General features: G+C 43.7%; 1 pseudogene; it reads right to left on the bottom strand.

Annotated features, from left to right (window-relative positions):
* Positions 1–28,761: 28,761 nt before the first annotated feature.
* LOC134954496 (5S ribosomal RNA) lies at positions 28,762–28,880 on the bottom strand (annotated as a pseudogene).
* Between the last annotated feature and the right edge of the window lie 43,209 nt (positions 28,881–72,089).

Genomic DNA, 72,089 nt, shown 5'->3' with positions numbered 1-72,089 from the left:
GGCCCCCAAACAATGTCAGCGATGGACTCCGGAAAGGTAAGTATAGGAGAAATTGCTGCAGTGTGTGCGGTGTGGGCCCCCCGGGACTCAGGGGCCCATGTGCACCACCCACACTGCACTCATTATAGAAATGCCAATGTATCAAGGTTAACTCAACTCTTCAGCAAAACCACCCCTCTGCTACTCTCTCCTTCCCCCCTCTGCTCTCTCCTGCCCTCCTCTGCTCTCTCCTGCCCACCTTTGCTCTCTCCTTCCCCCCTTGCCTAACTACAGCACAGAAGGAACACGTCCTTACTGTGCACTCTCTAAGTCCGGAGTGAAAATGGCTGCGACACGAGGCTGGGATATTGAATCCAAAACCCACGAGATCCAACAGCGGGATGATGACATTTTGCCTTGTTTTTGGATCCGAGCCAGGTGCGCAAAACTGAGCCTGACTCGGATCTGGGCTCGGATCTCCAAGTTCGGGCGGATTCAGTTCTCAGAGAACTGAGCCTGCTCATCCCTATTACTAACAGATGATTTTTGACATTGCAAATGGTATTGAAGGGAAAGTATGCTTTTTTGCAGATGATACAAAGATATGCAACAGGGTAGACACACCAGGAGGGGTAAAACAAATGATTGATGACCTAGGTAGGCTTGAATAATGGTCAAGAACATGGCAACTACAGTTTAATGCTAAAAAATGCAAAATCATGCACTTGGGTCTCAAAAACCCAAAGGCTAAATATAGTATCAAGGGTACTATAATGGAAACTACTGAGGTGGAAAGGGATTTAGGAGTCACTATTTCAAGTGACTTAAAGGCAGGAAAGCAATGCAACAAAGCAATGAGGAAGGCTAGTCAGATGCTTGGTTGCATAGGGAGAGGAATCAGTAGCAGGAAAAGAGAAGTGATAATGCCACTGTATAGGTCATTGGTACGGCCCCATCTGGAATACTGTGTCCAGTTCTGGAGACCATATCTCCAGAAGGATATAAATACATTAGAGAGTGTACAAAGAAGGGCAACTAAAATGGTGCATGGCCTACATCACAAAACTTACCTGGAAAGGCTAAAAGATCTTAACATGTATTGTATGGAGGAGAGAAGGGAAAGGGGAGACATGATAGAAACTTTCAAATATACTAAAGGTTTTAACAGAGTTCAGGAGGGAAACATTCTTCAAAGGAAGAGAAGTATTAGAACTCGAGGACATACACTGAAACTGGAGGGAGGCAGGTTCAGGGGAAATTTAAGGAAATATTACTTCACAGAAAGGGTAGTGGATAAGTGGAATAGACTCCCATCAGAGGTGGTAGAGGCTAAGACTGTAGAGCAATTTAAACATGCTTGGGATAGGCATATGAATGTCCTTACAAAGAATTAAGGTTCAAAAAGGGTTGAGATTACCTAAAGGATAAAAAAAAAGGGGCAGACTAGATGGGCCAAGTGGTTCTTATCTGCCGTCAAATTCTATGTTTCTATGTTTCTATGACATTGTTTAAAAAAAATAAGTAAAAAATCATCTGTCAATAAATGTGGAATTTAGACCCTGAAATACAAAATTGTCCAAAAATTGACCCAGATGGACTTTTAGTAAATATACCCTTAAATCAGTGGTTCCCAAACTTTTTTGAATCACGCACCTTAGAGTATCAGAATATTTTTCATGGCACCCTTAGGCCACAAGTTTCTTATTGAGAAATTTAGAAAATAAATATTAAAGTAAATTGTGTTTATATGTCAACTGTAGATTTAACTGTGTGGTGAGGGACAAGATTTACTTCTGTTTGTCCATATATTTTATGATTGAAAGCCACCGGCACTGGTTTGATGTATTACATTGACCATAAATAATTATTAATTGTTCCTGGACCACCAATCCTGGTCCTGGACCACCAATCCAATTCAAGTGCCCTGAGGTACCCCAGGGTGCATATGTAAACAATAGCTTCCATTAAGACCTTAGACCATTTGAAGTTTGATGCTATTAGAGTACATTCACTGGTTAAAGTAGAGTAGTGGTGCGGCATCATCATAGGCTGCATTATATTTATCCTTACTTGTACTGGTAGCATGGTGTGCACCTCTCTGATGAAGTATGAGACTCTTTTTGGAGATGCTACTCAGTGGGAAAGGATGCTGACATAGCTAATTTTCTGGGTTTAGTTATGGGTTCCTTTACTAAAAGGTTGTCCCTTGTTTTGTTGGTTAAGTTAGTTTAGTGGTTGAGGTCTACGATTTGTGGCAAAGCTGGATTGGTGGTAAAGTACAGATAATGGAGTTGTTAACATGGACCATCCATGGGATTTGCATGGAGGGTCCTCAACTTCATTAAATGAAAACAGTAATTCTGGATGTCAGATTATACAACAAATTTTATTTTTTTAAAAACAAGGGAATAATATAGTTTAGGTAGATTTATTGTATCTAGTCGAGAACCAATAATTACAGTATTGGTTTGGCTTCGGCACTCTCTTCATTTTTAATTTTATTAAATAAAATGATATACAGTATATGGTATAGTGTGACACTGGAACCTCAAAGATTACTTTTACAAAGTAGATATAGAACAACTTTCAGCTTAATTTTCAGTTTAATATCTAATATCCACTTGTGATCTCTGGCATGAATATAGCGTAGATTATGATTACTAAACTTCCAGTAGTCCCCACAAATATACACGTGACTAGATGTTGTCTTAATACAAACTACAAAGGGATGACATGTTAAAAAAACTTATTTTATCTATACTTACGTGTTAAAATAATCTGTTGCTGAATATGATAATACTTTATAATGACCTGTGTAGGCACTATAATCCTTTTCCTCCTCTTAATGGAAGGTTTGTTGGCAGTTCTTGAAAGACCTGCAATTTAGAAAAGATCGAGTTAAATTACTTATAGAAGTAAGCCTAAGCAAAATAGGTATTTTACTTTTTTATTGGACCAACAATAGTATATAGTTAAGAGATTTCCTTTGGATCACAGGAAAATTGTGCGCAACGTGCAATTACTGATTAAACGGAAGATGTGCATGCTGCCTACATTCTCTTTCTTCTCTATTCACATTGAAAACAGACATATTGAACTCTATAGAGTTCTTTTTTAAATAATAATCAGACATTAAAAGGGTTCGATGTATTAAAATATACATTGATCAGTCCTGCAGGTGTTCGAGGGGTGAAACTTGAAAACATGAGATTTAGAAGGTGTTCAGTAGACAAGGAAAAGATTAGCGGCATGAAATTATATAAAATGGCGTAAAACAGATGCAGTTTCATTTAAAGTAGACGACTGTAGAAACGTCTACAATTGAACACTGAAATTATGTGCACAGATTTCTTAAAGTGAAATTTAACTGAAAAGACTTACCAGTAAAGAATGAATCAAGCTTATAAGTGAGTGGAATGTTATTATCAGGAATTATCAGGAATGTTATTCATCTTGTTAACGAATAGCTTTATTGTATACTTCTGCATGTTGTCATATGTGGTCATGGACTATGGTCAGTACAAGGTAACCTAAACCCTGAGGACCTCATTCAGGGTCCTATTTATCAAATTATATTTTGCTGTATATTTTTTAAAATCAGCTGTTTTCTGGAAATTCCCTGAAATATTAATTATCCCCCGAACGTACTATGGATGGATCATAGCAGATATGGAGACATCTGCTGCAATCCCTCCATTTCAGACAGCAACTGTAGCCCCCATAGGTTTCTATGGGGTTTTGAAGTTGTCAAATTCACCAAGCTCTGGATTGTAAATCATTCTGGAGCTTCATCACCACAACTAACACCTCCCGGGCAATGGTTGCCGCCCATGTGTGTTCAGTAGACTGTGCATGTGCAGGAGTCCTGATAGAAGAGTGAAGATGTTACAACAGGCTGATGGTGATGTTCCGATGACTGGGCGTTCGCTGGGTGAGTGGATGCCACAGCGGGAAGGAACTGGGAAGGTCGGATGTAGTTCCTTCTCATATATCTTGCAGCTCAGGGAGAGGCCACTAGTAGGGCGAAGACTAGCAGACTGAAGAAGATATGTGTAGTGAATGAGTCTTAGGATCACTGAGGAATAAAGACTTGAGGACTGAAGAATGAATCCATAGCTTACGTGGCTGAAGCACGCTGAAGAATACTGAAGAATGAATACATGACAAATGTGCTAAAGTAGACTGAAGAATACCCAGGAATGAATGCTTGGCAAATGTGGCTGAAGAAGACTGAAGAATACCCAGGAATGAATGCTTGTCAGGTGTGGCTGAAGAACACTGAAGAATATTTAAGAATGAATGCTTGGCAGAAGTGGCTGAAGAACACTGAAGAATACTTAAGAATGAATGCTTGGCAGAAGTGGCTGAAGAACACTGAAGAACAAAGACTTGAAGACTGAAGAATGAATGCTTAGCAAATGTAGCTGAAGAACACATAAGAATTATGAAGAATTAATGCTTGGCAGACATGGCTGAAGTACACTGAAGAATGAAGCATGAATGCTTCGCAAATGTGGCTGAACAACACGGAACAATACTGAAGAATGAATGCTTGGCTGATGTGGCTTAAGAGCACTGCTGCAGACCTGGAATCCTCTCTACAGTCACAGGGTACCCGAGGTGGCCGCTCGGAGGGCGGTCAGCCATTGTCAGCAGAACTGGAAGGACGACTGACAAGGGTACAGCAACAGGTTACAGGGAAGGCTCAGAGAGCAGAGCTGGAGACCCCTGTAACACGAGAAACAACCACCAGAATATCCTGAGGGAGCACAGAGCTGGAGCTTCTGCTCTTGGCAGTAAATTGAAGCACTGGCAATGTTATAGTCTGGGCTGACCCCTTTTAAAAGAGAAAGCTGCCTGGGACTGACTGAAAGAAACCACAGAGCCCAATTATTGGCTACAGAGAAGTCTGATTCTGGAAAGTGTTTGAGATGAAAATGACAGGTTTGTGAGAGGTGCTGAATGTGTGGTTTGAAGGAGAGGGATGAGTCAAGGATTACGCCACGACAGCGTACCTGGGGGCTAGAGGAGATAGTTGTGCCATCAATGGATAATGAGATTGTGGGAGGTGAGGTTGTGCGGGAGGGTGGGAAGATGATCAGCTCAGTCTTAGACATGTTGAGTTTAAGAAAGCGCTAGGACATCCAGGAAGAGATAGCAGAAAGACAGTTGGAGGTACAAGTGAGGAGAGCGGGGGAGAGGTCAGGGGAGGGGAGGTAGATTTGAGTGTCATCAGCATAGAGGTGGTATTGAAAGTTAAAAGAACTATTGAGTTCACCTAAAGAGGACGTATAGAGAGAGAAAAAGAGAGGACCAAGAACAGAGCCTTGGGGGACACCAACAGTTAGTGGAAGTGGGGGGGGTAGCATCATGAGGGGAGACAGAGAAGGAACGATCAGAGAGGTAGGAGGACAGTCAGGAGGGGGCAGTATCATGCAGACCAAGAGAGTGAAGGATTTGCAGAAGGAGAGGGTGGTCCATAGTGTCAAAAGCAACAGAGAGGTAAAAAAGAATAAGCAGAGAGTAGTGGCCCTTAGCTTTGGCTGTATGGAGGTCATTGCATACTTTTGTGAGGGCAGTTTCAGTGGAGTGGAGAGAACTGAAACCAGACTGGAGTGGGTCAAGCAGTGAGTGAGAGGAAAGAAAGACAGTGAGGCGATTATAGACAATACGCTCAAGAAGTTTGGAGGCAACAGGGAGGATAGAGATGGGTCGATAGTTGGAGAGAGTGTTTGGATCAAGGGTAGGTTTTTTAAGAATAGGGGAGACAAGAGCATGCTTAAAAGCAGAGGGCACAGTGCCTGATGAGAGGGAGAGATTGAGAAGGTGGGCAAGATTGGAGCAGGCAGAAGGAGAGAGGTAGCGGTTAAGGTGGGAGGGAATAGGGTCAAGTGGGGAGGTTGTGGGGGGGGGGGAGGAATGGATGAGGGCCATGACTTCCTCACCAGATACATGGGAGAAGGATGTCAGAGTTGGTAAGAGGGAAGGGAGGGGTGGTAAGGGAAAGGTGGTGGCTGGTTGATGGTCTGGTGAGATGTGATGACCTGATGTATGGAGTCAATCTTGGATGTGAAATAAGTGGCAAAGCGCAATGAGGAATGGAGAGGAGGTGGTGGTGGGCAGAGGAGGGAGTTAACAGTGGCAAATAGGCACCGAGGGTTGGAAGACTGAGTAGAGATGAGGATTTTGAAGTATGATTGTTTAGCGAGGGAAAAGGAAGTACTGACGGATGAGAGCATAAATTTGAAATGGAGGAAGTCTGCTTTGGAGCGTGATTTCCTCCACTGTCGCTCGGCAGTACGTGATAATTTTTGAAGATATCTGGTGCATTTGGTGTGCCAGGGTTGAGGTGTTGATCTGCGAGGGTGAATAGTGGTTGGCAGAGCTACAGAGTCAAGGGCAGAAGTAAGAGATGCATTGTATAGGGTTGTGGCTTGTTTAGGGCATGTGAGAGAGAAGAGAAGAGAGAGAAGAGGAGAGAGAAGTGAGTCAAACAGGGAGGATAGGGATGAGGCATCAATAGCCTCAATGTTACGCTTAGTGATGGTAGCCCTATGAGGGAGAGATGGGGAAGCAGAGATAGATAAGTTGAAAGAGAGCAGGTGGTGGTCAGAGAGGTGAAAAGGGGAATTGGAGAAATCAGAAATATCACAGCGGTGAGTGAAAACCAGATCCAGTGAGCTCCCGTTCACATGGGAGGGTGAGGTGGTCCACTGGGAGAGACCAAGTGAAGAGGTGAGGTTAAGGAGTTTAGAGGCAGGTGATTTTGTGGGGATATCGATAGGGATGTTGAAATCACCTAGAATAATGGAGGGAATGTCAGGAGAGAGGAAGTGAGGTAGCCAGGAAGCAAAGTTGTTGAGGAATTTGGAGGAGATGCCAGGTGGACGGTAAATTACAGCAACTCGAAGATTAGTAGGTTGGTAGAGGCATATTGCATGGACCTCAAATGTAGAGAATGTAAGGGATGGTTCTGGAGGTATAAGTTGGTATGTGTACCTTGAGGGTAAAAGGATCCCAACACCACCCCCATGGCAACCCCCGGGTCGGGGTGTGTGTGAGAATGTGAGGCCCGCAGCAGAGAAGGCAGCAGGAGAAGTGGTGTCATAGGGAGTAATCCAGGTTTCTGTAATGGCCAGGAGGTGCAGGGAGTTGGAAATGAAAAGGTCATGAGTGGGGGCCAGTTTGTTGCAAACAGATCTGGCATTCCAAAGCGCACAGGATAGGGGGTAGGAGTTTGTGGGAGAGATGTGAATGAGATTATCAGGATTGCTGTAGCGTTGAGGTAAGATTAATGTGAAAGGAAGGGATAAAGAGGGTGTAATGATGGAGCTGGAGTGAGGCAGGGAGGGAGTGCAGTATGATATTGGTGGAGGAGAGGTGAGGTGACAGGCAGAGGAGGGAGAGAGCAGGGTTGAGTGGTGGGGTAGAAATGGTGTGAAGGGGCAGAAGTAAATTGCAATGGGGAAACAGAAGAAGAGGGGAAGGGAGGCAGAGGGGAGGATGGTAGACAGAGAAGAGGAGAGAGGATGAGATGTAGGAGACTGGGAGAGAGGGATAGAGGTGGTACCAGGGGACAGAATAAAGGATAAGGAAGACAAGGATTAATGGGGGTTGCCAGGCTGACCATAGTGTGGATGGGGTAAATAGTGGTAGTAAAATGAGAATAGGAGGAAGAGTGGTGGCTGAATGAGAGAGCAGTGAAATTTGCAGAAATAAGTACGATTTGCAAGTATGTAAAATATGGTTATTGCATACAGGTTAACAGTAAATCAAATATTTTGCTGCTGTTAGATGGAAAATTACACAGTGTTAGCTAACCGTAAGTCAGTGTTACTTCATTAACAATGCTTCTCAATGAAACATGTGTTTTCCAGGTATTTGCAGGGTCCGAGTCAAAGTTGCATTGCAGGTGTTTTTGCAGAAAGTAAATGTATAGTTTCCTGAGTAAGTGAGGATTGGAGAATATTAGGAGTGGACAAACATTTGTAGCTGCAGTCCAAATATTGTTGGTTTGTGAAAGGTTTTTTTTTTTGCCTTTATTTGGTGTTTCCTTTCAGTTTCCGTCCAGTTAAAGTCCAGTATAAGTCATAAATGGCACCCTTAGAAATGTTCACCCTTTGAAATGTTGAGGTAAGATTAATGTGGAAGGAAGGGATAAAGAGGGTGTAATGATGGAGCTGGGACCTTGGCTAGGAAAGGAGACACCAATTTAGCCACGCTGATTCAACTAGACTACACACATTTGGGGGGATACATAAGGTGAGTAGGAGCTGGCAAACTTTCTCTTTGTTCCAGTAACCCAATGCATACTCACCTTCCACCCAGCCAAATTTTAAGGTGTTGATTCATGTGATACATATATTTTAATTTTGTTGGAATGTTATTTTCTAACTCTCTGCAAAATTCCAACAGGTGAGGCAAGGAAGCAGTGCTGCTCGGCATCCTCTTGTGGTAAAATAATGGTTTGCTGGCACTTCCTCTTGTAAATGGCAAGCTTGTCACTACCTAAACAGGAGATCTGGTCACCATCTAAAGGAAGGACCAGTGCTAAGCCAATTATATGTATGCAGTACCACTCAAACAATTTCCGTGGGGACAAAATGTTTTCACTGGCCCATTTAATAAATAAAATATCAACATGGGGTTTTGCTGAGGGTACACACTGCTGTTTTCACCGCCCTTACCTACCAATTCTAATTCAATCAATAAAATTTGACTGTGAACAATAAAAACAGCTAAAATCATGAGTTTGGTTTTTAAATCCAAATTCCAAACTGACAACAGACCTGGCTCGGGATTCAATTCCACTCAGAACCCCGAAGCGATTCTGAACTGGGACTTGATTTGACTCGGAACCCCTAAGTTCAGGTTTGTTTCTATTTCAGGAAAAACGAACTTCGCAACTCTAGAAATAATAAAACCACTGGTCGACTTAAGAAGAGTGGATGCACCAGGAATGCAACAGAAGGTGTCGCTTTTACCGTGAGTACAAAAAACGCTCAAAACACGACACAGTAAATGGCAGGAAAGTGTAGATAGGATGCACCTAAGTCGTTTGGAGCCTGTACAATGCAAACATACCAGTAACCTTCCTTCCCTTTCCCAAACAGAGTAAGAATCATGTTTATTTTTTGTGTAACCCTGTTCCCAGCTGCAGCAGTTTTAGCATATTTGCATAATAGGGTGTGTCCTATATGCACCTGGCGAATCAGCTGCAGCCTGCAACCATTATTATCATCAACTCACAACTGGCACCAGTGTTTGAGTAGGTGTGGATTATTAGACCTACACTAAAAAGGTCAGGACAGTCAACCACTAATGGTAGACATGCATTAGGTCGACAGGGTCAAAAGGTTGACACGGAAAAGGTAGACACCCAAAAAGGTAGACATCATTTTTTTATTTGGGTGTTGTGTCACTTTTCTGGCACAAACAAGCCCCATCAGTGTACTGCATCCCCTCGCATGGCTCACTTCGCTAGCCATGCTTCGGGAAAGGTGCTTCACTTTGCTACCGCTGCGTTCGGCACAGGTTACTATTCCCATTCGTAGTCCACGTGGATGGTAAAGTATTAAAAAGCTGAAAAAAAATAAAAAAAACATAAAAAATTGTGTCTACCATATGTGTGTGACCTTTTGACCCTGTCCACCTTTTGACCCAGTTGATCTATTACATGTCTACCATTACTGGTAGACCTATTGACTGTAGATCTTTTTAGATTAGATCTATAGTCCAGATACCACTTGAGTACTTACTGTACTTTGGCTGTGGCTACAGGGCCCCTCCAACCCTCACTTTGGCCACCTTGTCATAGGTTCAACTTCACTGAAACTAATGCTAGTCATACATCAAAATGATATCATTCCAACCAGCCAACTAGTTGGTAGTGTCCGCCAGGATTCCCAGCAGCGATGGCACTATGGAGTGGGAGTCGGAGCCAGGATCAGGTTCAGGGGCAGCTGTGGCAGTACATCACTTCTGCCTGGCTGCTCCTGTCATCCCGGCAGCGGCGGCAGCAGGAGGAGAACCAGGGGCAGTGGCGGCAGTCTATCCCTGCTGCCCCAGTCACCGTAGGATCCGTACTGGCAGCAGCATTGGTGCGGGAGCCGAGAGGAGGTTCAGGGGCAGCTGCGGCAGTCTATGACTGCTGCTTGCCTGCCCCTATATTCATGGCAGTGGTACAGATACAAAAATTGCTTTATTTTCACTCAATATTGAAATTAGAGATGTATGCAGACCCTTGAATTTAGTTCTAATTCATTCGTATCTTGGTTTAATTTTGGCAACACCACCCTCAAGTGTTTCGGTTTGGATTAGGATTTCGGTTCATTTTAAAATGTATTAAAATGTGATAATTAATAAAAACAATTGATAAAAACAGTTAAAATCATGTAATTTTTACAATCCAAAACCCAAAATTCCGATTTCAAATCTGAACTGGGAAGATTTGATACCGGCACTTGTTTAGATTGGACCTCTTTGGGGGATCTGGTCCGGGTTTTAGTTCAACCTAAACAAAGTGGGGTGGTCCTGTGTATACTGGGAACTACAAATGGATTTGGTGTAGATGTAAATCCCCCAAATTCACATAGAATAAAAAAGAGTTCCAGTACGGAGGTTCCTGGTTGCAGGATGTGACTGCATAAAAGTTTTCAATAGCCATGTATATTTACCAAAACTGATAATATTATAACTAGTTGTCATAATAGTGGTGACTACTTAGGATTTAGAAGCTAATAAGACATTGTATGTTGGAGTAGCAATGTGTCAATGAATATTTATATACTAGATAGGAGTGGTGCTGCATCCCATAGACATCTGTAAATGGACCACACCACATCAATTACACTCCACCTTTCCATTTTTATATGGAGAAGTTTCTGCATATAGGCCCTCATTCCGAGTTGTTCGCTCGGAGATTTTCATCGCATCGCAGTGAGAATTCTCTTAGTGCGCATGCGCAATGTTCGCACTGCGACTGCGCCAAGTAACTTTACTATGAAGAAAGTAAGTTTACTCACGGCTTTTTCATCGCTCCGACGTTCGCATTGTGATTGACAGGAAATGGGTGTTACTGGGCGGATGCACGGCGTTTTAGGGGCGTGTGGCTGGAAACGCTACCGTTTCCGGAGAAAACGCAGGAGTGGCCGGGGAAACGGTGGGTGTGCCTGGGCGAACGCTGGGTGTGTTTATGACGTCAGCCAGGACCGAAAAGCACTGAACTGATCGCACAGGCAGAGTAAGTCTGAAGCTACTCAAAAACTGCTAACTCGTTTGTAATCGCAATATTGCGCATACATCGGTCGCACATTTAAGAAGCTAAGATTCACTCCCAGTAGGCGGCGGCTTAGCGTGTGTAACTCTGCTACATTCGCCTTGCGAGCGATCAACTCGGAATGAGGGCCATAGAGTAGACCTAAACATCAGTCTCTGGCATAAATTTACAAACAACAATATATTAATATGATAAATTAAGTTTTTCTGTCTCATATTAGTCTTTTAGCATTCAGTGCTGAATGAAAGAGCCATTAACACCATAATTACTGCCTGCTAACGTCCTTACTGGATGTTTTGCCTGTGAATCAGTGACAAGCAGTCTACAATCTGGATGCAAGGTTCACATTGCTTTTAATTAGTTATTTACCAATAACTTCCACAAACTTTTTAAATGATTGTTTCCTTATCATGTTCTAGAACCCTTAGGTCAGTTTTTAGCCCTCCAACCTGTCCGTCAGTGGGTTTTCACACTTCTCTTCCAGGATCATGAAAAATATCTGTAACTTATTAGAAGACACTGTCAAAGTCGGAAAAATATCATACTACACGTTGCCATATATTCACCCCATGCGCTTGCCCGCTGCACGTGCACATTCTCTCCCGTGCGTACGCATATTCGCAGTTGCGTGACGGCGCCTCCACGGTCGTGCGCTCAGGCGCGTGGTATGTGCATTTACGGTAGAGTTTGTGTGCGTCTAGTGGGCGACTCAATCGTTACATAGTAAATCCAAATAGTATGTTTTATAAGTAATGTTCCCCTTAATAATAACTGTAAGTCTGTTTAATGTAACTGGTCACTGGACAGAGGAATTCCTCTTTGCATGATACGAAGGGTCAGACAGGGTTTGAGCAGTGGTGTTTGGTACCTAACTAAAGAACATTTTATTAGAAACAATCCGGTGCTGGTTAGGTAGAGATTAATTGCTCCTGCATATAGTTATGTCTATAAGTAGTTTCTGGACATTTACTATATTTGCGATTCATTGTCCATGTGTTGGGAATCCTGAGATTCCCTCCCACCTGAGCAGTCTGAAATAGTCACAGCCCACCTCTTCAAACAAACCTATGACCTTTTGTTATAATGTAAAGACAGATTCCTGTGTCCAATGAACAATGAGAGTGTAGGGCCCTTTGTAGTGTACTGTATGCAGTGTATATAGGGAACAGCCAGACTGGACCAGCTCAGTCTTCTCTCCACAACGGTTTTCATCACTGATTAACTGGGAGCTGGATATCCAGATAGCGCAGGCGATTCATTCCCATGTGTGTAAGTTCTCTCTGTAACCAACTTATTCCCTGTTTGTATTTGCCATATTCTCTCTCTCTCTCTCTCTCTGTTATTGTATAGGATTAAGACGCTATTGTATATTTATGTGTAGTTATTCTGCTTAGATATTGATGTTAGTCTGTAGTGTATGAACTGTTAACTGTTTTCCCCTTTTTACATAGCTAGATATTGTTAGTAAAGGTGTTGGAACCTCAGCAGGGTGTCTATGTTTCTCTAGCTAGTACAAAGGGTTTCTGAGTATCTCAATTGCTCAAACAGCTTGCATACTCACAAAGGTTCAGTGTTACACCATTATAGGACCACGGTATTAAGGTTTACAGTGTAAGCATATTCTGTGTTTAAAGTTTATAAAGGTTATTATCTGTGTGTACGCTCGCTGTGTGTATTCCGTACACCCAGCACAGCGTGTGTACTTAATTTGCGTACCACGTGCGAGGTCTTCATACGCAAATAGCGTACAGAGTGCGTAGCACGTGCACGTGGTTTTGCAGCCATTACGGCTACACGGTATTAGTATATAGCTAATGTTAAAAGGTAGATAATAGACTCTATCAACACATTGCCACAATGTCGCCAGTCATTGGGTTACCAGAACCCTGCCTGTGTGCTGTATACAGAACAGGCAGATCCTACCAGTGACATGCTGTATGTATGTAAAAATGGTGGGGAAAAAGAAAGCATCACCCCTACAAAGTATGGGCAGTAAAAAGGAGTTATAAACTGTTATGTAATAATAGGTACAGAATGTGTTATTTACAAACATCTATCCATTTTACTTCTCCTACGTAATAGTCTATACAGTATCATCTCATTAACAACTTGCTTTAATACATTAGATAAAGCTGTTTTACATTAAAACAGTAATATTGACAGCATCATGCCACATCTGGGCAGAACCAATACATTTAATCTTTAATTATTAATATTATGAAACATTGTTAAATGACTAACCAAATATTTGGTGGTATGTTAAGATAATTTGCTTTTCACCAAGAGATTAAAAAAAAAATTATAATTGCAATATAAAATAAATTTTATTGAGGCTTAAACCAAGTCTAGTACAGTAAGCTGCATTTACTACAAGTAGATACACAATTATATTATCTATTTGAAAGTCAGTGATCACAAGCCCATTTCACGTACACATGAGCACACCTCTTCTTGTAAGACATGTTGCTAATAGTCATGCAACAGTACTGTGACCTTTCGAATGCTTGCTCCACATAAGACAGTTCTTACTGCCTCATTAAAAATAATGGAGCTGCACTAAAAAAGGCTGCCTTGGGCACGCCACCAGAGAGGTACACAAGGGTTAACCTATTTTTATAAATTATTCTCAAATTTTGCCAGATGGCTTTCATGGGTAAATGTTTGCTATAGAACAAACAATATTTCAATAATGGACTGTAAACCATGGAAAAGATAAATGAAAAAATGTATACAGCTCCACAGTGGTTCATTTCACAGATTTTGTTCCTTTGTAGCAAACAGTAATGATAAGTTAAACACAAAACTAGTCAATGGTAAATAAATATATGTATCTGCATGAGTGCCCCATAGGAGCAGGAATTGCATAGGTGCATAATGCAGTGTAACACTGCTCCTGTATACTGTTGCCATATAGACCATTACATAACAATATAATTTAGTAGGTACCAAAGTTAGAACAAATTATGTAAATTAAATAATATGATTTATTACCCAATGTGATTTTAACCAGTTAAGAGTGTGTATATATATTATTGTAAGGTATAACTTAAATAGGTTTGAATGTATTAGTCTTATGTTTTGAGAATTTAGTAGCATGTATTTCTGTGTTTTACTGCAAGATTATGGGTCATTATGTAAGAGACAGGTTTTCTCTGTGTAAGCCATATAGCCAGAATACACAATACATTGAGCATTACACAAATTCATCCCTTCCATGCCATTATTCATATCTGTATTAATCAAAGGATTAACGTCTGATCTGCGCTATACCAAGTACAATTAAATCAAAGTTTACATGATATGTAGATATATGTATACTGTATACTTGATTCACACACAGCAAATAAATAATTATAACTTGGTGGATAAAGTCAATAGGCCAGCTGGTTGATATACTTTCTAAAGGTATGAAGATCTTAGATTGTGAATTCCAATGTACCCTGTTCATACCAGTAACTGTTTGCATATTATGAGACCTGAGCTAGGTGACCTATTGACTTTATCCACCAAGTTATAATTATTTACAAATCATGAGGACAGAGAGGACTGCTGGGGAGAGGGGAATTCTACTGAATCTAACCTCAGGGTACCCATAGCAATGGGAGAGTTTGCAGAATCAGCAGCGAATGGGGAGTGCTCTATATTAATAGGCACAGATAGTAGTGATGAAGAAATACATGCACAGCAAAGGCCCATAGCTTATGCATCAAAGTTACTGACACCAGTGGAATTAAAATACTCCGTGTGTGAAAAACACCTTCTTGCCACATTTTGGGCAGTAAAACAGTTCACATACATGACAGGCCTGAACCCTATCATCTTACATTCCACGCACACACCAACAAGGTTCCTCCTCACAGACAGAATCAAAGATGGGAATGTCTCCAATGCCAGGTTAGCACATTGGGCCCTTTTGTTGCAGGATCGAGATATAACAGTGAAGGCAACTAACAGTCCATCCACCTGTGCATATGGACTAATATACCAGGGACTGCCACACACATGTGACTTACTCCCAGCTGACCATTCAAAACATTTGTTTAGAGCAATGCCACAGGAGGCTACAGCCCCTGAACAAACCACCCAGATCTTTATAGATGGTTCATGTTTTATGTACAAGGTTCACCCCATGCAGGTTTTGGTCTGTACATAATGCATCCACAAACCACACCACAATCTGTTTTTAGATCTTGCGATGTAAAGTCTGCACAGTACGCTGAGCTCGCAGCAGTAGCACATGCCCTTGAATTATTCCAAGACCACAAACATGAAATCGCGTTGTACTCGGACTCAGCATGGGTGTGTAATGCCCTTACTGAATTTTTGCCCTTTTGGCAAACTCATCAGTATACCTCATCTGATGGAAGCCCTCTTAAATATGCAGACCTTCTCCAGTACATAGTTTCCCTGGCACAGAGTCTAACACATGTCCCCTGGGTCTGTAAAGTCAAAGGGCATTCACCTGCATCACCACACCATGAACAGAATGAAATGTCTGACCTTTTAGCCAAACAAGGGGCACAAGAGGGGGAGCTGTGGCAGATACCGAAAGCAAGCCCAGAGCCAAAAGTGTGCCCTCTTGTATGTGCAGTGGCAAAAAGGCCAGAGATGATAAATGCACCAGACATTTCAGAGATCCAAATGCAGGACTCTGAAATTAAAGAAATCATACCAAAGTTGAGGAATGAGGAGTTGGACTTAACAGAGGGAAATACAGTGGCAAAACACACACCAAATCTAACACTAACAGAGGACAAGGAAATGCTTATCCACAATGGGGAAGATACAACATGGGTAGTCCCAAAAGAGTACAGGCATGAAATGATATATCTTGTACATGACCTCCCCACAGGTGGACACCAGGGTGTAGAAAAGACACAGCAGAGACTAAAAACAATAGGTTGGTGGCCAGATATGGTAAAAGATGTACAGCAATACTGTGACAACTGTGTGGTATGTGCCCAAGTTCACACGGTGGGGCCTTCCAACATCGGTTGAATCAGACCAAGGTTCACATTTCACAGGTAATGTGATGAATAAAACACAGGAACCTGGACATATGGTTTTATCATCCCCATTCCCATGTATGGGAATCCACCCACAATAAAGAGGACTTATGTTCCTGGGAGTATCACACTGAATGTGTCCCAGAAAAGAGACCCTACTTCCCCGAGTACCACAACAACAACAAAGGCTAAATCACTGCCATCTACTACAACAGCTGAGTGCCCACCAACAAGTGAAGGACCCACAAGTGGCCTTACTGCCACCTCCATTCCTGGTTCCTTGATAAACAATGTACAATATATACATGTACCAGTAGTCCTAAATCTATCAAAATGGAATATGGCAGAATTTGGTTATTGTGTAAATAGTAATGTTTCTTTATTCTATGCTTCCTTATTAGTAGATATTGTTGCTTCTCACCAGAGCAGAACTCAAGACCCATACACAGGACAGGCAACCCCTCACCAAAAAGGTATTTTTAGATCCAGGAAATTACAAAGCTTAGATGGGATCATTGGATCCATCCCTGGACTGTTTGGTTCCGGGATGTCAATTTGGAATAGGGCGGGTTTGGAAGTCATCCGCAGACACATAGGCAATTTTGAGCAGAAAGAGGGGCAATATGTTTTGAAGCCTGTCCTGCAGGGCATTGAGGGTCTGGCCAGTGAAGAAAAATTTACTGTTTATAACATGCATGATATAGCAAGATTGTTTTCAGAGACCCAAGCCAAGATAAACAAAATCATTGAACTGAACAATAGAGAAGCCAGACAAAATCAGGTGGGGAAAGAAATAATATGCACTGCATATGGTAATTATGTCCTCAACGCAATCACACATGTAATTAGAGACCTACAATCTGGTAGAATACCTGACATTTTAAGAGATAATGACCTGACCAATTGGTATTGCTCACAATCTGACATTGGGCATGGGGAAAATACCCCAAGAGATGGTTGCAGACCTCTGCCCATCTCCACAATTAGGAATTTAGGCACTGTGACCCCACACCCAAATAGAGGTTCACCCCATTGTTACAACAAGCAGCAACCTTGTGCAGTCAGCGATATCCTATATGTCTCCTTTACCATTTCTCTACCTGTGTTCGACCCAAGCAAGTCTTTATTTGACAAACTGTCTACAGTTCACTCCATTGGATATTTGGAAAAGGACATTTACAAAGAGTGGCTGGACCTACCAGAACTACTGGTCCGAGTCGATGACACCTGGAAAGTTCCACATACTGCTTGCTGTGCAGTCAAGGGAAACCAATACTTGTGTCGCTGCAACGTTTTCGAAATTGAGACGCCAATCTGCGGCCTAGAATCAAGTAAACCAAGTACCTTAATCACAGATATAAATGAACTTGCCACCATTCCCAGCAAAGATATGGATATGGGAGGACCTGAACACAGGGCAAAGCCAAATACATCAACCAGCTATACAGCCAGAGACATTGCTTGTCCAGTACAGCTAACAAAATGGAGAACTCCAGCGGTGAAGGTTACATACAACATGAATGGACAGTACTGCATAGTCACAAATCACGGAGAGTTCCTGTATGGGGAAAAGTCATGTCCAGTGCCAAACCCAAATTTCTGCTTTAGCCCACATGAGTATACCATCATTGGTCAGACGGTTATCACCCCAATCCCCGTTTATGAAGAGGACATAAATATAGATAGTAAACCAGAAATCTCTAACCTTGGAGAATATATACCTGTGTTCAACATACACATAGATAGTTTAACCTTAGATTTACAGAAACTCCTGGATAGGAAAGACACACACATAGTTCAAATTAAAAACATGGTTGAGAAGGCAGATGCCACACTAAATAAATTACTGCATGATGGAGATTTTGAAATAACCATGACAAACACCTGGCTGGAGATTGGTTTAAAGGGCTTGCTGATCGGTCAAACAATCTTGCTAATCATTTTAATTTCACTGATATTGTGGCTTAAGCGCCTTATAAGGCAGGAACGCAGTAAGCTAGAAAAACTGGTAGATGCAAGATATAAGCAATTATTATGTTAATGTATGTGTGGCCATCATCATCAATTCTCACGGCCACAAGGGGGCGACTGTTGCCATATAGACCATTACATAACAATATAATTTAGTAGGTACCAAAGTTAGAACAAATTATGTAAATTAAATAATATGATTTATTACCCAATGTGATTTTAACCAGTTAAGAGTGTGTATATATATTATTGTAAGGTATAACTTAAATAGGTTTGAATGTATTAGTCTTATGTTTTGAGAATTTAGTAGCATGTATTTCTGTGTGTTTTACTGCAAGATTATGGGTCATTATGTAAGAGACAGGTTTTCTCTGTGTAAGCCATATAGCCAGAATACACAATACATTGAGCATTACACAAATTCATCCCTTCCATGCCATTATTCATATCTGTATTAATCAAAGGATTAACGTCTGATCTGCGCTATACCAAGTACAATTAAATCAAAGTTTACATGATATGTAGATATATGTATACTGTATACTTGATTCACACACAGCAAATAAATAATTATAACTTGGTGGATAAAGTCAATAGGTCACCTAGCTCAGGTCTCATAATATGCAAACAGTTACTGGTATGAACAGGGTACATTGGAATTCACAATCAAAGATCTTCATACCTTTAGAAAGTATATCAACCAGCTGGCCTATTGTCCAGTTATACTGCTGGCCAGAGGCAATGATAATATAGGATCAAACCCACTATAAACAGGTCACAATCATTTATGCTAACACCCTAGGGCCTAGGCGAAATAGATCGTTTACACATCCATACAAAGGTAGATCTCTGATGGATAAAGAAATACCAAATTTTATGATCCCAAATTCCCTACATGCTCACCACCGTGGGACGGAGTTAGCAGAGAACGTTTTATTACACTTTGGAATCTGTCAAACCTATAATTATCTACTCCATTGGAAACTGTGGGGATATACTAGTTTTGAATTGGTAGAATATAGGATAAAAGGGGCAGTCTGATAGATAGAGAGTTAGAAGGAGAGGAGGAAGGAACGAAGTCCAGAGGGAGTCAGGATCCTAAGAAGGTAGCTATGAATTATGCCCTCACATATTCTTGCAAGTGTATAGTATGAGTATTAATTGTTTAAGTTTGTAAAACTGTTTGTGTTTTATGTATGTACCATGGGTAAGGAGGCATAGATAAATTATAAGATTTATTATCATTGTGTTATCTTATCTTGTATTTTGTATCGCCTATAATAAATGTACTAGACAAAATAGAGCTGGTATTCCAAGTCTTGAACTCATTTTCGGAATCACTAAAGTTATACATGAAATCTGCATATATTATATAAGGCTCTGCAAGTTGGGACAATTGACTTGTAGTCATAAAGTATAGTACTTATATGTTCAATGAGCCAGGATTATATATCTCTGTAAAGTATATTTAGGCTTTGCCTGGAAATATTTCCTGGACAGTAGAGATATAGCTCCTTAAATCTGAGCCAATCACAGGTATTAAATAGGAACGTCCACACATAACATATTGTGTGATTGGACCAGTACTAAACATCACCCCTTTTGTTATGAGCCCACCTATTTGTAAGCCTATTATAATATATTTGCAGATATAAAATACATAAACCATTATATCAATATATGATATAATAAATATATGTTATATAAGGTTCCATAAATCTACAATACAATGCTTGTCTTTATTCTGTTCTCTATTAGCTAAGCCTGTTATGTCAGTTCCAATGGGCAGTCTTGTTTTGCCATCTGAAAATTATATATTAGTTAATCTACATCTTTCATGAATCTAAAACCCGAAAAACTAAATATTGATTCCGCACAGGACAGAAATTATTTGTATTTGAACACCAGATCAAGACATTGACATGTGTCAAACTATACAGTATGTCACTGGCAAGTAATTTATTCACATTTAGTGGTGCACCATGGAGCAGAGTATCAGCATACTCACAATTGTGGTGATCAAGAAGCTAAAAACCTTCTTGGTGCACTATTTGGTAAAATGAATATTTAAAACATAAATTTTAATAATTAGCAGTAAAAAAAATAAAATAATGGTATAACTTTCAAAGAATAATTTAAATGTATATCTGCTCACTCATAGCTATTATAGGCAACAATATAAATACCTAATAGTCTCTAAATACTTGAGTTAATTAAAGAATGTGACAACTGCAATAATCTCAACTAATGCACAATAGAGGAAGATAAAAGGAATCCAATTGCCTGGTGGGTATTATAACCGCAATAATGTCCAAAATGATCAAATATTTAAACAAGTGAAAGAATAATACCCAAAATAAATCAATATTTCAATAATGCACATTATCATTCAATAATACTCAGATAATGCACAATTATATCAAAAAGACTCAGCATTACAAAATGGTATATATTTCCCTTTTCAAAGATTCCCATCAACTTTCACATACATTTAAGCTAGCAAGCATGTAGTTAATGCACAGTAAAGGAAGAAAATATAATCCAAATGCCTGGTGGTACACTACTTCTACTTTTGTCCATTTGCAAGTGCACTGAATGGACCAATGAGAGAGTAATTTCCCCAGCATGGATTTAACGATAGATGGAGTGCCCACTACTGCTGTCTGGATAAATGTAAGATGTTCCTGGAACCTCCAGATGATCAGCACACATGAGTTACCCAGTGCATCCCATTTTTCCACATGCATGGAATGCTATGGAGGACACAGGGAATGTCAGTGTAGATCATCCAGTACCTTAGAAAACAGAATATATGTGTTGAGGAATGAGGAAAATTGGTAACTCTGTACTTATTAGATGGGAGCAGTGTAGGACCCATTAATACTGACAATAAGGAAAAAATAGAATTTTAATAACCCACCGGTAAACCCTTTTCTCGTAGTCCGTAGAGAATGCTGGGGTCCATTTTAGTACCATGGGGTATAGACGGTTCCGCAGGAGCCTTCGTCACTTTAAGACTTTTTAACAGTGTAAACTGGCTCCTCCCTCTATGCCCCTCCTCCAGACCTCAGTATAGGAACTGTGCCCGAGGAGATGTACATTTTCGAGAGAGGAATTACTAATAAACTTGTGGCGAGATTCACACCAGCTCACACCATACACAAAAAACATGTCGGCTAACATGGCCTTTAACATAACTCATGCCAACCAGCATGTATAACGCAACAGCAACAGCTGTCAACATCTAAACACATGTGTGCAAAAAGATAAACGTAATCAGCAGGAAAAATTGAGCACTGGGCGGGCGCCCAGCATCCTCTACGGACTACGAGAAAAGGATTTACCAGTAGGTAATTAAAATCCTATTTTCTCTTACGTCCTAGAGGATGCTGGGGTCCATTTTAGTAGCATGGGGATGTACCAAAGCTCCCAGTACGGGCAGGAAAGTGCTAATGTTCCTGCAGAACTGACTGACCAAATTTTAGGTTATCAGCAGCCAAGTTGTCAAACTTATAAAACTTAACAAACGTGTTTGCACCTGACCAAGTAGCAGCTCGGCAGATTTGCAAAGCTGAGACACCCCAGGCAGCCACCCAGGACGAACCCACTTTCCTTGTAGAGTGGGCTTTTACCGAAGTCGGTAATGGCAATCCTGCTGTGGAATGAGCGTGCTGAATGGTACCCCTGATCCAGCGCACAATAGTCTGCTTAGAAGCAGGAACCCCAATCTTGTTGGGGTCATAGAGGACAAACAAAGATTCTGTTATCCTTATCCTAGCCATTCTTGCAACATAAGTCCTCAACGCTATGACGACATCCATGGACTTTGAGACGGCTGAGGTGTCAGAAGCCACTGGCACCACCACTGGTTGGTTGATATGAAAAGAAGACACAACCTTCGGAAGAAAGTGCTGACGTGTTCTCAGTTCAGCCCTATCTTCATGAAATATTAAATAAGGACTCTTGTGTGACAGAGCTCCTAACTCAGACACTCGTCTGCCTGAGGCCAAGACCAACAGCATGACCACTTTCCAAGTGAGAAACTTCAACTCTACCTCTTGTAGAGGCTCAAACCAGTCCGATTTAAGGAACTGCAACACCACATTAAGTTCCCGTGGCGCTGCAGGAGGCACAAAGGGAGGTTGGATGCGCAGAACCCCCTTCACAAACGTCTGGACCTCAGGAAGAGAAGCCAATTGTTCTGAAAGAAAACTGACAAGGCCGAAATCTGAACCTTGATAGATCCTAATCTCAATCCAGCATCCACACCTGCCTGTAGAAATAGGAGAAGTTGTCCTAATTGAAATTCCACCGCAGGAGACTTCTTGGATTCACACCAAGATACATATTTTCTCCAAATACGACGGTAATATTTGGACGTTACCCCTTTCCTGGCCAGAATAAGCATGGGAATGACTTCATTGGGGATACCCTTACAGGCTAGGATCTGGCGCTCAACAGCCATGCCGTCAAATGCAGCTGCGGTAAGTCCTGATAAACTAACGGCCCCTGCTGAAGCAGGTCCTCGCGAAGAGGAAGAGGCTGAGGATCTTCCAGTAATAACTCTTGAAGATCTGGATACCAAGCCCTCCTTGGCCAGTCTGGAGCAATGAGTATTGCTTGAACTCTTGTTCTTCTGATGATCTTGAGAACTTTTGGAATAAGTGGAAGTGGAGGGAACAGATACACCGACTGAAACACCCACTGGGTCACCAGTGCATCTATCGCTATTGCTTGTGGGTCTCTCGACCTGGAACAATATTGCTGAAGCTTCTTGTTGAGGCGTAATGCCATCATATCCACTTGAGGAATGCCCCAACGACTTGCCACCTCCGCAAAGACTTCTGGGTGGAGGCCCCATTCTCCTGGATGGAGATCATGTCTGCTGAGGAAGTCTGCTTCCCAGTTGTCCACTCCTGGAATGAAAATTGCAGACAGAGCTTTTGCATGTCTTTCAGCCCAGAGGAGTATCTTTGTCACCTCTGCCATTGCCGCCTTGACGGTTTATGTAAGCTACTGCCGTTACATTGTCTGACTGGATCTGTATGGGCCGACCTTGAAGAAGGTGTGCCGCATGATGAAGACTGTTGTACACAGCTTTTAACTCCAGAATGTTTATGTGAAGGCGAGTTTCTTGACTTGACCATCTTCCTTGGAAGCTTTCACCTTGTGTGACTGCTCCCCATCCTTGGAGACTTGCATCTGTGGTCACCAGGATCTAGGCCTGAATCCCAAACCTGCATCCCTCCAGGAGGTGAGACATTTGTAGCCACCACAGGAGCGAAATTCTGGCTTTTGCTGACAAGATTATCTTTTGATGCATGTGGAGATGCGACCCGGACCACTTGTCCAGTAGGTCCCACTGGAAGACCCTGGCATGGAATCAGACATATTGTAGCGCCTCGTAAGCCGCTACCATTTTCCCCAACAGGCGAATGCACTGATGAGTTGATACTGTTTTCGGTCTCAAAAGTTGTTTGACCATGCTCTGGATCTCCTGAGCCTTTTCCACCGGTAGAAATACTCTCTGTACCTCTGTGTCCAGTATCATTCCCAAAAATGATAACCTCATCGTCCGTTCCAACTGAGATTTTGGAAAGTTGATGATCCAACCATGCTGTTAAAGTACCGTCAGGGATAAGGCTATGTTTTGGATTAGCTTGTCCCTAGATCTCGCTTTTATGAGGAGATCGTCCAAGTATGGAATTATGTTGACTCCTTGTTTGCGAAGGAGAACCATCATCTCCGCCATCACCTTGGTGAATATTCTCGGAGCCATGGAGAGCCCGAACGGTAATGTCTGGAATTGGAAGTGGCAATTCTGAACTGCAAACCTCAGGTATGCTTGATGTGGTGGGTAAATGGGGACATGCAAGTAAGCATCCTTGATGTCCACTGACACCAGAAATTCCTTTTCTTCCAAGCTGGAAATCACCGCTCTCAAGGATTCCATCTAGAATTTGAATCTTTTCAAATAAAGATTCAGAGATTTTAGGTTTAAAATCGGTCTGACCGAGCCATCCGGCTTCGGTACCACAAACAGGCTTGAATAAAAGCCTTGGTTCCTTTGTTCGGCAGGAACCAAGGCAATTACTTTGTCTTGACATAATTTGTGTATTGCGTTCAGGACATTTGTGCTGTCTTAGGCAGAAACTGGCATGGCTGATTTGAAAAATCGGCATGGCGGAAGGTCTTGAAATTCCAACTTGTAACCTTGGGAAATTATCTGTAAAATCCAAGGATCCAGGTCTGAGTGAAGCCAGACCAGGCTGAAAAATAGTATACGTGCCCCCACCTGATCACACTCCCGCAGAGGAGCCCCAGCGTCAGCTGTGGCTTTTGCAGAAGTAGTTGCTGACTTCTGCTCCTGGGAGCCTGAGGGTGTTGTCGGTTTTCTACCTTTTACTCTCCCTTTTCCTGTGAAAAAAGGGGAACTCTTAGCCATTTGTACTTGTTTGGCTGAAAGGACTGCATAGTATGAGAATGATATAATTTTTTAGCCGGTGCAGCTGCCGACGGCAGAAATGCTGATTTGCCAGATGTAGTAGTTGATATCATGGCATCTTTTTTCTCTACAAAGAGGGCCTCACCATTGTAGGGGAGCACCTCAATATTTCTTTTGGATTCTGCGTCAGCATTCCATTGGCGGATCCAGAGTGCCCTGCAGGCTGAAATCGCCATAGCAGAGGCCCTTGAGCCCAGTAAGCCTACGTCCTTCATAGCCTCAACCAAGTAACCTGCAGAATCTTTGATATGACCTAGAATTTGCAGCATGTCATCTTTATCGACCGTGTCGATATTAACAATCAAGTTATCTGCCCACTTTTCAACTGCGTTACCTACCCACGCAGAAACAATTGTGGGCCTGAGTAACGTACCCGTAGCAACATAGATGGACTTTAAAGTCATCTCTAATTTGCGGTCAGCAGGTTCTTTTAATGAAGCTGACCCTGGCGCAGGTAAAATGATTTTCTTTGACAACCTAGAGACTGAGGTGTCTATAATTGGGGGTGACTCCCACTTACGCCTATCCTCTTCAGGGAAAGGGTACGCTACCAGCAACCTTTTAGGGATAGCAAATTTCTTTTCTGGGTTAGCCCAGGATTCCTCAAAAAATGTATTTAAGTCCTTAGACGGAGGAAAAGTCACCACCTGTTTTTTATTTCATTTAAAATAATCTTTTTCCTCAGGTGGAGGTGTTGTGTCAGGAAATTCCAACACCTCTTTTATAGTGACTATCATACATTGAATGCTCTTAGCCAGTTTGGGGTCAACCGCCCTCAAATCCCCAGTGTCGACGTCAGTGTCGGAATCTGTATCAGTGACCCTTTGCATAATTTGGGCCAGGGACCTTTTCTGGGAACTGGAGGGGTCCCGAGTGGATGATGTGGAGGAATCAGCAAATAGAGCATCTTCCACAGACTGTCTCCAATGCTTTGTCTGTTCTTCAGACTCAGAGAATTTCTTTGCTAGTTTAGATATATTACTCTGCAGCTTTCTCACCCACACAGGCTCAGAACACTCTTGTGCCTCCAAAATGGGTTCCTCTGGTGAAGAGCTTTCTCTAGACATGGCGCCAATTGAGTGTTACTAGCAATTCTGAGGAGAATCCTTGCCCCCTGTAATGGCGCGGTTCAGCCACAGTAATATAATATTTATACTGGCAGGGGCATGTACACCAGCGGCTCCCTTGTGTGTACTTTAATGCCAGTGAGAGTAAGGATTTTATCATGTCCCTCAGAGCGCGCCCCTCCCCACGCGCTCTGCACCCTGTGCTGAGAGACATGTTTTTGTGCAGCGTCCCGTGCTGCGCTGGTACCTTTATGCCGCCATGATGACCTCCGCCCCTCTCTGCAGGTCTCTGGTAAATACTCACCAGCCTTCTGACTTCTGGCTCTGTTAGGGGGTGGCGGCAGTGCTGTGGGAGTGAGCAGCAGCCAGGCAAGGGCTGTGTTCAGTATCCTTCAGGAGCTAATGGTGTCCTGTCAGCGGAAGCAGAGCCATTAAACTAACTGAGAAGTTGGTTCCTACTTCCCCCCCTAAGTCCCACGAAGCAGCGAAGCTGTTGCCAGCAGCTTCCCTGTAAAATAAAAAACCTAACAAAGTCTTTTCCAGCAGAACTCTGTAGATCTCAACTGGTATGCATCCAGTCTCCCGGGCACATTTTCTAAACTGAGGTCTATAGGAGAAGGCATAGAGGGAGGAGCCATTTCACACTGTTAAAAAGTCTTAAAGTGACGAAGGCTCCTGCGGAACCGTCTATACCCCATGGTACTAAAATGGATCCCAGCATCCTCTAGGACGTAAGAGAAATACTGTATACTTCCTGCAATGACAACTTCTCTTTAGCATGTTTAATGTGTGGGTGTGAAAGGATTTATTTAACAAAACCACCTGGTCTGCAGTACAGACGGTGTAATGGTTAGTATTGCTGCCTCACAGCACTGAGATCATGGGTTCGATTTCCACCATGGTTCTAACTGTGTGGGGTTTGTATAATCTCCCCGTACTTGCGTGGGCTTCCTCTGGGTACTCCGGTTTCCTCCCATAATCCAAAAATATACTGGTAGGTTAATTGACTCCCAACAAAAGTAACCCTAGCGGGAATGTGGCTATGTGTACATGTGGTAGGGAATATAGGGGCAGATGTATTAACCTGGAGAAGGCATAAGGAAGTGATAAACCAGTGATATGTGCAAGGTGATAAACACACCAGCCAATGAGATCCAATATGTAAATTAACAGTTAGGATCTGATTGGCTGGTGCCTTTATCACCTTGCACATATCACTGGTTTATCACTTCCTTATGCCTTCTCCAGGTTAATACATCTGCCCCATTGATTGTAAGCTCCACTGGGACAGGGACTGATGTGAATGGCCAGATATTCTCTGTAAAGTGCTGTGGAATATGTGTGTGCTATATAAATAACTGGTAATAAATAAATAATAAAAATGATGAAATTCATCCAACATTATATGTTATACTCCTAATTTATTCAACATTATTATAAATCGCAATATTATCTGCCTTATATGTAGTGTTATATCTGCCAAGCCTCATTGACACAAGAATGTTTTAAGAAAACAAATGCAAAATGTTAAAAATTGGAATATGATAAAGAAAGCAATTTTTTTGTGTAAAAAGGATAACAAAATTAATACAGAAACATATTTGCAATATAGCTATGTAAAATAAACAATATTAATGTAGAAACATATTCACATACTCTTTACATAATTATGCCACCTAAAGGAAAAAATTAAAATTGGCAGAGACTCAGTGATTCCCCAACTTTTACTCACAGTTTCTTCTCATCTCATTCTTTGTGAAATTAGTTATACAACCGCTGTTGATCACCTGGCTGTGCACACACAAGCTTTATAATGAATTCTATAGCTGATATTTCTTAACACAGCTAGGTTGAGCCATGTCCATTTCTGGCATGCAGGGAAAGATATAAATATAGGTATGTTGGATTCCACACCAGTCAATAATTAGAAAAAATCAATAGGTAAAGACCTAGATGATGGATATTAGGGAGTATGTACCCGGATTCCTTTAGTAGGTGGTGCACCCCGAGTCAGTGAGTATGAATAGATTGTCACACAAGAGAAAAAGAAGACTCTTTTTTTGGGAGCACTATTTAGAACATAATAGCAGAACAGTGATGATGATAAAATTTTACTTTTATTACAGCTAACGTGCTGATATATCCTAAAATACAAGTGTGTCAATGCGCAATAGTTGTAGAAAGCGGGATCGATGTGAACAGTTTAAGGGATATCAAAATGTTATCAATTTCAATTGTTACAATATTCAATGCACATAGGCCCTCATTCCGAGTTGTTCGCTCACTAGCTGCTTTTAGCAGCATTGCACACGCTAGGCCGCCGCCCCCTGGGAGTGTATCTTCGCTTAGCAGAATTACGAACGAAAGAGTAGCAGAATTGCGAATAAATAATTCTTAGCAGTTTCTGAGTAGCTCGAGACTTACTCCTACACTCGATCAGCTCAGCCCGTTTCGTTCCTGGTTTGATGTCACAAACATGCCCTGCTTTCGACCAGCCACTCCCCCGCTTCTCCAGACACTCCTGCGTTTTATCCTGGCATGCCTGCGTTTTTCCGCACACTCCCAGAAAACGGTCAGTTTCCGCCCAGAAACACCCACTTCCTGTCAATCACACTCCGATCACTTCAACTATGAAAATTCTTCGTTCGGACATGAGTAAATCTACTAAGTTTTGTGCTAAATTACTTGGCGCATGCGCACTGCGTACCAAGCGCATACACATTTTTGCCTTAATCGCTCCGTTGCCAAAATCGGCAACGAGCGAACAACTCGGAATGACCCCTTTAGTTGCAAAAATTGATAGTTCTGTCACAACAACCCCAGATCGGGTCAGTCCCCTAGTTGGCCCCACTAAAAACTTGCATGTTGGATTAAGAGGTTTCTATGTAAAAATAGGAATAATGAATAGTGTACATTCCAGCTCAGAAATATGCACAGTGTATATTGTTGTCCCAATTCCTACAACACTTGGTATTCCCAGGAGGTCTCCCATCCAGGTACTAACCAAGCCCAACACTGCTTAGCTTCCAAGATTGGACGGTATAGGGCATGGACAGTGTGGTATGATAGTAGAATAAATAAACCGAGGAATAACTCTGGGATCACTACTGAGAGTCCACCTGGCATTTATAGAAGTACAGGAAAAAATATGTATTGGCGAAATGAAAAAGCTAAATAGATGTGGCCTTAAATGGTGTCAACATCTATCAGAGAGAAGGAAGTCAGTTGCTAGGGTGAACCGTAATGTAAAATGCAAAGACCCCTGAATCGTTGATGAGAGTTCGTTTGGAGATGGAAATAGAAGATAAATGAGTGATAATATAATTTTAGACAGATTGCAAAGAATCTACAATGGGTTCCTTCTACACAGAAGGAGGGAGATCAAACGGGTTTATTATGAAATACCTACAATAAAAATCTAGATGGTCAAAATCCCGACAACTATTGACTGATGGTCAAAATCCCGACAAGGTCAAAATACCGATGAGGTCAAAATACTGACATTTAAAATACTGACAAGGTCAAAATTCCCGACATTTAAAATGTTGACAGGTCAAGTTTTTCTTTTTTTGTGTGTGTGTGTATGTCAACATAGATCATCATGGACACCGTATAAGTGTACCCTGTCCCATCTCATGGCTCGCAGCTTTGGGCATGGTGCCTTGCTGCACTCGATAGAGTGAGAGAATGAGTCCAACCATGTAGTAGGGACGGACGGGGCTGCACCACTATTATATTCCTCCTCTTGGGATGGTAAAGTATGAACAATTCGGTTTCAATGAAAAAATCATGAAAAACTCATGCTGACTTTTTGACCTATCAACATTTTAAATGTCAGTATTTTGACCTTGTTGGTATTTTAACTGTCAGTATTTTGACCATGTTGGGATTTTGACTGTCGGTCAATGGTTGTCGGGATTTTGGTCATCAGGATTTTGATTGTAGTTAAATTGACCACATCCTGATCAAACAGGATAAATATCATATGAAAAAACAAGATCAATATCATATAGGGAGATCAAACAGGAAAAACACCATATGAAAAAAATATCAATAGCATATGAAGAAAACCAGCTCCTTGTTCCTATATTGGTGCCTGATATAGCAAGTATGCAGTAATTAAATACATCATTAATAATGACCCTTGGTATTCCAACATCCTGGGCTGCAGTTATACACCGACATAGCGTTAAACACCAATAGCAAAGTTAAGGGATCCTTAGGCATAGATATTCTGTTTATGGCAAGGAATATACCATGCCGCACTGGAAACAAGGACTTATATCCCAGTTAGTACTACCTACAGTGTGGTCCCATGTCGCGGGCTGTGGTAACTATCAAAAATGCTGAGAGAGTGGGGTCAGTTGTGGAGACCGACCACGGTATCGTCGAGGTCCCGGTGAGGCGTTTCGCCAGCTGTACGGGCTTGTTCAGTTCTGGGTGTAGTGAAAGATAACAGACTTCAGAATAGCTTAATGAAGAAAAGTTACTCACCTACCATGTTATTCTCTTTCGAAATTATGCAAATGACAGCAGTTGTGAACATAAGGAACTTGGGGGCAGTTGTATTAACCTGGAGAAGGCATAAGGAAATGATAAACCAGTGATATGTGCAAGGTGATAAACGAACCAGCCAATCAGCTCCAATATGTAAATTAACAATTAGGAGCTGATTGGCTGGTGCATTTATAACCTTGCACATATCACTGGTTTATCACATCTTTATGCCTTCTCCAGGTTAATACACCTGCCCCAATATTATACTGTATGTCACAGCAATATGAGAAAAATACTGTGCCTCTGAAGAAGTGGGTCTTTGTAACAAAGCGCATTGGGAGGTACAACTTTGCACTGGAGAACTTTTTATTGGAGTTACAGCATAGATATGGCATCACGGCTGTCATTGTACCTGTCATTGTTGGTGAGAATTCACTCCAGGTATTATATTTTTTATTTATTTGTGCTGCCACTGTTCTTTCTGTGGTGCTTGTATATTACAGAGGTTGTCTACCTCTTTAAAAGACAACTGCTATTTACTAAATAAAGTATAATTATTAATGCACAATGTATTTCTAAAGACTCAAGTATTCAGGGCCTTAGAGGGTTCAATGGTAAGACAACAGAAATACATATAATGTTGCCCCTAAAAACTCTTCATGCATTTGAAACATGACAATGTCCCAGAAATTATTTTGAAAATTACTTGTTTCCTCTCTCTCTTGATAAGGTTGGCATACTCTTCTGACATATGTAGCTCGTCTGATGCTAAATATTACAGTGATCTCCTCAAATAAGTATTGTGAAGGGTTTTGTTTTGATGTAAGTGATTTTCCTATAAAATATATAATGCACCGGGGATGATCAAAACCTTTGTTCTTTGTATTCACAGTATTGATGCTGTATCATAAACCATAAGTAACATGCTGATATTATCTTGTGGGTGGAACTTTATTAAGCATCAATTTGGGAAAATGAATTTTTTTTATGTGATTTTGGGTGAATTTTAAGCACCACATTTATCAATTGGAAACCACCGGAAACTGTCTTTGTAACACAACACAAATTGCCATCACTAGTTTTTACTTGAAATTTAAATAGCTGGATACATTACCCTGCTGCTTCACAAAATACAAGTTACCTGCCATATAAAATGCTTAAAAAAGAAATAGTATAGCAGCTGAAATCCTTCCATACTGTAAAAATACAAGAAATAAACACTGCCTTTTCTGAGTGGGTTATTCAGCATTTGTTTTGTAAATCTATGGGTGGCCTAAATATAAGTTCTGCCACTGCACATAAGGATGCACTTAGTAGTATCCTTATCCAGTGGATACCAGGGTAAAAAAAAGTCACTGTGGTCCGATGGTCTTAAACAACTAATGTGTGCCAGCTACCTATTCAAATTTCTGATAAATTAAAATATTGACACATTTCTATTGATATATAATAACATTGTCCTTTTTATAGTTATATAAAATAATGTTGTCCCCTTTGTACTGCTAAATAACATTTTTTTCTGATTTTATAATATTAATATTGCAGCATTAAAATATTAATATTCAATGCCCCATACTGTATATTTTCCTCTAGTGTTGTGGATCTAAGTATCCCATTTCTTGATTTTTTTTGGTTCTGTATAGTCCAATGAGTTGAGTAGCTTACAGACCGAAATTAATTAAGAAATGCCAAGCCCGCCTACTTTATAGCTGGCCAATCTGGAGACATGTTTCATTATTTACACGAAAACCCAAGCTGTGTTGACTGCCCATCTAAAAATTAGGCAAGCTTGTATGTTCTTAATTCAATGTAAATGGGAATATCAATATATTGCATTAGAAAGGGGGGATTATTATCACATACTGTTAATAAGAAGACATTAATTTGATTATTAAGAGGTACATTTTATTAATTGAATTAATAAACACATATAGTAGTGCTTCTTAGGAAAGGGGCACATATTATTTGTTAAAAGCTATATGACCCGCATTTTTTTTAACTCTAATACTCACCTGCCAAGGGTATCAGGAATGCTAATAAACATTTGTACTGGCATCCCTAGGTGTTGGGCAATTTTATTTCCAACTCCTCCACCACCTGAAGTAGTATTTATTTGCCTTAAAGTAATTGCAGTTTGCCTTAAACCACAAGTAAATTGTTAGTGAATTTCAATGAAGGCCCTCACAGTTCAAACCACTCAATTCTAATAAAAGGAGTGGAGCCTGCTGCTGTGCAGGTGTGGTCTTACTGCTTACCTCAGGTCGTATCCCCTCACCTTCAGGCCATTAAGAAAGATGGTCCTGTTAGGCGGACAGGACACAAAATCTGAAAAGAAGAAAGTAAGAACACGCCCACTGAACCAAGCTTATTTTCAGGAGTGTCGGGCTTAGGTGAAGGTCATCCTCGGCACTCTTGGCCTCAGGGCCCAAATTCCACCTATTGGTGCTCTCACACCAGATATAAATTCAACCTTGCACCAGAGTGCAAGGTCCACTGTCATTCCCAGAAGTAAAGATGACAGGTAGGGACAAACAGACACCGATATGAACACACAAACACAGAAGGCTCTCATCCAGTCAGTCTTGTATTGTGTCCAGCACACTTTCTTACAGGTCCCTTTAGAACACGAAACCCAATAGCTTTACAGGGTCTAACTCTAACTTGTGAGTAAACCCTGCATCAACTATAACAACAGGGCCCTCGATATATATCAATATGTGTGTGGTGTGACACAAATTAACTCTTCAAACTTTAGTAACAAATGTACTCTGCACGGACGAACAGCACAATTCAATACAAGAGTAACTAACAGTGTTTATAGTAATCCCTGCATATTTATCCCTGCAGAGACTCCTACCTATTTAGAGCTGGCCAGTCCTTTGTCTAGACTACGTTGTTGCACTATTAGTGGACAGTAATTAGGGTGGGGGCCTGATAGCCCTCCCCACAAGCTCCAGCTAGGTGTATGAAGCTGGACTGCTCCTCCACACCAGGGATATTACTAGAGGCAGGGAGCCAAGCAGCTGGCCCACCTCTAGAATCAGCTCTCCATTGGGGCTCAAGCAATTAATGAGGGATGGACTATTGATCTGAGCTTAATGCACATATCACCTTATAAAGTACAAGGCATGCCTTTTTGGCCTGTCTAGCTGAGCAGTAACAGTTAGAGTGACTTGGGCCTAGTGCCCAGAGTCACCCCATACACTTATGGAGTGGGCCACACCTATGTCTGGTGCCCTCCCTTAACATTCTTCAGGCCTAAGGCCTGATGTTTAGCCATGGGCCTAGTACCAGACTGAGCCCACAGCCCTTTGGCCTGCATATCAGGGGCTCTTATATAGCGACTTAGACCTTGTGCCCAAAGCCACCATTGCAATACAATGTGGACCAATTCTCCTACTGTGCCCAGGCCAACTGCCTTTCCATAAGCCTCAGGCTTAGTGCATGGCTGCTTTGGTGGTATAGGGAGTAGTTAAAGTTAGGAGGAGATTGCCCACTGTCGCTTACTAGTAGAGATGAGCGCCTGAAATTTTTCGGGTTTTGTGTTTTGGTTTTGGGTTCGGTTCCGCGGCCGTGTTTTGGGTTCGACCGCGTTTTGGCAAAACTTCACCGAATTTTTTTTGTCGGATTCGGGTGTGTTTTGGATTCGGGTGTTTTTTTCAAAAAACCCTAAAAAACAGCTTAAATCATAGAATTTGGGGGTCATTTTGATCCCATATTATTATTAACCTCAAAAACCATAATTTCCACTCATTTTCAGTCTATTCTGAATACCTCACACCTCACAATATTATTTTTAGTCCTAAAATTTGCACCGAGGTCGCTGGATGACTAAGCTAAGCGACCCTAGTGGCCGACACAAACACCTGGCCCATCTAGGAGTGGCACTGCAGTGTCACGCAGGATGGCCCTTCCAAAAAACACTCCCCAAACAGCACATGACGCAAAGAAAAAAAGAGGTGCAATGAGGTAGCTGTGTGACTAAGCTCAGCGACCCAAGTGCCCGACACAAACACCTGGCCCATCTAGGAGTGGCACTGCAGTGTCACGCAGGATGTCCCTTCCAAAAAACCCTCCCCAAACAGCACATGACGCAAAGAAAAAAAGAGGCGCAATGAGGTAGCTGTGTGAGTAAGATTAGCGACCCTAGTGGCCGACACAAACACCGGGCCCATCTAGGAGTGGCACTGCAGTGTCACGCAGGATGTCCCTTCCAAAAAACCCTCCCCAAACAGCACATGACGCAAAGAAAAATAAAAGAAAAAAGAGGTGCAAGATGGAATTTTCCTTGGGCCCTCCCACCCACCCTTATGTTGTATAAACAGGACATGCACACTTTAACCAACCCATCATTTCAGTGACAGGGTCTGCCACACGACTGTGACTGATATGACGGGTTGGTTTGGACCCCCACCAAAAAAGAAGCAATTAATCTCTCCTTGCACAAACTGGCTCTACAGAGGCAAGATGTCCACCTCATCATCATCCTCCGATATATCACCGTGTACATCCCCCTCCTCACAGATTATCAATTCGTCCCCACTGGAATCCACCATCTCAGCTCCCTGTGTACTTTGTGGAGGCAATTGCTGCTGGTCAATGTCTCCGCGGAGGAATTGATTATAATTCATTTTAATGAACATCATCTTCTCCACATTTTCTGGATGTAACCTCGTACGCCGATTGCTGACAAGGTGAGCGGCGGCACTAAACACTCTTTCGGAGTACACACTTGTGGGAGGGCAACTTAGGTAGAATAAAGCCAGTTTGTGCAAGGGCCTCCAAATTGCCTCTTTTTCCTGCCAGTATAAGTACGGACTGTGTGACGTGCCTACTTGGATGCGGTCACTCATATAATCCTCCACCATTCTTTCAATGTTGAGAGAATCATATGCAGTGACAGTAGACGACATGTCCGTAATCGTTGTCAGGTCCTTCAGTCCGGACCAGATGTCAGCATCAGCAGTCGCTCCAGACTGCCCTGCATCACCGCCAGCGGGTGGGCTCGGAATTCTGAGCCTTTTCCTCGCACCCCCAGTTGCGGGAGAATGTGAAGGAGGAGATGTTGACAGGTCGCGTTCCGCTTGACTTGACAATTTTGTCACCAGCAGGTCTTTGCACCCCAGCAGACTTGTGTCTGCCGGAAAGAGAGATCCAAGGTAGGTTTTAAATCTAGGATCGAGCACGGTGGCCAAAATGTAGTGCTCTGATTTCAACAGATTGACCACCCGTGAATCCTTGTTAAGCGAATTAAGGGCTGCATCCACAAGTCCCACATGCCTAGCGGAATCGCTCCCTTTTAGCTCCTTCTTCAATGCCTCCAGCTTCTTCTGCAAAAGCCTGATGAGGGGAATGACCTGACTCAGGCTGGCAGTGTCTGAACTGACTTCACGTGTGGCAAGTTCAAAGGGCATCAGAACCTTGCACAACGTTGAAATCATTCTCCACTGCACTTGAGACAGGTGCATTCCACCTCCTATATCGTGCTCAATTGTATAGGCTTGAATGGCCTTTTGCTGCTCCTCCAACCTCTGAAGAATATAGAGGGTTGAATTCCACCTCGTTACCACTTCTTGCTTCAGATGATGGCAGGGCAGGTTCAGTAGTTTTTGGTGGTGCTCCAGTCTTCTGTACGTGGTGCCTGTACGCCGAAAGTGTCCCGCAATTCTTCTGGCCACCGACAGCATCTCTTGCACGCCCCTGTCGTTTTTTAAAAAATTCTGCACCACCAAATTCAAGGTATGTGCAAAACATGGGACGTGCTGGAATTTGCCCATATTTAATGCACACACAATATTGCTGGCGTTGTCCGATGCCACAAATCCACAGGAGAGTCCAATTGGGGTAAGCCATTCTGCGATGATCTTCCTCAGTTGCCGTAAGAGGTTTTCAGCTGTGTGCGTATTCTGGAAAGCGGTGATACAAAGCGTAGCCTGCCTAGGAAAGAGTTGGCGTTTGCGAGATGCTGCTACTGGTGCCGCCGCTGCTGTTCTTGCGGCGGGAGTCCATACATCTACCCAGTGGGCTGTCACAGTCATATAGTCCTGACCCTGCCCTGCTCCACTTGTCCACATGTCCGTGGTTAAGTGGACATTGGGTACAACTGCATTTTTTAGGACACTGGTGAGTCTTTTTCTGACGTCCGTGTACATTCTCGGTATCGCCTGCCTACAGAAGTGGAACCTAGATGGTATTTGGTAACGGGGGCACACTGCCTCAATAAATTGTCTAGTTCCCTGTGAACTAACGGCGGATACCGGACGCACGTCTAACACCAACATAGTTGTCAAGGACTCAGTTATCCGCTTTGATATTTCATCTTCCTCGCAAAGGACTGTTGGACAGTCAATTGCTTACTGGAAGTAGTACAAGTGGGCTTACGACTTCCCCTCTGGGATGACCATCGACTCCCAGCAGCAACAACAGCAGCGCCAGCAGCAGTAGGCGTTACACGCAAGGATGCATCGGAGGAATCCCAGGCAGGAGAGGACTCGTCAGAATTGCCAGTGACATGGCCTGCAGGACTATTGGCATTCCTGGGGAAGGAGGAAATTGACACTGAGGGAGTTGGTGGGGTGGTTTGCGTGAGCTTGGTTACAAGAGGAAGGGATTTACTGGTCAGTGGACTGCTTCCGCTGTCGGCCCAAGTTTTTGAACTTGTCACTGACTTATTATGAATGCGCTGCAGGTGACGTATAAGGGAGGATGTTCCGAGGTGGTTAACGTCCTTACCCCTACTTATTACAGCTTGACAAAGGGAACACACGGCTTGACACCTGTTGTCCGCATTTCTGGTGAAATACTTCCACACCGAAGAGCTGATTTTTTTGGTATTTTCACCAGGCATGTCAACGGCCCTATTCCTCCCACGGACAACAGGTGTCTCCCCGGGTGCCTGACTTAAACAAACCACCTCACCATCAGAATCCTCCTGGTCAATTTCCTCCCCAGCGCCAGCAACACCCATATCCTCCTCATCCTGGTGTACTTCAACACTGACATCTTCAATCTGACTATCAGGAACTGGACTGCGGGTGCTCCTTCCAGCACTTGCAGGGGGCGTGCAAATGGTGGAAGGCGCATGCTCTTCACGTCCAGTGTTGGGAAGGTCAGGCATCGCAACCGACACAATTGGACTCTCCTTGTGGATTTGGGATTTCGAAGAACGCACAGTTCTTTGCGGTGCTACTGCTTTTGCCAGCTTGAGTCTTTTTTTTCATTTTTCTAGCGAGAGGCTGAGTGCCTCCATCCTCATGTGAAGCTGAACCACTAGCCATGAACATAGGCCAGGGCCTCAGCCGTTCCTTGCCACTCCGTGTGGTAAATGGCATATTGGCAAGTTTACGCTTCTCCTCCGACAATTTTATTTTAGGTTTTGGAGTCCTTTTTTTACTGATATTTGGTGTTTTGGATTTTACATGCTCTGTACTATGACATTGGGCATCGGCCTTGGCAGACGACGTTGCTGGCATTTCATCGTCTCGGCCATGACTAGTGGCAGCAGCTTCAGCACGAGGTGGAAGTGGATCTTGATCTTTCCCTAATTTTGGAACCTCAACATTTTTGTTCTCCATATTTTAATAGGCACAACTAAAAGGCACCTCAGGTAAACAATGGAGATGGATGGATACTAGTATACAATTATGGATGGACTGCCGAGTGCCGACACAGAGGTAGCTACAGCCGTGGACTACCGTACTGTACTGTGTCTGCTGCTAATATAGACTGGTTGATAAGAGATGTAGTAGTAGTATGTATGTATAAAGAAGAAAGAAAAAAAAACCACGGGTAGGTGGTATACAATTATGGACGGACTGCCGAGTGCCGACACAGAGGTAGCTACAGCCGTGGACTTCCGTACTGTACTGTGTCTGCTGCTAATATAGACTGGTTGATAAAGAGATGTAGTAGTAGTATGTATGTATAAAGAAGAAAGAAAAAAAAACCACGGGTAGGTGGTATACAATTATGGACGGACTGCCCAGTGCCGACACAGAGGTAGCTACAGCCGTGGACTACCGTACTGTACTGTGTCTGCTGCTAATATAGACTGGTTGATAAAGAGATGTAGTAGTAGTAGTATGTATGTATAAAAGAAGAAAGAAAAAAAAACCACGGGTAGGTGGTATACAATTATGGACGGACTGCCCAGTGCCGACACAGAGGTAGCTACAGCCGTGGACTACCCGTACTGTACTGTGTCTGCTGCTAATATAGACTGGTTGATAAAGAGATGTAGTAGTAGTAGTATGTATGTATAAGAAGAAAGAAAAAAAAACCACGGGTAGGTGGTATACAATTATGGACGGACTGCCCAGTGCCGACACAGAGGTAGCTACAGCCGTGGACTACCGTACTGTACTGTGTCTGCTGCTAATATAAACTGGTTGATAAAGAGATGTAGTAGTAGTATGTATGTATAAAGAAGAAAGAAAAAAAAAACACGGGTAGGTGGTATACAATTATGGACGGACTGCCCAGTGCCGACACAGAGGTAGCTACAGCCGTGGACTACCGTACTGTACTGTGTCTGCTGCTAATATAGACTGGTTGATAAAGAGATGTAGTAGTAGTATGTATGTATAAAGAAGAAAGAAAAAAAAACCACGGGTAGGTGGTATACAATTATGGACGGACTGCCAAGTGCCGACACAGAGGTAGCTACAGCCGTGAACTACCGTACTGTGTCTGCTGCGACTGGATGATAAATAATGATATAAAAAATATATATATATCACTACTGCAGCCGGACAGGTATATATTATATAATGACGGACCTGCTGGACACTGTCTGTCAGCAGAATGAGTTTTTTATAGAATTAAAAAAAAAAACACCACACAAGTGAAGTCACACGACGAGTGTTTAACTTTTTCTGGCAATCACAATATAGTATACTATACTACTAACTATACTGGTGGTCAGTGTGGTCAGGTCACTGGTCAGTCACACTGGCAGTGGCACTCCTGCAGCAAAAGTGTGCACTGTTTAATTTTAATAATAATATGTACTCCTGGCTCCTGCTATAACCTATAACTGGCACTGCAGTGCTCCCCAGTCTCCCCCACAATTATAAGATGTGTGAGCTGAGCACAGTCAGATATATACATAGATGATGCAGCACACTGGGCTGAGCAGTGCACACAGATATGTATGTGACTGAGTCACTGTGTATCGTTTTTTTCAGGCAGAAACGGATATATTAAATAAAACTGCACTGTCTGGTGGTCACTGTGGTCAGTCACTAGTAAACTCTGCACTCTCTACAGTTCTACAGTACTCCTAAGCTCCAGTAAATCAGGTCAATCTCTCTCTCTCTCTCTCTTCTAATCTAAATGGAGAGGACGCCAGCCACGTCCTCTCCCTATCAATCTCAATGCACGTGTGAAAATGGCGGCGACGCGCGGCTCCTTATATAGAATCCGAGTCTCGCGAGAATCCGACAGCGTCATGATGACGTTCGGGCGCGCTCGGGTTAACCGAGCAAGGCGGGAAGATCTGAGTCGCTCGGACCCGTGAAAAAAAACATGAAGTTCGTGCGGGTTCGGATTCAGAGAAACCGAACCCGCTCATCTCTACTTACTAGCACTGTTGCGGGAGGCTGCGGTGGGGTTCGTTGACTCTTTTTCTGCCCACACACCACATCTCTCACCAGTCCTCCACTTCCATTGGGGTTCCCGCGATCTGTCACTGTCCTTGGAGCTCTGCCGCCGCTTCTGGGTCTTCAGCTGCCGCTGCTGGGTCTTCAGCTTCTGCTGAGCCTCTACTTCTGCTGCTGTCTCTACTTCCTTCCTCAGGAGCTCTTCTCTGCTCCCTCTCCGGCGCTCAACTGACCACTCCTGCTCAGCAGCGTCTTGACACACAACAGCAGCGTTCCATCAGCGTTCAATTGAAGTGAATCAGAAGGAAAATAGAAGGCCACCAATCTAACAATCTAACAAAACATAGAAAACTGAAAACCTAATAACAAATGTGAGTCACTTACTATTCATATCATTCACCTACTGATTGTTGAATCTGATTAAATAGTTACTTGGACATTTCAAAAACCATCCATTTTACCAACAATTTGTTTTATATGCACAGCTGCACCAATGCAATTTTACCTACAAACACTTAAACGTCCTTACCATTACTTTTTAACCGTCACTCACAATTGTCTCATTTCTTACAGTCCAAATACATTTCTGCACCCACTTTATCTACGCTTTTGATTCACTTCAAACTAAATCTACACCCATTGAGCTTACACTGCTTTTCTCTCCTGCATTTCTTCAATTCTTCTGCTCTGATTCCCTTACAGCCTCCACTCCTAGTTCCAGTTTCCCTCAACCTATTTACTACTTAACACTATGTCAAGGTTTTCTTCTACTCCCCACATCACTCAGTGTCTACCTAATCATGTATCTTGCCCCCTGTTCACACCTTTATCCTTCCCACTTAGTCTCCTACACTTCCTTTTCTCTCCCCTCCTCTGTCTCCCCTCCATCCCTCTGTTTCCTTTCACCTCCTTTCCTGTTACCCCACTTTCATTCACCTCTGCCCCATGGTTCTACTACCCCACAACTCAGCCCTGCTCCCTCCCTCCCTTCTCTGTCATCTCCCCACACCCCTATACAATTCACACTGAACTCCCACCCTGCCCACCTCCTGCAGTTTCCCTTCCTAGCACAGGCACCCGCGCCATCACTACTCTCTCATCATCCCTGCCCTCAAAGTTAATCTCACCTTATCGCTACAGCAACCCTGATAATCTCATTCACATCTCTCCCACAAACTCATACCCCCTATCCTGTGTGCTCTGGAATGCCAGATCTGTTTGCAACAAACTGTCCCCCACTCATGACCTTTTCATTTCCAACTCCCTGCACACATACCCCCATACAGCAACCTGGGGGTCACCATGGATGTGGTGTTGGGGTCCTTTTATCTTCTAGTTACTCCTACCAACTGATACAACCAGAACCATCCCTTACATTCTCTACATTTGAGGTCCATGCTATACACCTCTTCAACCAGTCCATATTACAGTAGCTGTCATTTGCTGCCCCGCCAGCATTGCATGCAAATTCATCGACAACTTTGCTTCCTGGCTTCCTCACTTCCTCTCTTTTGACATTCCCTCCATTATCTTAGGCAATTTCAACATCCCTATCTATATCCCCACACAATCCCCTGCCTCTAAACTCCTTAACCTCACCTCTTCACTTGGTCCCTCCCAATGGATCTCCTCACCCTTGCATGTGAATGGGAGCTCACTGGATCTGGTCTTCACTCACCGTTGTGATATTTCTGATTTTTCCAACTCCCCATTTCCCCTCTCTGACCACCACCTGCTCTCCTTTAACCTATCTCTCTCTGCTTCCCCATATCTACCTCCTAAGGCTACCATCACTAAGTGTAACATTGAGGCTATTGACACCACATTCCTTTCCTCCCTGTTTGGCTCACTTCTCTCTCCTATTCTCTCTCTCTCATGCCCTGAACAAGCCACTTCCATATACAATGCATCCCATACTTCTGCTCTTGACTCTGTTACTGCACCAACCACTATTCACCCTCACAAATGAACACCTCAACCCTGGCACACCAAATGCACCAGATATCTGCAAAAATGCTCACGTACTACTGAGCGACACTGGAGGAAATCACGCTTTCCTCCATTTCAAACTTATCTTCTCATCCTTCAGTGCTGCCCTTTCTCTTGCTAAACAGTCATACTTCAAGAACCTCATCTCCTCACAGTCTTCAAACCTCTGGCGCCTCTTTGCCACTCTCAACTAACTCCTCTGCCCACGTCCACCTCTTCTCCCTTCCTCACTCTCTGCTCTTGAATTTGCCACTTGCTTCACATCCAAAATTGACTTCATACGTCAGGACATCGCATCACACCAGACCATCATCAACCAGCCTTCTCCCATCCCTTACCACCCCTCCCCATCTCTCTCACGAACTCTGACATCTTTCTCCCATGCATCTAGTGAGAAAGTCATGGCCCTCATTCATTCCTCTCCCCTCACCACCTCCCCACTTGACCCTATCCTTTCCCACCTCCTCCGCTAACTCTCTCCTTCTACCTGTTCCCATCTTTCCCACCTTCTCAATCTCTCCCTCTCATCAGGCACTGTCGCCACTGCCTTTAAGCATGCACTCATCTCTCCTATTCTTAAAAAGCCTACGCTTGATTCAAACACTCTCTCCAACTACCGACCCGTCTCTCTTCTCCGTTTTGCCTACAATCTCCTTGAACGTATTGTCTACAACCACCTTACTTCCTTTATTTCCTCATACTCACTGCTTGACCCATTCCAGTCTGGCTTCTGTCCTCTCCACTCCACTGAAACTGCCCTTACAAATGTTTGCAATGACCTCCATGCTGCCAAATCTTAGGGCCTCTACTCTCTACTTATTCTTCTTGACCTCTCTGCTGCTTTTGACACTGTGGACCATGTTCTCCTACTGCAAATCCTTCACTCCATTGTTCTGCATGATTCTGCCCTCTCTTGGCTGTCTCCCTATCTCTCTGACCATTCATTCTCCTCTCAGGACTCCATCTCCCCCTCACTTCTTTTAACTGTAGGCGTATCCCAAGGTTCTGTCCTTGGTCCTCTTATTTTCTCTCTCTATAAGGTATTACTAGGTCAGCTTATTAGTTATTTTGATTTCTAATATCATCTCTATGCTGATGAAACTCAAATCTATCTTTCCTCTCCGGACCTCTCCGCTGCTATCCTCACTCATATCTCACTGTCTCTCTGCTATCTCTGTTTGGATGTCCCAGTGCTTTCTTAAATGTAACATGTCTAAGACTGAGCTGATCATCTTCCCTTCCTCCTGCATAACCTCACCTCCCACAATATCATTATCTATCGATGGTACTAATATCTCCTCTAGCCCCCAAGTGCATTGTCTTGGAGTAATCCTTGACTACTCCCTCTCCTTCAAACTACACATTCAGCACCTCTCACAAACCTGCTATTGTCATCTAAAAAATATTTCCAGGATCAGACTCTTTCTGATCCAGGATGCTACCAAGACCCTTTTCCACTCACTGGTCATCTCCAGACTAGACTGCTGTAATCTCCTCCTGACTGGCATTCCTGACCTCTCTCCACTCCAATCTATCCTCAATGCTGCTGCCCCAGCTAATTTTCCTCACCAAATGCACCATGTCCACCTCTCCTCTCTTACAAGACCTTCACTAGCTCCCCTTCCCTTTCATAATCCATTTCAAGCTTCTCACGCTCACTTACAAAGCCCTCACCCACTCCTCTCCCATTTACATCTCTGACCTTATCTCCCTTTGCACTCCCACCCATCCTCTGCACTCTGCTAATGCATGACAACTCTCCTGCCTACTGATTACTTCCTCCCACTGCTACCTCCAAGATTTTTCACATGCAGTTCCCTTTCTCTGGAATTCCCTACCTCTCTTCCTTAGACCCTCTGCCTCTCTATAAAACTTCAAACGGGCTGTTAAGACCCACTTCTTCATCAAACCCAGCCAAATCTCATCCTAACCCTCTGTTTCACGCTCTATGGCCCTCATTCCGAGTTGTTCGCTCGCTAGCTGCTTTTAGCAGCATTGCACACGCTAAGCCGCCGCCCTCTGGGAGTGTATCTTAGCTTAGCAGAATTGCGAACGAAAGATTAGCAGAATTGCGAATAGAAATTTCTTAGCAGTTTCTGAGTAGCTCCAGACTTACTCAGCCATTGCGATCAGTTCAGTCAGTTTCGTTCCTGGTTTGACGTCATAAACACACCCAGCGTTCGCCCAGACACTCCCCCGTTTCTTCAGACACTCCCGCGTTTTTCCCAGAAACGCAAGCGTTTTTTCGCACACTCCCAGAAAACGGCTAGTTTCCGCCCAGAAACACCCACTTCCTGTCAATCACAGTACGATCACCAGAACGATGAAAAATCCTCGTTATGACGTGAGTAAAATACCTAACTTTTGTGTAAAATAACTAAGCGCATGCGCTCTGTGAACCTTGCGCATGCGCAGTAAGTGACTAATCGCAATATAGCGAAAATCGGCAACGAGCGAACAACTCGGAATGACCCCCTATATGTACCCTATCTGTGTCACCCCTCTCTGTCTACCCCTCCCCTTTAGAATGTAAGCTCTCATGAGTAGGGCCCTCTTCCCTCATGTTTTTATCTTTATTCTTACTTTAATAATCTTCAACTGCACCAATCCAGCAGTCTTCTGCCACCTGATACTTATTTCAGTGTCATCTGCTGATGTAGCTATATTTATTTACCCTGAACTAGTCTTCAACTGTAAGTTGCTGTTTTCCTGTTTTGATTATTTATGTACTCTGTAATTGGGCAGTGCGGAACCCTTGCGGCACCATATAAATAAAGGATAATAATAAATAAATGTTGGGATGGGGCGGAGCTATGATGCGGTGAACCCTCATTGGCTTGCCGTGGATGCTCCTGATTGGCTGGCGATCTACGAGCTGTAATTGGCTCACGCTTGTTGCGGGATTCTAAATACCTGGATCTTATTGGAGGAGTCCGAATCCTTGTGGATGCAAGCTCGAGATAAGTGGGCCTCGCTCCTGGCACCACTGGGCACCCTCTCACAGAATGATAAATCTTGGAGGGCAAAATTGTCAGTGATGTGTGGTGAATACCAACCTGCAAGAAAAAAAATGGGCAATGAAAAATCCTCCCCAATGCAAATTTTGGTGAATATATCACATCCCATCTGCATGTTTCTGAGATGCAGATTATGATTACTATGCCCCAAAGAGCGAATAATGAAAAACAAAAACTTGTGACCATATGCTTTAAGCAGAGCTGATATTAGACATTTTGGTGCCCTGTGCCAGAAAGAGAATTGGTGCCCCCCCACCCACCATTCATACTTAAAATAGGGATAGTGCGTGCTGAAGGCACAAATGAAAAATATAGGGGGCATTGCTTTACAGGGAAAGGGCATGGCCAATGAATAGTACTGAATGCCTCTGTCTCAAAGGCGATCGCTGGGCACCGACGACTGCCATGCGCCGGCGCACTGCGGTGCCGGCACATGCGCAGTTCCGACCCGATCGCTGCGCTGCAACAAACTGCAGCGAGCGATCAGGTCGTAAAGACCCCCTTGGCTCTTTCCAGGTGGGACACAATGCTCTGCTTCTGGACTTCTCTCTTAATTTATGATTGCTGGCACCTGTGCTAAACAGGTTAATGAATAAGAAAGGTGTTTCCCCACAGGTGAGGGCAATCATAAATTCAGAGGGTAGTACATGAGCAGAGCATTCTGTCCCTCCTGGAGAGGGTCATTTTGGGAGGTATGTATTATCACTCATGTGACACAAAAGAAGGAGGAAATACTGGACTTATGAATTATCCTTGATCTTAAATGGTGGGAATGCCAATTCCCATCTGTCCATGATGTGTTGCTGAGACATTGATCCCCATTTACAAAAGGGGAGTATTTTGTGTTCATCTGCATTTATTTGTATTATAGATTTTAGTGCCATTGTGGTTCCGTATTTTTACTGCTTCCATCATCAATGTATGTAGAGTATGATTGTATATCCAGCACTCCAAGTACTACGTAAAGTATTTCCTCCACAGCATTTCAGTCATTCTGTCTCAACATCACATAACTAATATCGTACATTAATGCAGGAGCATTATCCATAACCTAGCACCAAATACATTATAAGAAATACCAGGAGTAACAGGCAATGGCAGAGGCGGCAGGTAAGTGAGCTCTACTTCTTTACACAGGTCAGGACACATGGACATAATAAAAATGTTCAGCTCAATATGTGGCTAGAGTGCTGGGGGCCCAACAGGGTGACTTCAAGAGTCAGACTATATACTATATACCACACAGCTGGGACTTTGTACTAGGACTTGCTAAACTTGACAACAGTGTTTTATAAACCAACGCATCAGCCTGGCTCTGTGCAGCAGTGGAATGTCAATTTAGAGCACATTTCACACACAGATGTGTGCCTATAATAGCCTGTGAGAATATGCATGTGCTAGAGAGTGGGGGTTGGGAGAGCATAACAGTAAGCAGTAGGGACATGGCCTCACTGACCACATTTAATCAGGCCTTCTGTAAACAATTCAACAATTTCATTGTTCTCTAAAAAACTAATAAAGAGAAACGAGCACTTTTCATTCATCTTGAAGTAATTTTCTGTCAGGGTTGAGCCCCTTGTGGCCTGTAGCATGTGCATTGCTTACTACATGATACTGCAGTGGCAGAATTATTTCACAAAGTCTGCCGGTTCACATGACAATGAGTATTTACCATGTCTACTTCTGAGATTGTACAGTTAACGAGTTGTACCGCATTTCTATCAAGAGAAACTGCTTAGCATAACTAACTCTCAAGGAGTTATTATACCTCTAAAAATCCATTTTAAGTAGCATTATTTAAATAAAGTAGAAAAACGGTTCACTAGCTTTTAAAGGGACTACAAAAAGTCCATCAGATGCAGTGCAGTAATCCTCAGCTTAAAGCACGTCTGAGAGCACTCCTGGGAATTAGCCCTATAATGGAATGTTTTGTAAAATGCCCAGATAGATTTGACGTTATAGCAGTTTTGTGGTTCTTTACTTATTCCTCTAGATATATACATTTCAGATAATGTGACTTGAGCATGATTGTGGGTAAATGGTGTAATGAGCTAGTTTTATTAAATATTGGAAAACATAAATATGCATTGCATTAACCTCTTAGTAGTCTAGTGCCATTTTTAATTCACAAAAATAAAACAAGTTTATCAAATTCAGTCTTTCATTTTCTGTGCAGTTCTGTGTAACTTAATTTATGTACTGTCACTTATTAACATTTGATTATTTAGTGCAAATGCACTATACAGCACTTTAGAGCAAAATAAAGCAGTAAATCAGATCGATAAGGTACAAACCACAGGTTAATTCTGGGTTAGTTGATGCCTGCCATACTATAATAATGGATACATTTATTGTAGCTGAATGTGCATTTTGAATAAGAAAGTTACCAGGCCACTACACTACTACCAATTAAACTAGATTTACATTCCTGTGATGAGAATTTTTGTAGATCTCGTTTGACCTCCTCTTAAACAACTTCTAACCATCTTGCCCAATATTTTTTAGCTATTAAACAAACTTTCAAACTTTCCAGCTAGTAAATGAAAGTTTCTGGAGCAAATGCATTAACTCTAAACTTGCAGAAATATTGCAGTACACTTAGAAACATAGAATTTGATGACAGAAAAGAACCACTTGACCCATCGTGTCTGCCCTTGGCAGGAGCCAGTTAACCTATCAGTATATTTTTGGATTGTGGGAGGAAACTGCAGTACCTGGAGGAAACCCACGCAAGCGCAGGAAGAATACACAAACGCCACACAGTTAGTGCGATAGTGGGAATTTAACCCATGTTCAACACATGTTGACATGATTAGCATTTCAACAAAACATCCTTGATGGTCCAGGGGTGATTTGCCTTGTGTGGCGGGTCCAACAGCTCCAGTGATGTCTTTCAGGTCCAGCAGCGCTTCCGGTTTAAGGTATCACTAACACTAACTCTCCCTTTGGGCCTAATCATAATCTCCACTCCCATAGCCTGACCCTAACCCCCCTAGTGATGAACTCTAACCCTACCCTCCCGCAGCATAACCCTAACACTCCCCTGCCTGTCTCTGCAGAATGTGTTTCACATGTACACAATTTACATGTCAACATTATCAACATATCAACAATGATGACATTATAAATGTTGACATTGTGATGTTGACGTAATGAAAACTGATTAATGACACAATGACACAATGACGTAATGACACTGTAAATATCAAAATTTGACTTCACCCCCCCTTCCCCCAGACCACCCACTTCACTCAGTGGAACATCCAGTAAGGTGTACTTACCCCTCCTGCACTCTTAGACATTGGTGAGCAGTGCCTTCCACTAATCAGCATGGCCGCGCACTGCATGTCTGTGCCTAAGATGATCAATTCTAGTATTTTTAACCATGATGAGTCTGAGAACTCTGTTGCCAGTTAAATCCTAATAAATATAGTGTAATCTAATTTTTCTATCTCTTACCTACAGTATCTTACATATCTCCACAGATGATTCGGCATAAGTCATAGTTTGGAAAGTTACGTGCTTATTCTTGTTGGAGGTACTCAGGAGTTTTAGATGCAGCTCTACACATAGGGGCTAATTCAGGTTGGATCGCAGTGTGCGATACAACTGCAAAAAATGAGAAAAAGATGCTGTTGCATGCGCAGTACCCGTCCTGTGCATGCGCCTGTATTTTCTGCGGGGAAGGGGGGTGCAGAAAATGCAATTGCCTCTGCCTGTCAATGAGACAGAGGTGGTCGCGGGGCAGGGGATGGCAACGCTCCGTTTCCAGGGTGGAGACGGAGTGTTGTAGGGGCAGAGGCAAATGGGGGGTGGTGTGGCACGAATGGGGGCATGGCAGCAGCTTTATCGTGGCAGCTGCATGATCTCACATGCAGCCGCGATCGGAAACATGGTGGCGGGCCTCCTGCGAGCGGGCATCCTTAATTTCTGCTAACAAGCAGAAATTGTGATGCGACCGCAATCTCTGCTTGTTGAAAGGTGGAGAGGCGGCAGTCAGCATGCTGTGTGTCCCTCAGCTTCCAGACAGAAGGACTGCAAATTCTGCAACTTAGCAGAATTTGCAATCCTTACTAGTGATGTGCTCCGGAAATTTTTCGGGTTTTGTGTTTTGGTTTTGGATTCGGTTCCGCGGCCGTGTTTTGGATTCGGACGCGTTTTGGCAAAACCTCCCTGAAATTTTTTTGTCGGATTCGGGTGTGTTTTGGATTCAGGTGTTTTTTTTACAATAAACCCTCAAAAACAGCTTAAATCATAGAATTTGGGGGTCATTTTGAATTGATCCCATAGTATTATTAACCTCAATAACCATAATTTCCACTCATTTCCAGTCTATTCTGAACACCTCACACCTCACAATATTATTTTTAGTCCTAAAATTTGCACCGAGGTCGCTGGATGGCTAAGCTAAGCGACACAAGTGGCCGACACAAACACCTGGCCCATCTAGGAGTGGCACTGCAGTGTCAGGCAGGATGGCACTTCAAAAAATAGTCCCCAAACAGCACATGATGCAAAGAAAAAAAGAGGTGCACCAAGGTCGCTGGACGGCTAAGCTAAGCGACCCAAGTGGGCGACACAAACACCTAGAGTGGCACTGCAGTGTCAGACAGGATGGCAGATTTAAAAAATAGTCCCCAAACAGCACATGCAGCACACATATGGATAGTATACTTGATGACACAGAGGTAGAGCAATGGACTACTGTACCATACTGCTATATATACACTGGTGGTCAGCAAAATTCTGCACTGTCCTCCTACTATATACTGTGCACAACTACAATGCAGCACACATATGGATTGTATACTTGACGACACAGAGGTAGAGCAATGGACTACTGTACTGTACTGCTATATATATACTGGTGGTCAGCAAAATTCTGCACTGTCCTATTATATACTGCGCACAACTAAAATGCAGCACATGTATGGATGGATAGTATACATGACGACACAGAGGTAGAGCAATGGACTACTGTACCGTACTGCTATATATATACTGGTGGTCAGCAAAATTCTGCACTGTCCTCCTACTATATACTGCGCACAGCTAAAATGCAGCACAGGTATGGATGGATAGTATACTTGACGACACAGCGGTAGAGCAGTGGACTACTGTACCGTACTGCTATATATATACTGGTGGTCAGCAAAATTCTGCACTGTCCTCTTACTATATACTGCTCACAACTACAATGCAGCACAGGTATGGATGGATAATATACTTGATGACACAGAGGTAGAGCAATGGACTACTGTACTGTACTGCTATATATATACTGGTGGTCAGCAAAATTCTGCACTGTCCTCCTATTATAAACTGTGCACAACTAAAATGCAGCACAGGTATGGATGGATAGTATACGTGAGGACACAGAGGTAGAGCAATGGACTACTGTACCGTACTGCTATATATATACTGGTGGTCAGCAAAATTCTGCACTGTCCTCCTACTATATACTGCGCACAGCTAAAATGCAGCACAGGTATGGATGGATAGTATACTTGACGACACAGCGGTAGAGCAGTGGACTACTGTACCGTACTGCTATATATATACTGGTGGTCAGCAAAATTCTGCACTGTCCTCTTACTATATACTGCTCACAACTACAATGCAGCACAGGTATGGATGGATAATATACTTGATGACACAGAGGTAGAGCAATGGACTACTGTACTGTACTGCTATATATATACTGGTGGTCAGCAAAATTCTGCACTGTCCTCCTATTATAAACTGTGCACAACTAAAATGCAGCACAGGTATGGATGGATAGTATACGTGATGACACAGAGGTAGAGCAATGGACTACTGTACCGTACTGCTATATATATACTGGAGGTCAGCAAAATTCTGCACTGTCCTCCTACTATATACTGCGCACAGCTAAAATGCAGCACAGGTATGGATGGATAGTATACTTGACGACACAGCGGTAGAGTAGTGGACTACTGTACCGTACTGCTATATATATACTGGTGGTCAGCAAAATTCTGCACTGTCCTCCTACTATATACTGCGCACAACTAAAATGCAGCACAGGTATGGATGGATAGTATACTTGACGACACAGAGGTAGAGCAATGGACTACTGTACCGTACTGCTATATATATACTGGTGGTCAGCAAAATTCTGCACTGTGCTCCTACTATATACTACAATGCAGCACAGATATGGAGTGTTTTTCAGGCAGAGAACGTAGATATTTTCAGCACACTGAGCACAGATATTTGCAGCACACTGAGCACAGATATTTGCAGCACACTGAGCACAGATATTTGCAGCACACTGACCACAGAAACTGAGAGAACGCAGCCACGTCCTCTCGCTATCATCTCCAATGCACGAGTGAAAATGGCGGCGACGCGCGGCTCCTTATATAGAATACGAATCTCGCGAGAATCCGACAGCGGGATGATGACGTTCGGGCGCGCTCGGGTTAATCGAGCAAGGCGGGAAGATTTGAGGCTGCCTCGGAACCGTGTATATGAGTGAAGTTCGGGGGGGGGGGGGGGGGGGGGAGTGTTCGGATCCCGAGGAACTGAACCTGCTCATCTCTAATCCTTACTGAATTAGGCCCATAATACTAACAGATGCATTAACACTTAGCAATTTTTTTTATGTAGTTGTACAAATATAGTAGTTACATTGGACCTGATGCAGGATGAGTACAAGGACAGTTAGTGTAGCGTATTCTACTTGAAATTGCTATGTGCACACCCAGAGAAGTGAGTACATGCATACAGTATGTACCTATTATTCTTCTTAACATTATTATTAATTTATATACCGTAGCACCAGCATTTTCCACAGTGCTTTAAAATCAGGCACTAACACATGAATAAAATTAGACTGGTTATTAGCAGAGAGTTAGAGAGGTAAGAGGACCTTGCTAGCAAGCTTACCATCTATAGGACAAGGGGAGTTTGACACATGATGTTATGGGGACATATTGCTTATTGTTCCTGCCAGATTGCAAGGGTAAAAAGTGCATGGTCTACCTTATGATCCAAGATGAGATAGAGTGTATGAAACCTTTTAAAGAGGACAGGTGGAGAAGTTGCCCATAGCAACCAATAGGCTATCATTTATCAAGTATATTTTATGACATGATTGATAAAAGCTGATTGGTTTCTATGGGCAACCTCTCCACCTCTCCTCTTCAGAAGCTATGATACATCTCACCACCAGTCACACAACAATGTTGCACAGATGGCCATCGCACATGAGCATTACATAGCAGCCTATTTCTGGCAGCGGTATGCAGCCAGCAACAGAGCACAGGACGTAAGTAATGTTACATTTCAGATGACTTGAAGGCAAGCAAGCAATGTAACAAAGCAATGAGGAAGGCTAGTCAGATACTTGGCTGTACTGGGAGAGGAATCAGCAGCATAAAGAAAGACGTAATAATGCCACTGTATAGTCATTAGTATGGCCTCAGCTAGAATACTGTGTTCAGTTCTGCTGATCATACTGTATCTCCAGACGGATATCAATACATTAGAGAGCATACAAAGAAGGGCAACTAAAATGGCTTACTGTGCATCTCAAAACATACCCGGAAAGACTAAAAGATCTTATTATGTATAGTTTGGAGCAGAGAGGGGAAAGGGGGGACATGATAGAAACTTACAAATATATTATGGAAATTAACAAGATAGAGAAGAGACACATTTTTCAAAGGAAGGACACAAGGACATGCACTAAAATTGGAGGGAGGTAGATTCAAAGGAAATTAGAGGAAAAATTACTTCACAGCAAGGGTAGTGGACAAATGGAATAGTCTCCCATCAGAGATGGTAGAGGCTAAGACAGTAAAGCAAAAAACATGCTTAGGATAGTCATAATAATATCCTTACAAAGAACTAAGGAACAAGTAGGTTTGAGGTGACCATAAGGTAAAAAGGGCAAACTAGATAGGCCAAGTGGTTGTTATTGGCCATAGGCCAAGTGGTTGTTATTGGCCATCCAATTCTATATTTCTACATTTAAATACTGGTGGCACATTAGTTAGAATCACTGATACTAAACAAAATATGCCTCAAGTACGATCTTTGATAAATTAAAATGGAAGGGTGATACTGAGTATGATAGCTTAGGGTGGTTAAGAGAGGAGTTCAGAAATGTGATACGCTTGCCTACAGCGAGTTACAGTAGTGTTCAGGGAAAGCATGAAGGTTTGGATGCTAAAGGAAGCTGTTGTTGGGAGAAGGAGGATATTCAACAGAGTAGGTTTAGTTTAGAAAATATATCCTGTTTCTGGGAATGAGACCAGGAATGAGTGTGGTAGGGAAATGAAGATTTTGCATATAGTTTAGGCATTGAGTTGGAATATACAAGTGAATAGATAGATGTACTGTAATCTGGTGCAGTTTCTGCTGATGGTCTTGTATCATATTAGAAGCATTGGAATTTCTATAATAGGTGCAGTGTGTGCTATGCACACAGGCCCAGGGGCGCCCACACCACACACACTGCACTCATGCTTAAAAAATTACCTTTCTGGAATCCCGAGTCAGTTTTGCAGCCTTGGCAAAAAATCACTGGCAAAATGGCTGCTGAGCATGCACAGTAGTTATTTGTCACCAGAACATGGCTGGTGCCATGTTTCCATCTGTCAATTGTGACCGATTCATGACTGCATCCAGGGCTGAATCAGCCCCTATGACTCTAAATACATAATTATATTTCTTTTTTGATGTTCTATTCTAGGTTTTACTTTAAATCTCTTGTGTTAATATTTGCATTTTGGAGTGTAGCAGTACTTATATGAGGAACACCAGTAGTGTATACTATGATGGGTATATTATTAGCTTGTTTTTTGTACAGATTGAGTTCGATGTAACGTGGGAATATCCAGGATGAAAGGGCAGAAGTACATTCAGTAATGTTCAGTGCAGGTGAGAAAAGATTCAGAGAGGCTGTCATCAACACAGAGCTGATACTGAAATCCAAAGGACAGTCCAATATAAGAGAGGGACGTAGCTTCATATGAATTTTATGTATATGCTAGTTACATAATATTTACCTTTCATACTGCTTTTTTATTTTTGTTTACTCGAGCAAACATATTGCAGAAATGTTTTCTGCATAGAATTTTTGAAAGTTAAATTATTTATTAAATATACTGCAGTACATACAGTATAAATAAATAAATATATAAATATATATATATATATATATATATATATATATATATATGGAATTTAATGGTGTGGAATTCACAATACCTGCTATATATCCACTGTCCCTTTTAATAAGGACTGATCTGCAAATGTCTGTAACTGTGATGAATTATGATTCAGCGCGAAAGGCCCCAAGTTGTTATGGACCCTTCCTCTGACGAAGATGCTGCGGCATGAGTTAGGATAAGGGATAATTAAGTAGTTGTAAACAGTGGACATAAAGCAGATTTTGTGGTTTGTAATCTTATCTTCACCTTTATATTAAGGTTTATTGGAGATGAATGTTTATAACTTATTTGCAACTATGTAGCTTTTCTGTTTAATCATTGTATCAGTTTATGTTGTGATACTTGTTACTATTGGGATTTCTCTCCTACTCTTTTTAACCTCAGATACCAGCAATCACTTTTCATGAGTGTCTATCAGTGATGTGTGGAGTGGTCAGTGGCTGGGGAGGCACTGGCTGCTAACCAACCAACCCCACCCCCCACCCCCCTAAAAAAAAAAAGTGTAAAGTCCCCCATGAATCACTAAAACCAGCACCAGGCTGAACCAGCCAGGGGGAGTAATGCCATAGCAGGGGAGACACTCAGTGTGGGGTCTCCCTGACATAACATTAAACAGCCCCCCCAAGCCAGTCAGCCCAGGGCTGGAATTCCTCGGAAAGGGGGGCTCCCAAATGGGGTCCCCCCCTCCCGAGCAACAACAAACACTGGGCTGATAGCCCAGTGCTATGCCCCGCACCCCTAGTGGTTGTGGGTGCGGTGTTCATTGTATGCTAATATTGGGCCTAATTCAGACCTGATCGTAGATGTGCTAAATTTAGCACATCTACGATCAGTTACACAGACATGTGGGGTGACGCCCAGCAGTCAGACAATCTATTTATTGAGCTATCTGCCCTAGAGAATTCTAACTATTTGAAGCTTACCTTTTACTTTGTGAAAAAATGATCAGCATTGCAGCTGAGCAGATCTATGTAGTGTGTGGCTGCAAGGGATTGGATGTGTGGCTGCACACTACATAGATCTGCTCAATTGCAATGCTGATTATTTTTTCTACAAAGTACCAATAGCTTCACATAGTGTTCATAATTTTTATAGATAGAGGTATATGGTACTCACACACTGAGTACTTAGTGTTCTGGCAAGCTGTTGCAGCTAATGTGACCAGCCTTGATTAGTACAAATTAGAGCGGGATGATGCAGTGCTCAGCCTATAGAGTGTTGTGTGTTCAATCAGATCATTGTGAGATGTCAGTCATAGGTTGAAAAAATGTGCGTTGGACATTTGATATAGTTTTGTTTTTGTTTTAATTTTTTGCTCTATATCATTCACTGCATACTTGAACTACCTTTTTACAGGATTCACCTCTTGTTTGTGATTCAAAGCACAGTGCATATATAGATGCCATATTAATTTAGCACGTAGTGCACTGTGTATGCTTTATATTTTATTGTGATTAAATTTCGGATTGTTTATCATGTGGGTTCAGTAAATACCATATTGATATTACATTTGTTGTTTATGCACATCTTTTTCAACCTATGGTGTAGGAAAAGAGTGTTCAGCGCTCACCTTCCCCCCCCTTTTTTCTAAAAATAATATATGCAATCTGCTATTCTGTTAACAAAAATATTCACAATCAATAAAATTCGAAAATAGTTTATTCAGAGAAAAATATATAAAGTTTTAAAATATGAATAAGAATGAGTTAATATCAGGTTTGGCTAATAATTGATCAATTAATTAATTAATATGAAAGTATAAATAAAACCAATTGAGAATAAAAGGGACCTGAAAGCTGTATAGATTAATCTAGTTTAACAAGCCTAATACCGGTATACAAAAACAGACATATAGCACAAATACGAACACAAATATGGGCTGCAAGAGTTCCACCTGTGGGTACACTATCAGCGTTTTACCCCGTTAGGTGCATATGCTTGTGGAGTCTCTATAGGATTAAGTGATCCAATCTGAGGTTTGCGTCTGGTGTTACCTATGGGCAGTCTGTGCTGTAACGTAACTTGATACACTTAGGTGTTTGAAACAAAAGCTCCTAGTAGGTAGTTAAATTCCTTGCAGGGAATTAGTCCTGTGGTACCTTTTTCCGTTGGTGGTATAGTGAGGTTCCCGTGGTCTGCCGGCAGACAACCGCTGCTCCGTGTCCCTCTATTTCCGGACTCCGTGCAGGGAATCTCGAGACTTTTTGTATACCGGTATTAGGCTTGCTAAACTAGATTAATCTATACAGCTTTCAGGTCCCTTTTATTCTCAATAGTTTTATTTATACTTTCATCTTAATTAATTAATTGATCAATTATCAGCCAAACCTGATATTAACTCATTCTTATTCATATTTTAAAACTTTATATATTTTTCTCTGAATAAACTATTTTCGAATGTTATTGATTGTGAATATTTTTGTTAACAGAATAGCAAATTGCATATATTATTTTTTTTAAAAAGGGGGGGGATGAGGTGAGCGCTGAACACTCTTTTCCTACACCATATAAAACTCAAGTGGGTGCCATTAGTACACTCACCAATTGTTCTACAGCTGCCACCCAAACCCTACAGCCATATTGAGGAGTGGCACAGTACCTCACACAACCTTTTTTCTTTTTTCAACCTATGACTGACATCTCATAACGATCTGATAAAACACACAACACTCTATAGGCTGAGTGCTGCATCATCCCGTTCTAATTCATAGTTTTTATGCAGGATCAAATAGCTCAATGAGTACGTAGTGTGTTTGATTAGAATTCAACAGGTTAAAGGTTTGAATCCTGGGTATGGCATTATATTGAAATGTGTTATTTAATAAAGGTTATTGTAACTGAATAACAACGAGCTCTCAAGTTAAGTGCAAGAATGTGGTGTAAAGAGGACAGTGTCTGAACAGTGCACAGGCTCCAGATGGCCGCTCCAGGATGTTTGGTAATGATCTGGAGTAATATGAACTAATTGTACCCCACCGTGGACTCCATGAAAATGTCTGCCGACACATGTATTGTACAGCATTACGGGTGAACCGCACCCATTTTTAAAAATTACTTTTATTTTTTACAATATAACTGTCTACTTATATATTATACTGCCCTGACCTTTTTAACACTTTGCCACTAGCCAAATTAACATTTTGATGTGCTCTGCTAAACCACACATTTTACAAACAGGAAGTTATGTCATAATTATCGAACTGATTGATATGGGTATAAATAAAGATTCTGTCCCACTCACACCAATACCCCCTTGATGAAGTCTATCTGATGAAATGCGTTGGACCTACCCAGACTGCACCTTTCTAAAAAGATAAGCATGTTCCTTTTTTAAAAAAACAGTGTTCCTGTTTTTTTTTTTTTACTTTAATTAACTTTAAAAGTGCCACCTTTTATTGATTATCTAGGATTATCCATGTCAGTCATAATTTTATAGAAATTGAGACACTTAAGGTTGCTTTCATATCCTATTGTCACGATCCGGGTATCTGGACGCCATTTCTTACCCATCAGATGCCTCCTAAGGCTGGCTCAGCGCTCCAGGACCGGATCCCATCTGTTATCCTAATGTTCACATTCCTGCATCCTCTCCTGTCTCTCTGAGACGCTGTCACAGTAACGCCTTATTACATCTGGCATGGCGTCTCCCGCGGCCTCCGCCGCCGTCCCTGAGCTTCTGCATGCAGAGTGTCAGAGTGGCGATTACATCAGCCGCGGCCTCCGCTGTGTCCGCGTGGTTGGATGTGCACTTGTCAGCCTGGCGTCTCCTGTCTCCAGTGGCCGGCGCCGCCATTACTGTTTTCATTACCACATGGATTACAAACCAAACTTCCCTCCAAGTGTCTGCATGGGCGCAGCCATCTTGGATTCTGTCAGCTGATCATTTCCTCCAATCTGTTGTCAGTATTGTTAATCTGCATAATTGCCTAGCCAATCCCTTCCTTGCTGCAGGTATAAATACACTGTGCCTGAGCAAGGAAGGCGTCAGTGCTTTGGTTGTCAAACCTAGTTCCTGTTTGTCTCTCTCCTGTGATTGTCTTCCAGGTTCCAGCTCCTGTCTCAAGACTTCCACCATAGAGACCCGCACCAGCATTCCACCTGCGGTGTAGCCTGACTCTCCAATCCATTGTGGATTCATCTGTTTCCAGCTACAACATTACCTGCTTCCAGCCCAGCTTCCAGCAGAGTACAGCTTCTCTTAAAGGGCCGGTGTCCTTTCTACACTTTACCACTCTCCACCGGTATTATTATTTCTCCGCTCTCAAGTTCTACATTTCAGTTCATATTTCATCGCTCCCAAGTTCATTTATTATTTAACTGGTTCCAGCCAGTACCCACTCCGTGCTAACAACAGTCTGGTTCCAGCCAGTATCCACAGCAGCCGTTTTATCTTCAGCAACCCAGCTTTTCCTGGAACACCAGCTGGTACAATCCTGGGTTATCTCCATTGCTACAGTCGGGCCTGGTAAGGACTTTCCATCTAGAAGATTATAAGAACTATCTCACACTACCAGTGCCCTGTGGCTCCTGCCATCCTGTAGTACCCGGGAACTGTATTTATTCTTTGCTGACTTTTACGTTTTCTTTTACTGCTGCTGTGTTGCGGAGTTGTCATAATAAACATCATTGACTTTTATCCAAGTTGTCGTGGTCACGCCTTCGGGCAGTTATTATTCATGTTACTTACATGTCCAGAGGTCTGATACAACCTCCCAGGTTCCGGTACATCTCAGCCCCTACAACTGAGGCTGCCTCCCGTCAGCTCAGGCCCTCAGTTGTGACAGTAAGCACTGACCTAATGAATCCAGCCGGAGACCAGGATCAAGCGGCCAGGCCGATGCAAGAACTGGCAGCCCGACTAGAACATCAGGAGGCTGCACAGGGCCACATCATCCGCTGTCTCCAGGATTTCTCTACTCGGCTGGATGGGATTCAGACAACTCTCCGTGGATCAGGCGCGTCTGGTGCGTCAACCACAGTGACTCCAGCTATAACCCCACCCACCTTACCCATTTCTGCTCCACGTCTTCATCTTCCAACGCCAGCAAAATTTGACGGATCTCCAAGATTCTGCAGGGGATTTCTCAACCAGTGTGAGATTCAGTTTGAGCTACAACCTGGCAATTTTCCCAGTGACCGTACAAAAATTGTCTACATTATTTCTCTTCTCAGTGGCTCAGCCCTTGATTGGGCATCACCGTTATGGGAGAGGTCCGACACCCTGCTATCTTCCTACACTGCCTTTGTGTCAACATTCAGGTGCATCTTCGACGAGCCAGGCCGGGTAACCTCAGCTTCATCCGAGATTCTCCGTTTACGCCAGGGGTCACGTACTGTAGGACAATATCTGATACAGTTCCAGATCCTGGCATCCGAACTGGCATGGAACGACGAGGCCCTGTATGCTGCATTCTGGCATGGCTTATCTGAGCGTATTAAAGATGAGTTAGCTACCAGAGACTTACCTTCTAAGTTAGATGAGCTAATCTCACTCTGCACGAAAGTTGATTTACGTTTCAGAGAGAGAGCAACTGAGCGTGGAAGATCATCTGCTCCAAAATCTTCTGCTCCTCCTCCTCGTCAACTGTCACCATCTAAAGATGAGCCCATGCAACTTGGCCGTTCCCGTTTAACTCCTGCTGAGCGTCGAAGACGTCTCTCCGAGTCTCTCTGTCTCTATTGTGCAGCTCCGTCTCACACCATTAATGCCTGTCCCAAACGTCCGGGAAACTCCAAATCCTAGCTCGCCAAGGAGAGGGCCGGCTAGGAGTAATGATCTCCTCTCCATCTCCTCAAGATTGTAATCTCCCAGTCTCGCTTCAAGTTGCTCAACGTTATCTGAACGTCATTGCCCTCCTTGATTCCGGAGCAGCTGGGAACTTTATTACCGAAGCCTATGTTAAACGGTGGTCCCTACCCACCGAGAGACTTCCTTCGTCCATTTCTTTAACTGCCGTGGATGGCAGCAACATTTTTGATGCAGTTATTTCTTTAAGGACTCTACCAGTTCGTCTGAGAGTGGGAGTTCTTCATTCCGAACTTATTTCTTTTTTAGTGATTCCAAGAGCCACACATCCTGTGGTCCTGGGCCTTCCATGGCTCCGTCTTCACAATCCTACAATTGATTGGACGACTACGCAAATCCTGGCATGGGGTTCCTCCTGTGCTGAGACATGTTTGTTTAAAGTATTGCCTGTCTGTTCTTCCTCCCCCAGGTCGTCTGATGTTCCACCTCCTCCATATCAAGATTTTACGGATGTGTTCAGTAAAGTTTCTGCTGATATCCTTCCTCCTCATAGAGAATGGGACTGCCCGATTGATCTCGTTCCAGGGAAGGTTCCACCTCGAGGCCGAACTTATCCGTTGTCTCTGCCTGAGACGCATTCTATGGAGGAATACATTAAAGAGAACCTAGCAAAGGGGTTCATTCGACCTTCTTCTTCCCCAGCCGGCGCAGGCTTCTTTTTTGTAAAAAAGAAAGATGGTGGTCTGCGGCCGTGCATCGACTACAGAGGTTTGAACGACATTACCATCAAGAACCGTTATCCTTTACCCCTGATTACTGAGCTCTTTGACAGAGTTAGCGGAGCTACCATCTTTACAAAGCTGGACTTGAGAGGTGCATACAATCTCATCCGGATCCGTGAGGGTGACGAGTGGAAGACCGCCTTTAACACCCGTGACGGACATTATGAGTACCTCGTCATGCCCTTCGGATTGAGTAATGCTCCAGCTGTCTTCCAGCATTTTGTCAATGAGATCTTCAGAGACATTCTATACCGTCATGTCGTGGTCTATCTAGACGATATCCTCATTTTTGCCAACGATTTAGAGGAACATCGTTTTTGGGTTAAAGAGGTTCTGTCCCGTCTCCGTGTCAATCATCTCTATTGCAAATTAGAGAAATGCGTCTTTGAAGTCAAGTCCATTCCGTTTCTAGGGTACATTGTGTCCGGTTCCGGACTAGAGATGGATCCTGAGAAACTACAAGCAATCCAAAATTGGCCGATACCCTTAACCCTCAAAGGGGTCCAGAGGTTCTTGGGGTTCGCCAACTATTACCGAAAGTTTATACGAGACTTTTCCACCATTGTGGCGCCTATTACTGCTTTCACTAAGAAGGGTGCTAACCCATCCAAGTGGTCGGAAGAAGCCATGCAAGCATTTCATCTTTTAAAACAAAGGTTCATCTCTGCGCCTGTTCTGAAACAGCCTGACATCGACTCTCCTTTCATCTTAGAGGTGGATGCCTCCTCCGTTGGAGTAGGAGCGGTGTTATCTCAGAGGGCTAAAGATGGCCATTTACACCCTTGCAGTTTCTTCTCCCGGAAGTTCTCCCCAGCTGAGCGCAACTATGCCATTGGCGACCAGGAGTTGCTAGCCATCAAGCTCGCTCTAGAAGAGTGGAGGTATCTGTTGGAGGAAGCTTCTCATTCAATCACCATACTTACAGACCACAAGAACCTTTTATATCTGAAAGGCGCACAATGTCTCAACCCTCGTCAGGCCAGATGGGCACTTTTCTTTTCCAGGTTCGACTTTAAACTCCAGTTCTGTCCGGGCTCTCAGAATCGCAAGGCCGATGCCCTTTCCCGCTCATGGGAGCAAGAAAATGAGTCAGAGTCTTCAGACAAGCATCCTATTATAAATCCGTTGACATTCTCCACGGTAGGGATGGACTCTACGCCCCCATCAGGGAAAAGTTTTGTGAAACCGATGCTAAGGAAGAAGCTCATGCATTGGGCCCATGCTTCCCGTTTTGTCGGACATACAGGTATCCAAAAAACCCTGGAGTTTATCTCTAGGTCCTATTGGTGGCCAACTCTGAAAAAGGACGTCTTGGAGTTTATTGCATCTTGCCCAAAGTGTGCTCAACATAAGGTATCCCGCCAGTCGCCTGCGGGGCAACTGGTTCCACTATCTGTTCCCCGTCGACCTTGGACCCATTTGTCGATGGATTTTATTACAGATTTGCCCATGTGCAACAAGTTCAATACCATCTGGGTGGTAGTTGACCGGTTCACCAAGATGGCACACTTCATTCCTCTCACCGGTCTTCCGTCAGCCTCCAAGTTGGCTCAAGTATTCAGACAAGAGACCTTCCGACTCCACGGTCTTCCTGAAGAAATTATCTCAGATCGAGGAGTTCAATTCACAGCCAAATTCTGGCGAAGTTTATGTCAAGTCCTTCAAGTCAAGCTAAAGTTTTCCACGGCTTACCATCCTCAGACCAATGGTCAAACCGAGAGGGTGAATCAGGACTTGGAGGCCTTCCTCCGCATCTATGTGTCCTCCTCTCAAGATGACTGGGTTCAATTACTTCCCTGGGCCGAGTTCTGTCATAACAACCAGTATCATTCTTCATCTGCCTCAACACCATTCTTCACTAACTTTGGATTCCACCCTAAAGTCCCTGAGTTCCAACCGCTTCCAGCAACTTCTGTTCCTGCAGTGGATATTACCTTGTATCAGTTTGCCAATATCTGGAAGAGCGTACGATCAGCTCTGCTCAAGGCATCGTTCAGGTACAAGAAGTTTGCGGATAAGAAGCGTCGAGCAGTTCCTGCTCTCAAGGTGGGTGATCGGGTATGGTTATCCACGAAGAATTTGAGGTTAAGAGTTCCCAGTATGAAGTTTGCACCTCGCTATATCGGTCCTTTCAAGATTGAACAAGTCATCAATCCTGTTGCTTACAGACTTCAGTTGCCTCCCTTCTTAAAAATACCCAGGACATTCCATGTTTCCCTGTTGAAACCGCTGATCTTGAATCGGTTTCATTCCTCACTTCCTCCAACTCCGAAAGTCCAAACTCAACGAGGCGTTGAGTATGAAGTGGCCAAGATCCTGGACTCACGTCACCGTTATGGTCAACTACAGTATCTTATTGACTGGAAGGGTTACGGCCCTGAGGAACGTTCATGGACCAATGCTTCTGATGTCCATGCTCCTGCCTTGGTCCGGAGATTCCATTCCAAGTTTCCTCAAAAGCCAAAGAAGTGTCCTGGGGCCACTCCTAAAGGGGGGGGGGTGCTGTCACGATCTGGGTATCTGGACGCCATTTCTTACCCATCAGATGCCTCCTAAGGCTGGCTCAGCGCTCCAGGACCGGATCCCATCTGTTATCCTAATGTTCACATTCCTGCATCCTCTCCTGTCTCTCTGAGACGCTGTCACAGTAACGCCTTATTACATCTGGCATGGCGTCTCCCGCGGCCTCCGCCGCCGTCCCTGAGCTTCTGCATGCAGAGTGTCAGAGTGGCGATTACGTCAGCCGCGGCCTCCGCTGTGTCCGCGTGGTTGGATGTGCACTTGTCAGCCTGGCGTCTCCTGTCTCCAGTGGCCGGCGCCGCCATTACTGTTTTCATTACCACATGGATTAAAAACCAAACTTCCCTCCAAGTATCTGCATGGGCGCAGCCATCTTGGATTCTGTCAGCTGATCATTTCCTCCAATCTGTTGTCAGTATTGTTAATCTGCATAATTGCCTAGCCAATCCCTTCCTTGCTGCAGGTATAAATACACTGTGCCTGAGCAAGGAAGGCGTCAGTGCTTTGGTTGTCAAACCTAGTTCCTGTTTGTCTCTCTCCTGTGATTGTCTTCCAGGTTCCAGCTCCTGTCTCAAGACTTCCACCATAGAGACCCGCACCAGCATTCCACCTGCGGTGTAGCCTGACTCTCCAATCCATTGTGGATTCATCTGTTTCCAGCTACAACATTACCTGCTTCCAGCCCAGCTTCCAGCAGAGTACAGCTTCTCTTAAAGGGCCGGTGTCCTTTCTACACTTTACCACTCTCCACCGGTATTATTATTTCTCCGCTCTCAAGTTCTACATTTCAGTTCATATTTCATCGCTCCCAAGTTCATTTATTATTTAACTGGTTCCAGCCAGTACCCACTCCGTGCTAACAACAGTCTGTTTCCAGCCAGTATCCACAGCAGCCGTTTTATCTTCAGCAACCCAGCTTTTCCTGGAACACCAGCTGGTACAATCCTGGGTTATCTCCATTGCTACAGTCGGGCCTGGTAAGGACTTTCCATCTAGAAGATTATAAGAACTATCTCACACTACCAGTGCCCTGTGGCTCCTGCCATCCTGTAGTACCCGGGAACTGTATTTATTCTTTGCTGACTTTTACGTTTTCTTTTACTGCTGCTGTGTTGCGGAGTTGTCATAATAAACATCATTGATGTCACAACTGAGGGCCTGAGCTGACGGGAGGCAGCCTCAGTTGTAGGGGCTGAGATGTACCGGAACCTGGGAGGTTGTATCAGACCCCTGGACATGTAAGTAACATGAATAATAACTGCCCGAAGGCGTGACCACGACAACTTGGATAAAAGTCAATGATGTTTATTATGACAACTCCGCAACACAGCAGCAGTAAAAGAAAACGTAAAAAGTCAGCAAAGAATAAATACAGTTCCTGGGTACTACAGGATGGCAGGAGCCACAGGGCACTGGTAGTGTGAGATAGTTCTTATGATCTTCTAGATGGAAAGTCCTTACCAGGCCCGACTGTAGCAATGGAGATAACCCAGGATTGTGCCAGCTGGTGTTCCAGGAAAAGCTGGGTTGCTGAAGATAAAACAGCTGCTGTGGATACTGGCTGGAACCAGACTGTTGTTAGCACGGAGTGGATACTGGCTGGAACCAGTTAAATAATAAATGAACTTGGGAGCGATGAAATATGAACTGAAATGGAGAACTTGAGAGCGGAGAAATAATAATACCGGTGGAGAGTGGTAAAGTGTAGAAAGGACACCGGCCCTTTAAGGGAAGCTGTACTCTGCTGGAAGCTGAGCTGGAAGCAGGTTATGTTGTAGCTGGAAACAGATGAATCCACAATGGATTGGAGAGTCAGGCTACACCGCAGGTGGAATGCTGGTGCGGGTCTCTATGGTGGAAGTCTTGAGACAGGAGCTGGAACCTGGAAGACAATCACAGGAGAGAGACAAACAGGAACTAGGTTTGACAACCAAAGCACTGACGCCTTCCTTGCTCAGGCACAGTGTATTTATACCTGCAGCAAGGAAGGGATTGGCTAGGCAATTATGCAGATTATCAATACTGAGAACAGATTGGTGGAAATGATCAGCTGACAGAATCCAAGATGGCTGCGCCCATGCAGACACTTGGAGGGAAGTTTGGTTTGTAATCCATGTGGTAATGAAAACAGTAATGGCGGCGCCGGCCACCGGAGACAGGAGGCGCCAGGCTGACAGATGCACATCCAACCACGCGGACACAGCGGAGGCCGCGGCTGACGTAATCGCCACTCAGACACTCTGCATGCAGAAGTTCAGGGACGGCGGCGGAGGCCGCGGGAGACGCCATGCCAGGTGTAATATGGCGTTTACTCTGACAGCGTCCCAGAGTGACAGGAGAGGATACAGGAATGTACACATCAGGATAACAGATGGGATCCGGTCCTGGAGCGCTGAGCCAGCCTTAGGAGGCATCTGATGGGTAAGAAATGGCGTCCAGATACCCGGATCGTGACAGCACCCCCCCCTTTAGGAGTGGCCCCAGGACACTTCTTTGGCTTTTGAGGAAACTTGGAATGGAATCTCCGGACCAAGGCAGGAGCATGGACATCAGAAGCATTGGTCCATGAACGTTCCTCAGGACCATAACCCTTCCAGTCAATAAGATATTGTAGTTGACCGTAACGGTGACGTGAGTCCAGGATCTTGGCCACTTCATACTCAACGCCTCGTTGAGTTTGGACTTTCGGAGTTGGAGGAAGTGAGGAATGAAACCGATTCAAGATCAGCGGTTTCAACAGGGAAACATGGAATGTCCTGGGTATTTTTAAGAAGGGAGGCAACTGGAGTCTGTAAGCAACAGGATTGATGACTTGTTCAATCTTGAAAGGACCGATATAGCGAGGTGCAAACTTCATACTGGGAACTCTTAACCTCAAATTCTTCGTGGATAACCATACCCGATCACCCACCTTGAGAGCAGGAACTGCTCGACGCTTCTTATCCGCAAACTTCTTGTACCTGAACGATGCCTTGAGCAGAGCTGATCGTACGCTCTTCCAGATATTGGCAAACTGATGCAAGGTGATATCCACTGCGGGAACAGAAGTTGCTGGAAGCGGTTGGAACTCAGGGACTTTAGGGTGGAATCCAAAGTTAGTGAAGAATGGTGTTGAAGCAGATGAAGAATGATACTGGTTGTTATGACAGAACTCGGCCCAGGGAAGTAATTGAACCCAGTCATCTTGAGAGGAGGACACATAGATGCGGAGGAAGGCCTCCAAGTCCTGATTCACCCTCTCGGTTTGACCATTGGTCTGAGGATGGTAAGCCGTGGAAAACTTTAGCTTGACTTGGAGGACTTGACATAAACTTCGCCAGAATTTGGCTGTGAATTGAACTCCTCGATCTGAGATAATTTCTTCAGGAAGACCGTGGAGTCGGAAGATCTCTTGTATGAATACTTGAGCCAACTTGGAAGCTGACGGAAGACCGGTGAGAGGAATGAAGTGTGCCATCTTGGTGAACCGGTCAACTACCACCCAGATGGTATTGAACTTGTTGCACATGGGTAAGTCTGTAATGAAATCCATCGACAAGTGGGTCCATGGTCGACGGGGAACGGATAGTGGAACCAGTTGCCCCGCAGGCGACTGGCGGGATACTTTATGTTGGGCACACTTTGGGCAAGATGCAATAAACTCCAAGACGTCCTTTTTCAGAGTTGGCCACCAATAGGACCTAGAGATAAACTCCAGGGTTTTTTGGATACCTGTATGTCCGGCAAAACGGGAAGCATGGGCCCAATGCATGAGCTTCTTCCTTAGCATCGGCTTCACAAAACTTTTCCCTGATGGGGGCGTAGAGTCCATCCCTACCGTGGAGAATGCCAACGGATTTATAATAGGATGCTTGTCTGAAGACTCTGACTCATTTTCTTGCTCCCATGAGCGGGAAAGGGCATCGGCCTTGCGATTCTGAGAGCCCGGACAGAACTGGAGTTTAAAGTCGAACCTGGAAAAGAAAAGTGCCCATCTGGCCTGACGAGGGTTGAGACATTGTGCGCGCTTCAGGTATAAAAGGTTCTTGTGGTCTGTAAGTATGGTGATTGAATGAGAAGCTCCCTCCAACAGATACCTCCACTCTTCTAGAGCGAGCTTGATGGCTAGCAACTCCTGGTCGCCAATGGCATAGTTGCGCTCAGCTGGGGAGAACTTCCGGGAGAAGAAACTGCAAGGGTGTAAATGGCCATCTTTAGCCCTCTGAGATAACACCGCTCCTACTCCAACGGAGGAGGCATCCACCTCTAAGATGAAAGGAGAGTCGATGTCAGGCTGTTTCAGAACAGGCGCAGAGATGAACCTTTGTTTTAAAAGATGAAATGCTTGCATGGCTTCTTCAGACCACTTGGACGGGTTAGCACCCTTCTTAGTGAAAGCAGTAATAGGCGCCACAATGGTGGAAAAGTCTCGTATAAACTTTCGGTAATAGTTGGCGAACCCTAAGAACCTCTGGACCCCTTTGAGGGTTAAGGGTACCGGCCAATTTTGGATTGCTTGTAGTTTCTCAGGATCCATCTCTAGTCCGGAACCGGACACAATGTACCCTAGAAACGGAATGGACTTGACTTCAAAGACGCATTTTTCTAATTTGCAATAGAGATGATTGACACGGAGACGGGACAGAACCTCTTTAACCCAAAAACGATGTTCCTCTAAATCGTTGGCAAAAATGAGGATATCGTCTAGATAGACCACGACATGACGGTATAGAATGTCTCTGAAGATCTCATTGACAAAATGCTGGAAGACAGCTGGAGCATTGCTCAATCCGAAGGGCATGACGAGGTAATCATAATGTCCGTCACGGGTGTTAAAGGCGGTCTTCCACTCGTCACCCTCACGGATCCGGATGAGATTGTATGCACCTCGCAAGTCCAGCTTTGTAAAGATGGTAGCTCCGCTAACTCTGTCAAAGAGCTCAGTAATCAGGGATAAAGGATAACGGTTCTTGATGGTAATGTCGTTCAAACCTCTGTAGTCGATGCACGGCCGCAGACCACCATCTTTCTTTTTTACAAAAAAGAAGCCTGCGCCGGCTGGAGAAGAAGAAGGTCGAATGAACCCCTTTGCTAGGTTCTCTTTAATATATTCCTCCATAGAATGCGTCTCAGGCAGAGACAACGGATAAGTTCGGCCTCGAGGTGGAACCTTCCCTGGAACGAGATCAATCGGACAGTCCCATTCTCTATGAGGAGGAAGGATATCAGCAGAAGCTTTACTGAACACATCCGTGAAATCTTGATATGGAGGAGGTGGAACATCAGACGACCTGGGGGAGGAAGAACAGACAGGCAATACTTTAAACAAACATGTCTCAGCACAGGAGGAACCCCATGCCAGGATTTGCGTAGTCGTCCAATCAATTGTAGGATTGTGAAGACGGAGCCATGGAAGGCCCAGGACCACAGGATGTGTGGCTCTTGGAATCACTAAAAAAGAAATAAGTTCGGAATGAAGAACTCCCACTCTCAGACGAACTGGTAGAGTCCTTAGAGCAATAACTGTATCAAAAATTTTACTGCCATCCACGGCAGTTAAGGAGATGGACGAAGGAAGTCTCTCGGTGGGTAGGGACCACCGTTTAACATAGGCTTCGGTAATAAAGTTCCCAGCTGCTCCGGAATCTAGGAGGGCAATGACGTTCCGATAACGTTGAGCAATTTGGAGCGACACTGGGAGATTACAATCATGAGGAGATGGAGAGGAGATCATTATTCCTAGCCGGCCCTCTCCTGGGCGAGCTAGGGTTTGGAGTTTTCCCGGACGTTCGGGACAGGCATTGATGGTGTGAGACGGAGCTGCACAGTAAAGGCAAAGAGACTCAGAGAGACGTCTTCGGCGCTCAGCAGGAGTTAAACGGGAACGGCCAAGTTGCATGGGCTCATCTTTAGATGGTGACAGTTGACGAGGAGGAGGAGCAGAAGATTTTGGAGCAGATGATCTTCCACGCTCAGTTGCTCTCTCTCTGAAACGTAAATCAACTTTCGTGCAGAGTGAGATTAGCTCATCTAACTTAGAAGGTAAGTCTCTGGTAGCTAACTCATCTTTAATACGCTCAGATAAGCCATGCCAGAATGCAGCATACAGGGCCTCGTCGTTCCATGCCAGTTCGGATGCCAGGATCTGGAACTGTATCAGATATTGTCCTACAGTACGTGACCCCTGGCGTAAACGGAGAATCTCGGATGAAGCTGAGGTTACCCGGCCTGGCTCGTCGAAGATGCGCCTGAATGTTGACACGAAGGCAGTGTAGGAAGATAGCAGGGTGTCGGACCTCTCCAATAACGGTGATGCCCAATCAAGGGCTGAGCCACTGAGAAGAGAAATAATGTAGGCAATTTTTGTACGGTCACTGGGAAAATTGCCAGGTTGTAGCTCAAACTGAATCTCACACTGGTTGAGAAATCCCCTGCAGAATCTTGGAGATCCGTCAAATTTTGCTGGCGTTGGAAGATGAAGACGTGGAGCAGAAATGGGTAAGGTGGGTGGGGTTATAGCTGGAGTCACTGTGGTTGACGCACCAGACGCGCCTGATCCACGGAGAGTTGTCTGAATCCCATCCAGCCGAGTAGAGAGATCCTGGAGACAGCGGATGATGTGGCCCTGTGCAGCCTCCTGATGTTCTAGTCGGGCTGCCAGTTCTTGCATCGGCCTGGCCGCTTGATCCTGGTCTCCGGCTGGATTCATTAGGTCAGTGCTTACTGTCACAACTGAGGGCCTGAGCTGACGGGAGGCAGCCTCAGTTGTAGGGGCTGAGATGTACCGGAACCTGGGAGGTTGTATCAGACCCCTGGACATGTAAGTAACATGAATAATAACTGCCCGAAGGCGTGACCACGACAACTTGGATAAAAGTCAATGATGTTTATTATGACAACTCCGCAACACAGCAGCAGTAAAAGAAAACGTAAAAAGTCAGCAAAGAATAAATACAGTTCCTGGGTACTACAGGATGGCAGGAGCCACAGGGCACTGGTAGTGTGAGATAGTTCTTATGATCTTCTAGATGGAAAGTCCTTACCAGGCCCGACTGTAGCAATGGAGATAACCCAGGATTGTGCCAGCTGGTGTTCCAGGAAAAGCTGGGTTGCTGAAGATAAAACAGCTGCTGTGGATACTGGCTGGAACCAGACTGTTGTTAGCACGGAGTGGATACTGGCTGGAACCAGTTAAATAATAAATGAACTTGGGAGCGATGAAATATGAACTGAAATGGAGAACTTGAGAGCGGAGAAATAATAATACCGGTGGAGAGTGGTAAAGTGTAGAAAGGACACCGGCCCTTTAAGGGAAGCTGTACTCTGCTGGAAGCTGAGCTGGAAGCAGGTTATGTTGTAGCTGGAAACAGATGAATCCACAATGGATTGGAGAGTCAGGCTACACCGCAGGTGGAATGCTGGTGCGGGTCTCTATGGTGGAAGTCTTGAGACAGGAGCTGGAACCTGGAAGACAATCACAGGAGAGAGACAAACAGGAACTAGGTTTGACAACCAAAGCACTGACGCCTTCCTTGCTCAGGCACAGTGTATTTATACCTGCAGCAAGGAAGGGATTGGCTAGGCAATTATGCAGATTATCAATACTGAGAACAGATTGGTGGAAATGATCAGCTGACAGAATCCAAGATGGCTGCGCCCATGCAGACACTTGGAGGGAAGTTTGGTTTGTAATCCATGTGGTAATGAAAACAGTAATGGCGGCGCTGGCCACCGGAGACAGGAGGCGCCAGGCTGACAGATGCACATCCAACCACGCGGACACAGCGGAGGCCGCGGCTGACGTAATCGCCACTCAGACACTCTGCATGCAGAAGTTCAGGGACGGCGGCGGAGGCCGCGGGAGACGCCATGCCAGGTGTAATATGGCGTTTACTGTGACAGCGTCCCAGAGTGACAGGAGAGGATACAGGAATGTACACATCAGGATAACAGATGGGATCCGGTCCTGGAGCGCTGAGCCAGCCTTAGGAGGCATCTGATGGGTAAGAAATGGCGTCCAGATACCCGGATCGTGACAATTGACTTTTATCCAAGTTGTCGTGGTCACGCCTTCGGGCAGTTATTATTCATGTTACTTACATGTCCAGAGGTCTGATACAACCTCCCAGGTTCCGGTACATCTCAGCCCCTACAACTGAGGCTGCCTCCCGTCAGCTCAGGCCCTCAGTTGTGACACCTATCCTTTGATATATATATATATATATATATATATAGCCAAAACAGGTTCCCAGGAGGTCTCTTGCAGCACCCTCCTATACAAAGTAAGAACCAGGTGGCACTCGCATTTTTTCCAATTCCAAAAAGTCGTGTATTGACATCAATAAAAATGATATAAGCATCACTGCCACCAACGTCGTTTAACTCAAGGTGTTGTGTTCTATGTGTCCTAAAAAAACAAACTGTGTCACTATCTTACCTTAAATAAGGCCAGCTAAGACGCCGTGTACTCCTCCCAGGGTGGGCAGCAGGTAGTCCGGAAGTCCGTGTCGCGGCTAGCGCTAGGCGCACATTGTGACATCAGCGGGTTGCTCAGCAACCTCATACACCAGTGCTTCCTCTGTCCGTCACCTTTTTCACCATTTCACATACTATTTCTATCTACAGTATCTATATACATATCAAAGCAAATGAAGTACAGCAGAGGTTCTCAACCGCAGTCTTCAAGGAACCCCAGTGGTCTAGGTTTTTGGTATATCCATGGCTCAGCACAGAAGGTTAAGTCAGATTCACTTAGGTGCTAATGAAGTCACCTGTAGTCATGCATCAATATACCTAATTAATAGGACAGTTCACACCCACAAGAAATTGCGCTACCAGGCCGCAGGTCAATGGACACTCAAAAAATGGGATGTTACCCTCACCCCCAAAAAAAGAGACACTCCAAACTACCAAGATTTCTGAATGTCCTCTTTCCTGCGCTCTCCCAAATT

This window comes from Pseudophryne corroboree, chromosome 1, assembly GCF_028390025.1.
Source record: "Pseudophryne corroboree isolate aPseCor3 chromosome 1, aPseCor3.hap2, whole genome shotgun sequence".
NCBI lineage: Eukaryota > Metazoa > Chordata > Amphibia > Anura > Myobatrachidae > Pseudophryne > Pseudophryne corroboree.
This window is presented reverse-complemented; position numbering and strand designations above follow the sequence as displayed.